The 72,089-nt window shown below is 40.0% G+C and overlaps 4 protein-coding genes across 5 annotated transcripts; all 4 read left to right on the top strand.

The window, feature by feature from the left end:
• Positions 1-19,869: 19,869 nt before the first annotated feature.
• Positions 19,870-26,290, top strand: cyp24a1 (cytochrome P450, family 24, subfamily A, polypeptide 1). Its single transcript, XM_068712474.1, has 12 exons — positions 19,870-20,391; positions 20,571-20,761; positions 20,858-20,951; positions 21,036-21,129; positions 21,495-21,586; positions 21,886-21,997; positions 22,940-23,085; positions 23,790-23,956; positions 24,844-24,922; positions 25,218-25,415; positions 25,511-25,622; positions 25,982-26,290. The coding sequence occupies exons 1-11, from the start codon at positions 20,134-20,136 to the stop codon at positions 25,619-25,621; spliced, it is 1,542 nt and encodes a 513-aa protein (XP_068568575.1). The 5' UTR covers positions 19,870-20,133; the 3' UTR covers position 25,622; positions 25,982-26,290.
• A 7,927-nt stretch (positions 26,291-34,217) lies between these two features.
• Positions 34,218-44,508, top strand: LOC137873951 (nuclear factor of activated T-cells, cytoplasmic 2). Its single transcript, XM_068712473.1, has 10 exons — positions 34,218-34,512; positions 35,091-36,054; positions 36,246-36,417; positions 36,946-37,148; positions 37,707-37,879; positions 38,324-38,464; positions 39,775-39,830; positions 40,166-40,298; positions 41,142-41,780; positions 43,516-44,508. Exons 1-10 carry the CDS (start codon positions 34,386-34,388, stop codon positions 43,560-43,562), a joined length of 2,655 nt encoding a protein of 884 aa, XP_068568574.1. The 5' UTR covers positions 34,218-34,385; the 3' UTR covers positions 43,563-44,508.
• Positions 44,509-44,649: 141 nt separating this feature from the next.
• manbal (mannosidase beta like) lies at positions 44,650-47,222 on the top strand. Its single transcript, XM_068711741.1, has 3 exons — positions 44,650-44,823; positions 45,343-45,556; positions 46,759-47,222. The coding sequence occupies exons 2-3, from the start codon at positions 45,407-45,409 to the stop codon at positions 46,867-46,869; spliced, it is 261 nt and encodes an 86-aa protein (XP_068567842.1). The 5' UTR covers positions 44,650-44,823; positions 45,343-45,406; the 3' UTR covers positions 46,870-47,222.
• A 7,523-nt stretch (positions 47,223-54,745) lies between these two features.
• LOC137873950 (proto-oncogene tyrosine-protein kinase Src-like) lies at positions 54,746-67,303 on the top strand. Of its 2 annotated transcripts, XM_068712471.1 has the most exons (12): positions 54,746-55,723; positions 57,239-57,338; positions 58,444-58,461; positions 59,510-59,608; positions 59,856-59,959; positions 62,074-62,223; positions 62,314-62,469; positions 63,092-63,271; positions 63,545-63,621; positions 63,719-63,872; positions 64,094-64,225; positions 64,757-67,303. In XM_068712471.1, exons 1-12 carry the CDS (start codon positions 55,252-55,254, stop codon positions 64,963-64,965), a joined length of 1,851 nt encoding a protein of 616 aa, XP_068568572.1. In that variant the 5' UTR covers positions 54,746-55,251; the 3' UTR covers positions 64,966-67,303. The 2 variants fall into 2 exon arrangements, with proteins under 2 accessions (XP_068568572.1, XP_068568573.1); XM_068712472.1 differs by lacking the exon at positions 58,444-58,461.
• The last annotated feature ends 4,786 nt before the right edge of the window (positions 67,304-72,089 follow it).

Genomic DNA, 72,089 nt, shown 5'->3' with positions numbered 1-72,089 from the left:
CATGAACTTACTTTCTTCATCAGCGCACATGAACACTTTCATTTACTGCTAAAGTTTTTCCACATGACTTTATTTCTTTGTTTCTCTGAGCTCCCTTTACAGGTTTGATATGGCTCATTTAAAAAAAAGGTGATGTCACCAGCCTGGTCTCCTAAAAATCATGTTTCCATACAACAAAACTGCATTGTCAATTATGGTTTTAAGGGAACTTTTTTTCCTTCCTTTTGTTTTTGACGTTTCACAAACACGTTTAATCAAAGTCATAGTAGGGGAGAGGTTCATGGATCAAACACTTTCACCCAGGAGACCGTTGTTTGTGTCCCGTGTGAAACCAGAAGTACTGTTCTTTGTTTAACCCAAACTATGTTTTACTAAACCTAACCACGTACTTTTGTTGCCTAAACCTAAATGTAATTGAGAATGCCGTTTCAAAACGGCAAAGCCCCACAAGTGGTTAAACTCTTCATAGTGTTAACATACACATGTAGAAATATTGATATGAAATGTAGTTTTGGATCAGAAACAGACGTTTCTAGAAATTATAGATATGAGTATTGTTGGTTCATAAACGTTGACAGTCAACGTATCTGTAGTTTGCAGAAATGTACAGTGCATGCCCACTCTGGTAACACTTTATAATAACTACACACTATGAAGCATTAGTTAAGTATGAGTAAACACTTAATTCATCATTTATAAAGCAGTGTTCCTACATTAACACTCATTAGCAAACAATTCATAACAACAGTTATAAATGTTTTATTCTTCATTAATAAGATTGTCTATTATGCGTTTGGTGATTGTGTTTTCATACTTTATAAATGATGGATTCCCCATTTGTAAATTAAGTATTACATATATTACAAACCAAGGAGTTGTAGATGATTAATAACATCCTTTATAAAGTGCTAGTAAATGATTAAGAACTTAATAGAACACATAATAGACAAGCTTATTAATGAAGAATAAAACATTTAACTATTGTTAAGAATTGTATACTGAGTGTTAACGTAGGAACAATGCTTTATAAATGATGAATTAAGTGTTTACTCATACTTAACTAATGCTTCATAGTGTGTAGTTATTAAAAAGTGTTACCCAAACTCTTTGGACCAATCAGGATTTAGCAACATTTAGTTGATTATGGTCTGATGCATTGAAAAGTGAAGCCAAGGAGGACGTTACTTAAACCTGCATTCTCTCTACTGACCATCAGACGGTGACTCCTTTGGTTGCAAAAAGAAGTTCTATAAATCTATACCTCAGTAAACATTGTTTATGGTCTCAATCGCTAGTTTCAAGTCTCCTTCAATACAGCATGATGTTCATTTGGTTAATTATGGTCTCATTTAGAATAAAATAGACCATAAAGTGTGTAAAGAGTGTTTTAGAGCTTGGCTACCTTGTGATGACAGGTCGCTACCAGAGCCACATACGGAATCTCAACATCACTCCTCCGCAGTTCAAATATTGTCACTTCCATTCACTGGTTGCAAAAAGTTGGTGATGACAAAAAACTAAAATGGAAGTGGCCAAAATGCGGAACCGGAGGCTTTAAAAACTGCAGTCCACAAACCAATGACATCAAAACAACTACGTCCACTTCTTATGTACCAACTTTGCTCTGATGAAGCAGTTAGCTGAGTTTTGATCGTTATGGTAACAAAATCCACCTGCTAGCACTTCTAAAACTAACTATTAAACTATATTTGTTATGTGTTTAATCTGTAGACCAACATGTAAAAATGACAGGCTAGCTGTTTCCCTCTGCTTACAGTCTTTGTGCTAAGCTATACTAACCAGCTGCTAGCTGAGGCTTCCTGTTTACTATGCAGATGTGAGAGTGATATACGTACGCATATAAAGCTGCCACTTCATTAGGTACACTTCTACAATCTAATACAATTCAATATAGCAGCCATGAAATCTGTCTTTAATGTTCATTTTCTGTAAATATTGTCTGAAATGTGTACGTTTACCATAAGCGTATTTCATGAAATGTTCCTTTAAATGCAGCCAAAATGTGTAGAAATTGAGAAGGTTTTAGCCAATCAAATTTTCCTTTACAAAATGTCTGCAGGATCACTCTATAAACATCTTTATACATGTCTGTAATGAAAATATAAATAAAGTTTGTTCAAGCGTCTCCAGTTGATCTTTTTGTTCTTCTAATTCCCCCTTCTTCACATCTTTGTACCCACAAACACATGACACTTGTTTTGAGTTCACCTCTACACACATTTCAGGTGATTGACACTTGGCAGCTCTCCAAAGCAAAGAGTGTGATTGAGAAAGCAGAGGTAAAGTCACTCTTGCCTGTGTTATAACACTTGGCAGTGTTTTTGTGTGCTCTATCTGTCCATCAAAGGCTTTGAGTTCAACACTAGTGGACAAACAAGATGGCAATATTGAATCTGTGACAGTTGTTTAGAGGCTGAGGGGACAAACATGTGGTTTGTACCATTAAAGGCCTCGCATGAGAGTCAACAGACAGCATGAGTAAACTGTGTGATAAAGAGTTTTCACATTGTACCTTTACACTTAAGTCAGAGATACATGATTATTTTGAATAATAAACTATTTATGCATTTACTAAAATTCAACACAGGTTACTTTAAAGTCAAAACACCTAATAAAGAGGACACCATGATAAAAAAATAATTTAAAGGATAACAATAAAGGGATAGTAGAAGAAGAAGCAATGATGTCAGGAGCTTGGTGAGCAACATAAACATGGACAATTATATAATAATAAAAATTACAAAAAGATAAGGCTCTGCAAGTGAATAATATACTATCTTGTAATGAAACACACATGACAAATAAAAACAGAACTTATACGTATACCAAATATGCACAATGCACTTGTTGTCGGATGGAAACTGACTGTAGATGTCTGTTTGTTTTTTTTATCTGACAGATGATTTGCATTCTTTAAATTTGACACACAAAAGTAAAAAACAAAAGAAATTAAAACAAAGCAGAGTTAAATTAGGAGGTTAATGTCTTCGACTCAACATCCAATGAGATATCAATATGATCCTTATTGAGTTGGCTCGTTAACAGAAACTTTGACTCAAGAGTCAGAAAAACTGCATAAATAGGACTCAGGAGCTTTGAAGAAATAAGAGATGCCAATAATTCCTTCTCTCTCAGACACTGAATCAACTGAATAGCGGTCCTCCAAAGGTTTTACATCAGGGCTGCATCACACTAATGATTAAGTTTAATGCACACTCTGGTTAAATATTTAGAAAGTTGAATCACAAATTGCATTCAATGTTTCTTATGCATTATTACATGAAGGGATAAAGGCTATGTTGACAATATCAATTATGCTATTTGAGATATGATTTAATATAAATATCCATTTTACATTTCACTATGTCTTCAACTTTTTCATGTTGTGTGGAACAAACTAGTATCGTTTTATTGTCTTCGTGACATATTCTAAAACTACCCTTCTTTATTGGAAAGTGCTTTTGTAATGCAGACACCTGCTGGGGACACCTCGCTGTCCTCACTTTTAACGCATTAAGTTTGAGCATTGAATGTTTAAATGCCAAGAATAAGAGCTAATGTACTAGCTAAGCAGGCGTAATCTGAATATATGCGTGCTGAACAGACCCACATTCAAAGCTAGGATGGTTAAAGAATTGGAAATGGATCTTGAGTCTTGAGTCTTGAGAAGAAATGAACTCATCCTCAGCCTTTCTCAGAGGGAAGATCATCACTAAAACTGCACTGTTTAAAAGGATGAAAAAAAGAAACATGCAGTGGTGGAAAGTAACAAAGTACATCTACTTAAGTACAATTTTGAGGTACTTCACTTGAGTTTTCCCATGTTCCTCTACTTTATACTTCTACTCATTTATTGTACTTTGTACTCCACTACATTTGATACATTTAGTTGCTACTTTTTTGTTACATTTAGATTATTCATACAAAACACAATCAACAAATAAAATCTGACGTTATTATAGATTAAGCTACACAGCAGTAAATAAAGTGATTAAAATGAGCCCTCTTTATCAGCTGCAACATTCAAGTAGTACTTTGATTCATCTATCAATAACTATAATTGAAAAATATAATGGATATTATTCTGAATGGGTCATTCTGCATAATGAGTACTTTTTCTGTTGGTATATGTACGTATGTTCTGATATTGTAAGATATTGAATGCAGGACTTTTACATGTAACAGAGTACTTCTACACTGTGATTTGTGCATCTTCAAACCCTCAACATTTCCACAACAGGGTGAAAACAGAGGGAACAATCTAGACTAGAGGACCATCTCATCATTCAATCAGGTGCTTTATTTACTGACGCTCTACTGAATCACAAAAGACATTTTCTGTAAAACTACACCAAACTAAACAACAACCTCAACAAATTCAGTAAAGCAAACATTGGAAAATGAAAAAAAGATATTGGGTTGCTGTAACATTCCACTTTCTGTCTTGGAGATATTTGTGAAGGGTTATGTAAATGTGATACTTTTGAAAATCTTTGAAAAGCTCCTGTGAGCCTTTTTCTAGACACTATCAGTTATTTCAGCAAGATGATCAATAAAGATGACGATAAAGAAAGACAAAGATGAAAACAAGATATTTTCAAGACAAGACAGTGTGATAAAAACATGGCATTGATCAAAGGTAGCTGGCTGGATCAGTGTCCTTGTAGTTGAATGGTATCTGAACCACCTTTATATGTGTCGACATTGAACTAATGACCCTGAACTACAGCTCTCAGGTTCGCAACATCCAGTGTGACAGGACGTCCTCTCCGTGTCCTGCAGTGTTGGAAGAAGACCTCAAATCCTTTACTCAAGTAAAACTATCAATATAACAATCTATAAATACCTGCATTTAAAATCCTACTTCAGTAAAAGTACAGAAGTATTATCAGCAAAATGTACTTAAAGGATCAAAAGATAAACTTTACCAATGTAACCTAAAGTGAAAATGAAATGCCTTTATAACCTATTTAGATCACCATTTGTCCCCATTCAGGCACCATAGATATCCCAAACATGACAAGACGCTACTTTTTTGTGAGGGTCACCACTGGTTTACCATTTAAAAGTGTGTTTTATACGTTTATTATTTGTTTTGTAAGTCAAATTTTATCTGTTGACTTTAAATACATCCATTCAAAATAAGAGCTCCCCATTGATTTACATTGTCTCATCTTCAAGCAAGCAGCAGAGTTGCTTCATCCTCTGAGGTCTGCAGGTCGGCAGAAAAACACACAAGAAAACACATTTAGCTTCCAGCTGGTCTCATTCAGATGAAATGAGAAAAAAAAAAATTGAGAGGGTCGAAAATGTAATTAAAAAAGGAGCCGCATAGGTGTAAATCTGCTGTTTGATTAATGTAAGGCAACTGTTGTGCTTACACAATCGTACACAATGCACACACACACACACACACACACACACACACACACACACACACACACACACATACACACACACACAATGTGTCCAACAAATGGAACAGCGGGTGCACAACAAGCTGCTTGTTGCCCTGGCAAAAAATCCCCCAATTGCACAAAACCGGAGGACAACTGCCCAAGTACACACACGCACGCAGAGCTGCCAAAATGTGTAGAGTTATTTGATCAGGTCATGTTGACAGATTGACCCTTTAATGATAAACAGACGGAGATCTCTTTTGTGCGCCCCAGGAGGCAGGAGACCGCAGGGCCCTGACTTCCTCTGCAGGCACAGCTCTAGAGAACACAGCTTGGGTCAAAGGAATAAACATACTGCTGGCGACACACACAAACCTCCCATCCCCTAGTTTATCATTTGTGTTTTGTTTTGTTTTTACCGTAAATGGAACAAAGTGTTTTTCTGACCCTGTGACCCTCTGAACCAAAAGCTTGATAAAGCATTAGTTAGTTTAAAAAAAAAAAAAGAGCCAGGTCAGGAATGACTGACCATAAAAATATCTACACTATCATGAATGACATGTAACACAAATTGTAAATTTATCAGATACTTAAAGCTAAACTGCATTGTATTTCATGATATTTACCTCTGCAGTCTCAGAAATCTCCTGTAGAAAAAAAAAGAACTTTTGAGCTTGTCAGTTAATTTGTGACCTTGGAAACAACAGTTGAACAATTTCAACTCAAGGTCCACTTAAATTCTTATATGTCTTTCTATCACGTCTTGTATTTTTTATGTCTCAATGATGTTATATATTTAAAGCAGTCTGCCTTGTTGGTGAAATGTGCTACACAACTGTGTTGCCTTGTTCCGGAGCTTTTGACCGCTTCATACAGTCTTCATCCACAGTTGCAGTTTGAGTCAGTTGTGGTGGATCTTGCGATGTTTAAACTTTGTTTTTCTGAGAATTTTTACATCAGTCTTTAGGCCAACATGGATTAGATTAGATGAGATGGAAGTTTAATCATCAGCAGTTTCATGTCAACTGTGTGAACTCAATTTGCTGATGAAGAACATGTGATACAGTCAAAAGTATTGAGTTGAAATTGTTTTGTCAATGAAAACTTTTCACCTTTATTCCTGAACTCCTGGTTTTCATTTCCACGTCTTTAAAAAAAACTTAACTTTTGACTCTTTCACACACTGATTGCTTCTACGGTTGACTACACAACCGAACACAAAAAGCAGTTAAATCCCACAGGGGCTTAACTTAATGCTGAACAGAGGCAATTAAAGTTTTATAGTGCTCTTTCGGAAAAAATGACTTCCGCTACGGTGAAATAATATTTATCACCCAATAAACTGTCACTGATGCATTATTGAGAGTACCTAGATTACTTTAGAGCTAAAGCGCTCTAAATATTCTTCTGATAATGGAAACGCTCAGGACGCAGAGATGAGAAACTCCAGCTTGTTTTTCAACTTTCTGTCCTCTGTTGTAAAAAAAAAAAAAAAGAGCACAACGAGTTTCCAGCGACAGATCAGAGTCCTCCAGCAGGAGACCTTGAGAAGGTGGTTCAGGGAGAAATCGATGCGGTTAAATTAAATACAGTAGCAAAAACAGAGTGTGGAAAGAGACATGGAGGGAGACGGCAAACACGCACACATATGTTAGTGTGATTACGCAGTGAGGGGTTATTGATCAGATGGGCGGCTTCATCAATGTGTAATAACCTCTGTGGAGAGGTCAGTCACTCTGTGGCCCCGCTGGCCCCCTACGTAGACGCCGAGCGAGCCTGCACACACGTAAACAACTGTACAATACTGTGTAGCTTATTGTTTTAATATCTTTATCTGATATTTTCCCATTTTAGACAGCAAATAAAGATGTAAAGGCTTAAAATGTCTAAATGTTTGGGGGTGAATGAATCTTTGGGATGTCCCAATAAGAGTCCTCAATTTTAGTCTTAGATTTTGGACGTAATCTTGCCAAAAACTCGAAAAGCATTGTGCAAGAGTGAAACATTAAGTTGCATCTGTCGTCTACATCTGGGTATATTTCAGATAGCCGGGCTTTGGAGAAGTGAACCCCGTGTAAGACCTTGAACTGTTAATCAGGTAGAAGAAAAGCTTGTTTGGCTCTCATCTGTCGCCTCTTACCACCACTCATCAGTAAAGTCGCTGACCAGCTCTCAAGCAGCTCTGGTTTTAAACACATCAACATTTAACAAACATTTAACAAAAACAAGTATAAGAGAGCAGCCATTACAGTTTAAACTCGTTGCATTTGCTTGCTGTCTTTTTTTCCTACTATGAACCAAAACTATTCATAAACTTCTTTTGACCAGAAACATTTCACTTGATTCTCATCTTTTTAATCTTGCTTTAGATGTATCTTTGCTTTAATCTTACATTTGACATATATATATATATATATATATATATATATATATATATATATATATATATATTATTTGTAATGTTTTTGTTTAAATGTTTGCCATACAATAATATTCAAGGCACTTTGAGCTGCATTGAAGTATACATTTGAATGCATTTTTATCATAAATTATCATTGTTATTAATATTGTACTGATTGACATGAACACACATCCTAAAAGGAATACTCTATGCTGTCATTGTGACCAGATATAAAATGAAATAGAATATTTCAATATCTTAAAAGATTTCCAGGTTAAATAAAGGTAGACAAGTCTAAATGAAAGATAAAAGAAATACATTTGCTTAGATAAAAGTATAAATACCATGGTATATAAGACACCTGTAAATGTCCTTAATTCATAATGTTACGACAATAAAAGTACAGAAATGTTAAAAGCAAAATGTACTGAAAATATCAAAACTAAAAGTATGGCTCCTTTCAAAGTGGTTTATTAATAAATTATATTCTATTTGTATCTCTAACAAATACATGTCCTTTGTTTATGTGTAGCATTTGTATATTTAACTCTGGCTTAAGATGTCTAAAATGATTGTTGTGTATGTATGTACTAAGCTAGTTTGTTTATCGTGTTACTGTCACAATGTTGACTCAATTATTCGGAAATCTTGTTGTGACTATGGTGAGGCTTTTTATTTTCTTGTAAAATGAGCAATAATAAATGTTTTATATAACATGAGCTGTCTCACTGTGTAACCGACATATAAAAACTTTAATCTAATCGTCACATTTTAATGGAATTCAAACCTCTGCATTTAACCCATCTCAAGTATTAGGATTGGGCTGCAGTAAAGCATCCGGGGACCAACTCCCCCCCTTCTCTTACGCCTGTATGAACATCTATAGGAAACATGATAACTTGTACACATGTGCTCTCTCCTGGTGGGTTTATTGAGGGTAAGAGGTGTTTCAAAGCGTGAGGTACTGCATGTTATCACTGTCACATCCACGCAAATAAGTGCTGGGGGGGAGGCATCACTTTCCACCCTGTTGGCACAGGCGAGGTCGACCGGTGCATGTTTTTTAGCTCATTCACTCATTTACTTACCACCCCTTTCCCCCCTTACACACACACACATACACGCACGCACACGCACGCACACACACACACACACACACACTGAGGTTGTAAGAGTTCAGAGCAGGGTACACAAGGACCCCTCTGAACTCAACAAGTTGGCTCCTTTCCAATGAATATCTCACCTCAGTTACACAGCTCATAACAGAGCAGAGTCTCCACATCCTCCTTACCTTGTACACACACACACACACACACACACACACACACACACACACACAAGAACAGGTTAATTTACTGCCGTGTTTTCCAAAACAACTGGGTTAGCCCTGGGCAAGCCTACTGAACGGCATTTAAAAAACGTCTTTTGATCGTCTGGATGACCCCAGGGCTGCGTTTCCCTACAACATCAACACACACAACGTGGGCACAGCATGCTCCCTGGCACCAAAGCCAGACAGATGTTATAACAGCCATTGGAGTGATGAGGTGGTTGAAACCACATCAGACTTTATAAACATGAATCAAGATGATAGACAAAAAGGAAGAACAGGGCCATGGTAAAAAAACAAGAGGAGAAAGCCTGGGAATGGTCACATATTAGAACGGGCATGTGTGGTTCCTCTAAGAGATGTTACTCTTCAAGAACATAATGTAAAAAACATGGTCATATAATCATACCAATCCCACAAATAATAAATAGACCAGGACAAAATTATTAACCATTTCAATCTAGTTCTTAAAAAATATTTGATGGTCACTGTTAACTTGGGTTTTAACACTTTTCTATCTTTTCGAAAAAGTTTACAAATTTTGGGAAATACGCTGATTTGTGTATTAGAAGAGACCTTCTGTACAAACCACAACTTGTTGCTTTTACACATAAGTTATATTTAAGGTGTTACTTGGTGAATTTAAGCTGTGCTGGAAAGCAGATTTTGTTATCTTTGGACAGAGCCCGGCTATCTGTCTACCCATGTTTCCAGTTTTTATGCTAAGCTAAGCTAACCAGCTGCTGGCTGTAGCTCACTGTTCAGTGGAAGAGTGGTATCAATCTTCCCATTCTCGGTAAGAAAGCATATTTTCCAAAACATCCAACTTTTCCTTTGAAAAAAGCTAGATAGCTCCAGGAAAAGCAAAGGTTAACTTTATAGTGTAATTGTCAATACTGCAACAGTGTTTATAATCTGAAAAAATATATATAATCTAACACTTTTGTTTGTCATAGCAACTGCACAGAAACACTCAGTATACATATAACCCTTCAATATCACGGTAACTCATTTCATTGCACTCTACCCCTGAGTTAAACTAAATTTGATAATGCCAATGTTGGCGTTAACAAGACTGAGCGGCTGCAGCCATAGTGCCTCAGTAAGGCTGTAGATAAATGATCAGGTCATCATGCTAACGAGCTAACAAAAGCAATGCTAACACGCTACTGTTTGGTACTATGTTCACCATCTCCATTTTGTGTGTTGGCATCCTAACATTTGCTAATTAGAGTTAATTAAAGACAGAGTACAGCTGAGGAGAAAGGGGATGTCTTTTGATAGTTTTGCAGAATGATTTGGTCTTAAAACAAATTATTGGTTTATTATTTTGACCTGATGATGGCTCTGGATAAAAAGTCAAGAGATTATCAAATGTATTATATTTCATCCTGAGGGAAACATTAAAGTCTAAACCAAATTTCATGCGAAGCTATCCAACAGTTGATCAAGATATTTCACTCAAAACCACAAATGCGAACGTGCTGCTGGCACTGAAGTCAGTAGAATTAATTTTCTGGATCATAAATGTCTGTACCAAATCTCATGGCAATCCATCCAGCAGTTGTTGAGATATTATGACCAACAGACCGGCATTGCCACCCATAGAGCCACGGGCTAGCATGACTAAATAAAGTAGGCTATAACTACCAGTGCTGGCTCTAGCCTTGTTGGCGCCCAAGCAACATCTGGAGATGCAACACACACATTCCTGCTGCTGATTGCCAGCTACCGTTGTAGGTGGTTTGATCAGATGGAAATGCAAGTTTCACCTATTGCAGACGCAATGAGCAAGTACTGATAAGTTGTTGTTTTCTTTTGTCTCCCCTAGCATTTAGCTTAATTGTACAATAAATCTGCATGAAGAGTGATCAAAACAGGGCTTGTGCAACTATTTTCTACAGGGGAAAAAGTTGTTGTAATAACTTGTTCTACCTTCGACTTCGCCCACATGTAAAACAACTCCGGCACACAATTAAAAACACAAACAATTTGCCACTCAGTTTGAGCAACAACAGTGTCTCAACACGCTTGTTTTGATGGTTTTCATCCCCATTTCCGAGTTTCTCTCCTAGTGTTTACTACGTCATTGAGCAATGCAGTTCTGCTCCCAATGAAACCTGATATTGTTACAGTACGCTCAGGAATGTTTTCAACCCGGTGAGTGGCAGGGTGTGCTCACATCTCTTTGCTCGTTCCTGAAAAGCCTCCTTTGAGGCTCCACTGTTTGCTCACTCTCTCTTTGTGAATGAGAACTAACACATGCCACATGTCATGCAAGAATGAACGAATAACATTTCCTGGAAGTGTGCATTAAGGGCTCCTCTCTGCAAGCCAGTGCTCTGGTTACTGTTGTAACAGATGTGAAGAACTATTCGGCACTCTGTAGTAAACAACACTGTTATCCATCCAGGAGGTGTTATGCTCTCATGCTTGACACGGTTTCATCTGTTCACACTCACTCTATATAAAGAACCATGAAGGGGTTACTCCATCTCTGCTTTTTTTTAAGGGGATCATATATCTCAAATGTTCCCATCAGTTCAGTTATGTGGAACAGACTTATTTGTATGTACACTATGTACAGAGAAGTTATTTGCCATGAACCCTTTGTAACATAGGCCTGCACCAAGAAGACACTGGCGAGTGACGATAGTACAGTTAGTACAGAGAAGCCTGATCATAAGACCCAAACCAGCATTATGGGATACACTATACGGACTTCTACATAAACAGTTCCCCTAGCCTCGCCTGCGAGTTCTAGGTATTGAACCTCAATACCCAAGATAACTCTGAAATGGACACAGACAATAAGCACAATGTGTTTTCAGCCACATGTCATGGCTGTTTTTTTGCTCAGTTGTCATTTATACAGCATCATGTTTCCTGACCTAAATCATAACTTTACTTTTTCGCTTCTTATTTGCACTGAAATCGAAAAAGAAATCCAGCCCTCGCACCAGCTATTATGTGGGATCTGCAGCATTATGTGTGTGGCCTAAACTGCAGCCACTATTCCCCAACAAAGTACAAGCACTGTACTTTGAGCAATGGCAGGAATTTAATCTAGTAATTCATCAAAACCCGGCAATCCATCAGATATATAGCAAGATTCATGTTCTTTGCAACAAATAATTATTAACTTACACAAGTAAGACTCACAAAAACTGCAAGTAATATCTGGTATCTGGTGTAAAAAATAGTTTAAAACATTTTAAGGACATTCCGCGTGTGTTAACAATGCATTTTTGGCATTTTATGTGTCATTTTATGCAACGTTTTTGCCGTGAATCGGGCGCAGTTAGGTTTAGGCAACAAAACCACTAAGTTAGGTTCCAGAAATACATCATGGTCGGCCTCAAAATAAGTATGCAAACTAAGTAAAACATAAACAAAGTGACAATCAACATATATTCACTCCCAAATACCTAAGCCCTAAACGTCAAACTATGATGCTCATCGTAACTATTTAGCGTCAGTTTTTGACTAGTTACATGCATCCTTTCAAAATAAACTGCTTAGGCAACAAAACCACGTAATTAGGATTAAGAAAAGAGCTTAGTTGACTTCAACTTGACTGACCCAAATACAAATCCCAAATCCCAAATACAAACAATTACTACAAAGGAGGACGTTGGTTTTGATTCAAGGAGCGAGAAGTTATATAAGACCTGCAGTCAACATAGCTACACTTTGTGGATGTGGCTGTAAACTAAGTTTTCAGTTCACTTTTGCATCTCCATCCAAGTGTTCGTTCTCATTTGTATCACTCCTTATAGCTTGATTATATCACATATAGTTAAATTCACTTTATATTGCCTTTTATGAGGACTCAAGTAGTTCGAGGAGCTTTTATAAGTTTGTTGTTTTGTTGAAAGATGGCTTCTTTGGTCACGAAGCACCATGAAGCTCAAATGAGGCAATATGAGCTGAAGTTTTGTCATGTAAACCTGTCAGTGTTCTGTCATGCACGGCCTCCTTTGAATGCCCACCAGCAGGCAGACTGACAGGACATCGGTGTATGATGACATTCACCAAAGAGCTCTTGTTTATAATGATAAGATAACAGAGGCAGGGCGATGGGTTGATGAGGCCATCGGGGTACACTGTATCTGAGGGTCAAAACTTTGACAAATTTACATCTGAGGCTCAGGTCAGTGGAGAAGCCAAAGTGCGACAACAACGTAATCAACAAGGTTGATTTGGGGCCATAGAAGCCATGGTGACATAACTACAGCAGTAAAATCATAGTGTGATTCCTATTTTTGATCACTTATATTCATCACTGCTGCATATGGAGCAGTCTTTAAAAGACATATGACTTTCCTGATCGGGTCGCATAGTTGACAGTACCAACAGAAAACATATTCAACTACAAATGGGAACTTAGTGCAGATCTCCGCCAGGTGTGTCCGCAACGCTCATTGCTGTAATGTTGATTGAACAAATACAAAACACACAACCAGGGCCGGACTGGGAACATAATTCCGGAAAGGGAATCTAACATCAGCCCAGGCCACAACACACCAAGTATACAGTGCCGGGAAGTTTTAACTACACACAAAAAACGTTTCTCCTCCTGCTTTTGTATATGCATGCGCAACCAAATAGTGATGACGGGCAGAGATTATACCATCAGGTTACAGCAAGTGGGGTGGTGATGCTGACGGTCTATAGTTCCTCGTGTCGTATTCACTTTGATTTATATTTATGATTTATTACATTTTGCATTTTTTACACTGGCACTCCGGGCCAATCAGCTGGCCCAGGCCACCGGGAATTTTCCAGGTGCTCCCGATGGCCAGTTTGGACCTGTCCACAATTGGCTAACACCCCGTCTTCTGCGAGTGTATCAGACGTGTTTTTCATTTGCACATCTAGCACAACAGATATGTCATTGTAATCTATGTGTCTGCACTGGCTGTCTGCAGGCGCACCTCTCAGCTCCGACTCACGGGCGTAACCGCGACTTGAGGCTTTCATTTAGGCTTCAGGTCTGTTATTTCGACAACATGCGCGTATACATGAGGTTGATGCCCAATAAAAAAAAGGCATGGGATAACTTGTGTCTCTGGCTACAGAGCAGCATTTAAGCAGTCACCAGTTTGATCACTTGCGGCCTCTACCAGCCGTGGGCCAATTAAGAGTAGTGAGTCAGGAGTCAGCAGTCAATCAATGGTATCAAACAAGCAATAAAACGTATTTTGAGAATGTGTGAGTCACTGCAACCAAAAGAGGTCCTTGAGCATGCAGCAATAAATGAGCGCCCAAAATATTATGTAGTCTGGTGCAGCAGTATGCAAGATTAGCCGTGGACAGACACTGAAATGCACACAGTCACACACACACACACACACACACACACACACACACACACACACACACACACAAACACACACACACACACACACACACACACACACGACCAATCTAACTATCTCCTGGTGGAGATAATAATAAATATCACACAAAAGTGCTTCATAGTAACTTCATAGTAACTATTGACCCCGTCAAATATTACTGCATTTGTTGCACTCCTTCAATAACTGATCTTTAACTTCTACAGACAATCGAACATGTTAACTTATTGGCTCCATGTAATCAAAAAGGTAACACATACAGTACATCAGTGTCATATTAGATCACAATATTTGCTACCTTTGGTCAGATATTCTTTCACCTCTCAAGGTCTCAGAGTGTGAATGACCCACTTACTCTCTGAAAATATAATACATATACTTTACCTAGATCAAACTTTAAAAGCACACAAAAAAAACATTTTAACACAAACATATCAATGGGGATGCTCTATTATTGTCTGGATCCATTTAATGCTTTTTGGAGTACTTTTCAAAATTCAGGGTGCAACTGGCCAAATACTTTCTAGTGCAGCTAGAGTGATAATGTAAATGCACAACATCAGCTATCTTCAAACAAGACTAAAAGTCATCAGCCATGTAGGTACAGTGGTGCTTGAGATAAATGCTAACGTCAGCGTGCTAAAATGCTCACAGTGACAATGCTAACATGCAGATGTTTAGCAGGTATAATGATCTCAATTCAATACATTGAAATGCAAACATATGTTATAATTAGCCTTAAACACAGCTGAACCTGAATAGAATATCATGGGTTTTGCAGGTATTTGGTCATAAATATTGGAAATTTTTTTTATTTTGACCTGATGATGGCTCTATGGTGAAATGTTAACAGTTTATCAAAGATGTTACAGCTAAGGGGAACTTACTTACCTAACCAGAAAAGTTATAATTTGGATATGTGCAAATAAAAAGGCATAACTTTGTAACTAAGCTAAAAAAAAGGCCAAGTTGATTGATTTTCAAATGAGTAATACATTTATACGTGTCCATTGTGACATATATGTAACATTTCAGATCTTTGGCTCTAGGGGTAGTATTTAAAAAATATTTTCAGAAATGTGTTGCATGTGGTCCATTTAGTCTGTTTTATACCCTCTATAATTTTCCTTGAAGGAAAAATTGGTTTGGGGTCAATGGGAGGTTTGAATGTATGTTTTAAAACACAAGAAGCTAGAAGGTCAGTCAAATGGACCAGAGGATAGACAAAGGCAGCTTCTCAATGATCTCATTTCGATTGCATAGATATTATCCTAATTGATAGCTTGACGATTGGTAACATTCGTCAAGATATCCCAACATTCATTCTGTTAATTATTAGAGTCAGAGCTGCTGTCTTAATGTGCTACCATGAGTTTTCCAGGACACGTAGTTCACTTAGTTCACAGACCTTTGTTAACTGTACTCTCTTAGTGATTTATAGCAGCAGTTCACCTCAGTCACCTCTGCCTCAACTGACTGATCTCTTCAAAAGGAATGATACAGTGCTAATATTGTGCATTTTGGGGGAGCAACAATGATGGTTGTTGTGAAGAACCTTGTTACTGTGACATATTTTTGACCCTTACAGTTATAACTTTGCTGTTGCCTATTGACATTTCCCCTTTCCAAGAAAAGGCCAAACAAGGAAAGGCCTCGCTTCTCTGAAAAACACTTTCCATTCCTTCTGCTTGTTGTTGTCAGAGAGGAAGGAGGGAGGCCCTTCTCCATCCAGGGAATCCCGCCCCAAATACTGAGGCAACAGCAGCCTCAGTGTGCATAGGAGGAGGTCAGCAAGTTCACGGAGATCTCCTTCCTTACTAGCTCCAGCCCTTTCCCAGCATCTCTGTCAATCTGAATGACCTACTTTCTGACCGGAGTCAACAATCTATAGGCTTTTGTGAGACCCATCAAATAAATAAAACCGTTGTTTATCAGCGTGACAAATCTTTATGTTTCGTGGCATTTACATTGGCTCAATGTCAAGAATTTTAATGCTCAATCAAGGCCACACAGAATGTGCAACGAATCGGGACGCATTGAAAAACTGTGAATGACAGCTAAAGCTGTTAAACAGCGGGACTGGAAGTCTTTTGCCTGCACTGTTGACGCTGTTTGCCGTTTGTTAGCTCTGGGGGATCCTCGCGGCTGCACACGCTGCTGGGAGTGATGTTGGGCAAAACACGCGGCTTGTGGATATGGTGGTGGGGTGCCCCTTGCATAACTCCACTCATGCTCTGTTGTAAATATTTTCAGTCTTAGTGTAAGGGTGGGCTTTGGGGAGGGGGGCACCTCACATTCTAGGTCAGGCGGTATGTGAGGCCGATGTGACTATACGGAGCAATTCCATCTCAACTATGGATCCCAACTAATCTCCTATGTGGCCTCCGCATCAATTTTTTTCTCAGCAGCACGGTGGTCTTTACATACATGAATGTGCATCTTTGTGTGCATGCGTGCCTGTGTTTCTCCTTCGCATGCATATACGGAGCAGCCTCCACTTCAAACCCAATCAGCGAACTCACTGACCTGTCAGTCAATTTGGACAGTTTGAGTCATCAGGTTTGCCTGCTCTGTGTGCTGATGACTCCACTTCTTGCCTGAGAAGGTCAGCTGTCCCATATCTCAGTTCATGACTTATCTCTTTGCCTGCTGATGTCCCAACAACAAAGCCCCCACGGGTTAAGTGGAAGAGAATTAAGACGCAACAGTGATTAAGGCGATATCTGAAAGACGAGGTGATGAAAGGGTTTCACTGGATCAACAATGAGGGTTTCAGTCATTTGGTCCATTCAGGAGGGTTTGGTTTCATTTCAAACAAACCATACAGAACTAAAGAGAAAGATATATTTAACACTAGAGATGTGAATCTGAAAAAGACAAATTCGACGTAAAACAATAGTAATATTTATTTGTTCATGTTTGAAACACACAATAATATTTTGATGCTTTGAATTATAATTTTATGTTTACTTATTTTAATTTCTTTTGTGACGCCAACAGGTCATTTTAGTTGTTGATACATCCTGAAAGAGGACAATCAGTCTCTTTTGTGTGTTATGTTCCTGTACCCTCACCAAATCAGATGGAAGAGTCTGATAATTTAATTGTGTTTGCCGCGCAATACATTTATGATTTTCTTTTTTTTTGCAAAATGCCACAACTGCAATTTCTCCCAAAAAATGTTTTCTATAAATTCCCTTAAAAACCGTAATTGCATGCACACTGAAAACAACAGAGCTTTTGCTTATATTTCAGCTATAGACATTTAACATGAAATTACAAACAAAGTATTGTGTACTGCGACAGATAATATTTGATGAACAAATAGAATCCTACATTTACACATTTATTACGGTAAAAACCTCCTCAGTCACCTTTTCTACACGAGGTCAGAGAGGAGGGTATTGCGTAGGACTGTTTGCCCACAAGAGAACATCACGAGAAAACATGTTTTCTCTATGACTTGCCCCCTGCGCAGTGCCAGCTGTCAGTGACACTGCCAGTGTTACCTTGTGTTAAAGATAAAGCCTTTCTCAACAACATGCTGCTGTTAAAGTAATAAAACTGAGAAAAAAGACATTGTCTCTGTTACGCCCAGAACCTGATATTCACTAATTAAAATGTTGTTATTCTGCAGTTGGCTCAAACTAAATGCTTGCTTTAGTATATCAAATATTTCCATTGATATTTCAGCTTTGTGAGTAATGTAGTTTTGTGCCATGCATTTTCTTCAACTGGATGTTTCAATGATATAGGACTATATCAGTGACGTGCGGTGAGGTTCGTGGCTGGTGAGGCACTGACACTACATATGTCAGATTTACAAATATATGAACCCAATAGAGAAGCTTAAATCACCATTCAATTGGCAGCTTGCACATTGACTACTGGTTGTTTTTCATATCAGCATTATTTACACACACACACACACACACACACACACAGGTACATATTTGATTCCACCGGGAGCGTGTGCGCCGCGATCTGCCCCACCGGGAGCGTTTCAGAAGCAGAGAGCCCGCGGGCGTCACCAGCGAAAATCATGAGAAACACATAAACGGTTACTTTACCTGTCCGACGTTGAACTGCTGTTGATTTGGTCATGTTTCCTTGTTTTTTGAGACATTTGTAAGCTTGGATGTATAATCTTACATTATTGTGGTCAAAGCAAAATAAAAGAAGAAGAAAAGTGTAGAAGAAGAGCAACGACAGAACAAGCATAAACCCGACCCGTGGGCTCTCTCACGCCCTCTTCTTTGAGGCAGAGTAGTGTTTGCCCCTCTGTGCTTTTTCACTGCGGTTTCTGTCAGATCAGCAACACTAAATATGTTCTACACAGACGTGAAATACAGTACATATTATATGGAAAGAAATGGACATATAATGAAAGTGTGTACAAATATTACAGTGGTGACAAACAATGAGAAAGCAAAAGACACGCGCTCAACCCAATTTGTGAGGGATTGCGCAATCTGAGGTGAGGCACAGCTTGTCGCTGCCTCACCTCACGTGTCTCCTCTCTGTTTAAACAGGACATGCGCTAATTCAGCGTTTTTGATTATAAAAATGCTTGAAATGATTGGAATCATACTGAAATTACATTTAAAGCACAGAGCATTACTTCAAATACTTTTTTTTTTAAATCCATACAAAAACCAGTGGAAGTCACTGTACGAATTAAGAAACATGGGAGGTGATGTTTGTGTGTGTTACACCTGGAGATGCTCTTGTTCAGTCAAGGTTGTTCAGATACCACCCAAGAGTCTGTGAATGAGAACTTTTACAACATGGGGCCCCTGCACATGTTATTTAAGTCATGCCATATATGTGTGAGTGTATGGGGGTGAGAGGGTCAACTATCAAAGAGGTGTTTTCCCTGCAGATAAACGACTCAGCTGATATCAAAAAGCTGATTAACAAAATTCATCTAATGAGGATTTGTATATTCTATTCCTGCTTGCTTTGTGCACTGATAAGATGATATAAGGTGATTCTGAGGATCAGCATGTTTGAGACTATTAATAGTTCTGCTAAGATGAGGCAGTAACATGTGAACGAACGTGTAGGAATAAAATGTTGAATTATAATAAAGAGCCAAAAGCCCTGAATATGCCCAGTTACCCACTTGACCCCTCTACAAAGAACACACTCAAAAAGACAAACAAAGCAAACACGCACACACAGAGGCTGCAATCTGTCAAATATTTGTCCACGGAGCAGAAGTGTGGCAGTAGTATTTGCTCTGCCAAAGTTTCGTTTCTTTAAATCGCGGGTCGCTCTGAAACAAGGTTCAAGCGAACCGCGTCACCTCCGATGTGGCTCGTGTGTTTATTTATAAAGGGGGGGGGGGGCACTTCCTCGGTCTATCTGGGGTCGTCCGACCCTTCCAACGTGGATAAATGAATGGTGGGCTCGACTGCCACACCATGCAGGTCCGGTCGCTGATTGGTCCATTGCACGTCAGGAATAAACACTCTAAGGGTATATATATATCGCGGTAGGGTGTGACACTTCCAAGAAACGAGAAACTCCCCAAGATTAAAAAAAAAAAAAAGAGCTGCTATTGAACATTGAATTATTCCGCATTTTTCTCTCCCCTCAAACAAATCTACAAGTTTGAGGATGAGGGTGCAGATCCAAAAGGTTCCTCAGATTGTCGAGTTTCTGAAGAAAAAGTCCGTCGGGCTGCAGCACTTCAAACCGACATCCTCTGTGTGCGTCCTGGAGGAGAAGGATGCTGTGGATGCTGCGCGGTGCCCGCACGTTGCCTCCAGAGCGCGCAGCCTGGACGCGATCCCCGGACCCACCAACTGGCCGCTCGTCGGCAGTCTGGTACAACTCCTCCGGAAAGGAGGTCTGACAAGACAACACGAGGCGCTGGTACAGTAACATTAATATCGTTGTCTACTTTTACGAAGGAAATGCAGCCTATTTTTGTTCGTTCAAAATATTCTGTTGCGGCGACACCGCAACAGAATATTTTGAACGAATAGAAACGACATTGCATGCTTTTTTAATTTAAATACTTTGATTAATGAATCTTTAAATTTTTGCCTCAGGTTGATTATCATAAGAAATTTGGCAAGATTTTCCGGATGAAGCTGGGCTCCTTTAAGTCGGTGCACATCGGCGCACCTTGCTTGCTGGAGGCGCTCTACAGGAAGGAGGGGAATTACCCTCAGAGACTGGCGATCAAACCCTGGACAGCGTACAGAGACCTGAGAGACGAGGCGTACGGACTCCTCATTCTGTAAGTACACTTGTTTATTCGTATAGAAGTTGACTGCGACTGACGCAGCTTAATTTAATGGAGTCACAATTGTTTTAAAGCCGGTTGTATTTGCAGGGAGGGGGAAGACTGGCAGAGAGTGAGGAGCGCTTTTCAGCAGAAACTCATGAAACCGTCAGAGGTGGTGAAGCTCGATCGCAAAATAAACGAGGTAAGACACTTCAAATATCGGACGTATAGTGTTTATAATCGTATTTATGATCCATGCCTGACAGCTTTTTGTCCGTAAATGCAGGTGTTGTTGGACTTCGTTGCCAGAATTGGAAACAAAATCGTCAGTGGGAAGATCGAGGACTTGTACTTCGAGCTGAATAAATGGTCGTTTGAGAGTAAGTTCAACTATTTTATGCATAAATTATTAATTTGGGCTGCAAGTGGATTATTTTAATTATCAACGAATCTGATGATTATTGTCTCGATATTGTTTAATCTATAAAATGTGTAGAAAAAGGGACAAATGTTCAAAAATATACAGTTTGCTTTCACATAAGTTATTATTGCTGTATCCATAATAACAGTTTTATACACATGCCATGTTATTTGACCTCTATCTTTATAAAAGAAAATGGACCAGTAGATGATTTGTGATATCTAAAAGAATAGAAATATCAAATCATTTTCAAGTCTTACTGAATCTGTCTATGAATTCATCTCAGGCTCTGAGTCTCAATCTTTGCTTTTCTTTGTCATTCAGCCATCTGCCTCATCCTCTACGACAAGAGATTTGGTCTCCTGCAGGATGAAGTCAACGAGGAAGCCATGAACTTCATCACTGCCGTGAAAACAGTAAGTACGTTGCTCCACTCGAAGTGTGAACAGTGGGAGAGGGCAGCTGGGACGATCTGTGACACGATGAGCCAGTAGAAACATCGTAGTTCGTCAGGTTCCTCTCAAGCATGAGGTCAGCTGGCCACTGCTGGAATTACTGGGTCAAACCAGTATCATCCACAGTCAGGAGGCGATGAGACTCACAAAGGTCTCACAGGGCAGAGGGTGCAAGAAACAGAAGATCTTGATAACTTAAAGAATTCCAGTGTGAGATCATTAGATATGAACACTCTGCCCTCTTTGTCTTGTCTGTGTAGATGATGAGCACGTTTGGCATGATGATGGTCACACCGGTGGCGCTCCACAAGAACCTCAACACCAAAACGTGGCAGGACCACACGGCAGCGTGGGACCGCATCTTCAGCACAGGTACAAACACACACACACAAATGAATATTAGACTGCAAAACGGATCACTCTCATTTCACAAAGTTGCATCACAGTTTGAGCTCAGTTCCAGCCAGAGGATAGAGAGGACAGGAACAGAGGGAGGAGGGGGGGTTTGAACTGAGTGCCTCAGGGTGTTTTGTGTACTTGGCACTCTGAGTAAACGGCAGCCACAGTCATAGTAAACTGTGTGACCTAAGAGGGAAAAATCTGCCAAATATTTGTAGTAGCGGGAGGGGGAGGGAGGTGGAGGAAGACCATGATGCTGATTGTGCTGTAACTCATTGTTCAGATAAAAAGAAGTGCCCTCTTGGATGCCCATATGATAGATACGACATCATGCCCAAACTCGCATACAATCTGATGCATGAATCATACAGAGGAAGGAAAACTCAAAGAAAATTACTTTAATGCTGACGTAATTTGATCCGGATGACAAACACTGCAGTGCATTGGACACTTTTTGGACTATTATTTGATCTATAAAATGTCAGATAATGGTCTTAGGACATTTTGTACAAAGACAAAGGCTTGAAATGTCTTGTTTTGTCCGATCTACTGTTGAACGTAAAATATTTTTTACAATGATATAAAGCAGATAAATCCTCATGTTGGAGAAGCTGGACTCTGCAAATATTTCACTTAATTAATTAATCAACTTATTGTTTCAGCACAAGGTCTGATTCAACTCCAAACAAACCAAATGATCAGGTTCCTCAGTGTAGGTGCATCAGTTAAAAATGTAATATTATTTATTCTCTGTATCACAAAAAACTATGCATTTTGCATATATATTGTCATGGATTTCCAAACTAACTGTACTGAAAAAGAGTAGCCCTGATCACATGTAGAAATTAGCAAAGAACATGACGCCAAATCACTATGAGACATCTTTACATCTTTACTATTTTCATGTTTCCTCAGCCAAAGTCTATATCGACAAGAAGCTGATGAAGAACGCAGTCAGAGATCAGGATGACTTAATCGGGGACATCTTACACCAGAGCCGTCTCTCGAAGAAGGAGCTGTACGCAGCCATCACAGAGCTACAGATCGGAGGAGTTGAGACGGTGAGCAATGTTTTGTACTTCAAAGACACATATTTAATTTAAAGGTATAGTTTGATATTTTGCGAAATATGCTTAATCGCTTTCTCGCTGAGTTGAATATGACGAGTTTAAATGGTGCCAGCAGAAGGGGGCTAGGAAATGGCAAAGGGGCCATTAGGTGCCCCCCGGTAGGGTCCCATCACAAGATGGTCTCCAGCATTTATTTACAATTAATGCTCTTAAAGAAATATAGATCACATGGCTGCTGAACAGCACCATATATTTATGAACGTGGATTAACCTTTTAAATGTTTTACCTTTTACCTATTTTCCTTTGAGTAAGGAAAGAAAAAAATAAACTGCTCAGCCTCTAAAACAAACAGGTGCTGCATTTACAGTGTTTCTAAAGCGGAAAATGAATGTGATGTGGATGTAACTGAGGGGCCCTTTAGGGACCCCAAACATTCCTCAGCTCCCTTCAGGACCCCACTGAGGAATGCACTTAGAGTAGCTGCCTCAATAAGTGACATCTCCTCTCTCTCTCTCTCTCTCTCTCTCTCTCTCTCTCTCTCTCTCTCTCTCTCTCTCTCTCTCTCTTCTCTTTCTTTCTTTCTTTCTTTCTTTCTTTTTCTCTCTCTCTTTCTCTTTCTTTCTTTCTTTCTCTCTCTCTCTGTCTCTTTCTCTCTCTCTGTCTCTGTCTCTGTGTGTGTGTTTACATTTCTCAGACCGCCAACAGTATGCTGTGGGCTATTTTCAACCTGTCACGTAACCCTCGTGCCCAGAGCAAGTTGCTGGAGGAGATTAGAGAGGTGGTTGCTCCCGGCCAGGACCCATGTGGAGAACACATCAAGAGCATGCCCTACCTCAAGGCCTGCCTCAAGGAGTCAATGAGGTACAGTAGGACATGGTGTGGAGAACAGAACCGCTACAAAAAGCTCCTGGCTGCTACTTCAATCACATTATGAGAAATGATAAGCAGGCAATACACTGCAGTGACTTCTAAAAGCAGTATATGTCCAACTATTTTCATTTATCTATTTATAAGGACATGGCACATTATGTGTTAGCCAGCTGGCTCATTTTCCACCGATATGTTAAATATAAATTATACAGACAGAAGACACCATGAAAACAGCAAAGGTAATACGTAAACAATGTCCACTGTTCAGTACATTTACTTGTGCAAGGAAGCAACAAAACACAGCCAAGCAACACTGATTTTATGACACATGCAAACATGCATAGCAGCAATTAGTAACAGGACATAAATTAAATGATGATGAGGTCTTGATTTATAAAAAATCTGGTATGACACACAAGCCATGCAGCACAGAGTCGAGAAGCACGCCTATAGATGTGAATATTCCATATATACCCGGGCTGTACAGCTCATGGTCGGGTAATAAAAAGGTTGTAGCATTCACCAATTTAATTTCCTGTCAGACTCGCTGGCTGCATCATGATTTCACTCTGTGGGTTACCACGGAGATTAAGGGGCAAAAATCGCACACATGACTGCCTCAATAACATGGAACACGCAGGCATGACCACTTTCTACCCTTCTTCTCGTGTAGTCCCAAGTTGCTTAACATGATATTTAAGGCTAATGCCATGACCACATCACACAGGGAATGTATATGACCACTGATTAGAGATTATATCTCAACTCATTTTACACTGTGAAAAACAGGAGTACGTTTAACTCCCGTTAAACGGCTTAGATATACGTGTCATGCTTTACCATAGCTTCACTGAGGCCGTATTCCCATGTGCTTACAGGTTGTCGCCATCAGTCCCTTTCACCAGCAGGACTCTGGACAAAGACACTGTGTTGGGAGATTATGCGATTCCCAAAGGGGTAAGTGGCTTAGTTCTTGTTAACATACACCTGACATGAGCAGATTACATTCTTGTATTAATTTACATTTGACTGATGTCTGAATGAAGCATGCTACAAAAGACACTCTCATACTGTACAAAGTCCAAATGCAGCAAATGTTTAAGTTTGTGCAACTTGGCGAATTGCATGGCAGGATCAGATTTACAGTATCATGATCTTTACTCATATGTAATCTACTGTACTCTAGTTCATTTCTCTTTAGCGAACACTGAAAATCCTATTCATAATAATTGTGATTTTCTTTAATTTACAGACGGTTTTAATGATAAACAGCCATGCACTGGGCTCCAACGAGGAGTACTTTGATGATTGGAAGCAGTTCAAACCTGAGCGCTGGCTGCGGGAGAACAACAACATCAACCCCTTCGCCCACGTTCCCTTTGGCATCGGAAAGAGGATGTGCATCGGCCGCCGGCTGGCAGAGCTGCAGCTACAGCTGGCCATGTGCTGGGTAAGATCAGACAAAGTTCAGTTTATAGACAATCGGAGCGATTGTTTTTGAAGCTTTAATCGACTTATCAAATCCAACTCTTGTGTTTCTTACAGTTGGTGAGAGACTATGAGGTCGTGGCTACAGATAATGAGCCGGTCGACGTGATCCATTCAGGACTTTTGGTCCCCAGCAGAGAACTTCCTGTTGCCTTCATTAAGAGATGAGGTAAGGAGATCTCTCTAATTAGATCTCCATTCTTGCTTTTTTTTTCAAACAAAAAACATTTGACTTGTATAAATGTGCTTATTCTCTTTCTTGCCAAAAGTTAGACGAGAAGATTAAAACAACTCCCATCTGTCCATTAACTATGAAGCTAAAGCCTGTTAGCTTAGCTTAGCACTGACACTGGAAGCATGGGGAAACCATTAGCCTTGGTCTGTCAAATGTTATCTCACTTTCCACCAGAAAGTGAATATGTATCATCCCAAAATGTCAAACTCTTACTTTAAGTTTGATGTTTCTTTAATCTAGATTTCTCAACACTGTGGCATTCACACTAATTCATTATTTCTTCTTTCCCTCAGCTCTCAGGCTCCATATTCAACTCTTGTGGACGTAGTGACAGAAAGATGATACCTCTGTTGTCGATGCCCTGATGGTCCAGTGACTCCCTGTATTGCTGCTCTGTAAATAGATGAAAGACAGACATTATTATACATGTAATCACGCCATAAATACCTCAAACCTATTTAAAACTATTACTTATGACGAATAATGACTGACCAAAATACCAGTTGTCATGTACAAATTGAATGTTGTACCAAGGCAGCTGTGTATGTAAATGTCTAACTATTTCTTGTCCTTGTTTAATATATATATATATATATATATATATATATATATATATATATATATATATATATATATATATATATATACATTAATATATATATATATATATACATTAATACATATATATACATTAATATATATATATATATATTAATACTGTCATGTATATTTTTCATTGTGTATATAAAGTGCTATTATCATATTGTACATTGTTTTATGTAGAGACATGTTTTATTCAATAAAATAAATAAATTCATAAACTTATTAAAGCCACGTCTGCCTTTTTTTTTAAAACAATAATTGGTATTAAAGTATTTGGGATATTTGGAGTCTTTACAGCTTTAGTAATGGAGCTAAATAAATATTTTAAAAGCTTAGCTAAGTATGTATGCATGCTTTTCTTTATTAGACTAGCTCTGTTTTCTTCAGATCTTCGTCCAAAATTGGATTAGTCATTACAGGATAATGCTAACTAATCCGTACATTTTGACATAAAGTAAATCTAAATCTTTTCCAGATAAAGAAACTTTTGATTAAATACTTAAGAACAAAGTTGAGTGGCCTCGTGCGTTTAGAATAATGTATTTTCTGTGCAGATCCCACAAGGATAGATGTAAGGAGTCACAAGCCCTGTTGGCTTGTGACTCCTTAGAGTGAGTAGATGTCTGCTTGTGACCTCTCGTCATACGTTCTGGACTCAGTGTGGACATAAACTATGAGATTTTTTTTTCCTTCAACTGTTTAATTTGAAGGAAGCATAAAGTGCTGTAAGGAAAAGAAAAAAATAGGGCCGATTTTTGAGTTTTAATGTCTTGTCTCTTTTATCAACTTTTTTTTCTCATATCAAGTAATTTACTAAATGATAATGGTTTCTTAAAAATCTGAAGGTACATTGAGAATTCAAATCCTTTTCTAATTGAAATCAAAAAAAGGTTGCTCCACGTTTGGCGTGAACACAGCATCAGGGAGTAGAGAGTGTCTTCCATTAATCAGAGTGGAGGGTTTGAGCCCCACTTTCTCCTGTCCACATGTCCTTTTTTTTTGTCAAAAAGGAGACCAATAAACAGAGTCGGATTTTCTTTAAAAAGTCGACCAGGTCCTGTTTCTTCACAGAGGTAATTGAGAAGCTAGTGTGCTTTGTGTGTTCACAGCACCTCTCAAGGAATTGAATATTCTGCACCGCAATCAGACACAGCATACTAAAACACTAGAACTTGCAAAAACAACTAAGAACAGAGAAGGTAAGTGAATGGTTGTTGCTTTTCAGTCGCACCCGAGAGGTCAGCGAGACATCGCAGGCTTTTCATCATGTTTCACTAATTGTGAAAGTTTTTAGAATGTATTGTTACTTGTTCTTCTTTACATTAAAAGAAAATGGAAGCACAGAGGTGTTGTTATTATGCAATGGTTTTACTGGTCCGGTCCGCATGAGATCTAATTGAGCTGTATGTGGCCCGTGAACTAAAATTACTTTGACACTCCTGAACCAGACTAAATAATGAAAACAATGAAACACAAAAGAGAAACAAAATGGGAACTGTGAAAGCGTTCATATACTTTTCTTTTGCTCTTGGACAATTCATATACTTTTTAAAAATATGTAACAGACAACAAGCGCTGAACAAGCATGGGGCCCGACATTGGTGGGTCGGTTCGGTCGGACAAGACTCAGACGCGCTGATGAAAAGTAACTAAGTAGATTAGCTCAATACTTTAAGTACAATTTGATGTACTTATGCCTCACTTGTATATTCCCATTTATCTCTACTTTATACTCTACAACAATTCAATGCAAAATATAAACTTCATTCATTCATTCATCTTCGTCCGCTTATCCGGGATCGGGTCACGGGGGCAACAGCTCCAGCAGGGGACCCCAAACTTCCCTTTCCCGGGCCACATCAGCCAGCTCTGACTGGGGGATCCCGAGGCGCTCCCAGGCCAGTTTGGAGATATAGTCCCTCCACCTGGTCCTGGGCCTCCCTCGGGGTCTCCTCCGAGCTGGTCGTGCCTGGAACACCTCCCTAGGGAGGCGCCCAGGTGGCATCCTCACCAGATGCCCGAACCACCTCAACTGGCTCCGTTCCACACAAAGAAGCAGCGGCTCTACTCCGAGTCCCTCACGGATGACCGAACTTCTCACCCTATCTCTAAGGGAGATGCCAGCCACCCTCCTGAGGAAACCTATTTCGGCCGCTTGTACCCGCGATCTAATTCTTTCGGTCATGACCCAGTCCACATGACCATAGGTGAGGGTAGGAACGAAGATTGCCCGGTAGATATAGAGCTTTGCCTTGCGGCTCAGCTCTCTTTTCGTCACAACGGTGCGGTAAAGCGACCGCTTTACTACCGCGACCGCTTTACCGTTTATTTATTATAAACTTTTACTTTTATTTTGTATTATTTGACAGGTGTACTTCTTCTCATATTAAGAAAATTGTATTTGGAAAATGATATTGTGGTCCTGGTAGTTTTACTTTCAGTAAAAGATGATCTGAGTACTACTCTCCCCACCTCTCGGTCTATGACAAGAGATTCTCGTTTGAGAACATCCTGAAGAAATGAGCAATACCACTTATCAGCTTCTCACATTTGTTGTCCTGACATATCGTACCTAGCAGTTTCACACCACTTCACACCTTGATTCATTTGAATCGCATGACTGCCGTGAGGCCCACAGCCTCACATTACATTACATTACATTACAGTCATTTAGCAGACGCTTTTATCCAAAGCGACTTACAATAAGTGCATTCAACATTGGTAATCAAAAGAACTACTAGTCACCAGAAGTCATAAGTACATTTCCTTTTCCAAACAAGCATCTAAGAGCATGAAACAGAGCATAACTCAGAGCCAAAGTACAGTGCAGAAACAAGAAAAACAGTTAGTGCAATAAGTAATATGAATACAATAAGTGCAACAAGCTAGTAACAAGAAGCCTCACATGTGACCTCAGGTGACATCAACACATGAAGGAGCCAGAAGAGGTTAACATGCCTCCAAGAGGTTTCACCAGTCAAAACAGATGTGACTATTGTATTTTTCCAGTGTATTTATTGACTGCATCTCTAGCTGATACAAGCTGAACTAATTATATGATTTAATGGTACTATTAAATGTAATGCTACCCAGAGGGGATTAAACTCACAAACCCTGGATTACAAGACCAGTGATCTAACCACTGAGCTATAGAGCCACAGAAGTTGAGCATGTGGTCTGTTTCTCAAGTTGTGACTGTGAAACCTCAAGGTTTGCTGCATGTGGTCATTTCTACGCTATTGACTTAACCCTGTAGCGCCATTTGTATCATATTTACTACGTGAGTTTCAGAGACCTCTACATAATTACATGAGCAATACTTTCCTGAAAAACCTGTTGTATACAATCCTATACATGTCTGCTACCATCTGGTGGAGTTTCCATGCACTGCAGGCAGTAGCAGGCATTTAAATTCCATTTCCAAAATGGCAGCCGTCACGAAGTGACTTTCGTTTTCGGCAGGGAAATCGTTGCTAATTTTGAAACAGTTACGGTAAGAATAACATTTATAGTGTTACTAATATTTCAATATGAATATTTACTGTATTGAAGCAAACTATAATTACTTCATATTTCGTTCCTTATTTTATAGTAAAATCGAGTTGAAAACATAGGTATCAAATATGATACAGCAGGTTTATAAAGTAATAATTCACCTGTAAATCCTTGTATTGTATTTCATTATGCACTCTGGATTATGCCATATCACAATGCCAAATACACTGTTTTGGTCATTTAATTAAACTAATTAAAGGTAGTAAGATATATTGAGTGGAAATTTACGTTTTTTATATATAAAAAAAGAAATCCTTGGCTATCATAATCGTTTGTTATATTGCTAATTAATTAATTAATTAATTTTAAAAAATAAATTCAGAGTAAACAATCAGATGCAAGCACTGCACAGGCAATCACTTCTCCCATGTCTACTGTGGGAAATATAAAGTCCATGTTTGCCTGAACAAGGACAGAAACTGTGCTTTTCCTGCCACGAGGTGAAACAAACAGGTTGTAAAAAGGTTGCTGTTTGGGAAAAAATAAGAACCAAACCAACTGAAATGTTCCAAATGTTCCAAAAGCAATGAACATCATTAGTTATTGTTTCTAAAATAAACATTGTTGTGATCAATAAATTGATAAATATGCCTGATGTATCAAATATCCCAAAAAAAATAGCACATATGTAAATACAAAATTTTTTTTTTTTTTATTCTTTTTGACTAAAGGTCCAATAAACACTTCAATATCAAAAAATCTGAATTTTCTGAATATTATATGACGTGTCAGGCTTCACATTAAGACAGAGCTGGTAATCTTTTGATATACATTTGATATTTGTGTCGAAATTTAAATTAGATCCTGACGGCAATCGATAAATCAAATGCTCTGACACATTTGGTATCTAGTGCTGCGAGCTACATTCGTCGGGAAAGAGCTAATTTTCATCTGCAGTCCCTAGCAGGTTGATGGCTTAGAAAAAACGTGAAAAGAAAACATACCAAAGCACGGACAAGTAGCACATTAAAGAAATGAAGACCCTGCACCAAGCAATCCAACATTGTCAGCAAAGGGGAAATCATGCTGCATATAGCAACAGACATCATGCAACATAAACATGCTAGTTGACACACTTTTAGCCACTGACAAAGCATTAAGATATATGTTGTATCATACACTCAACATGAAAACACATCAAATGAACACTTGAAATTACAATGAACTAACTAAAACTACTGTTGTTTTACTGACTTTTACTGACTTTAATGCACTTTTCCTGACTTTAATGCAGCTCATTACACTACTTCAACTTGGTCACACAAAAAACAAACATTGGTTACATATACATTTATCAGGCTCAACTGGGAACAGGTACCGTTAGCATAGCACACGCTATGACATCAGCTAAGGCAAGCGAACAGCCGACTCCTTAGAGTGTTTTAAAAAAAAAATGTACACGCAAACGCTGGACCTCTATCCTGATCTTGATTAAGATTTCACTGCGTGGTAAAGAAGCGCGGTAATGACCTGTCAATCACAAGGTAGCCACGCCCTAAAGCACATCCTGCTTTATCGTTTATTGTACTCTCAATGGGACCATAATTTACACAATGGACATCATGCTATACTGAAGAAGACTTGAGACCATGAACTCATCTTCAAAATGTTTACTGAAATAATAAATCAAGTAAGAAGTAGGGTCATTTTCTTGTAGACTTCCATACAATCTGACTTCTTTTTCAACCAGAGGAGTCGCCCCCTGATGGCTATTAGAGAGGATGCAAGTTTAAGACACTTACGCATTGAAAGATGAGCGAGGTACTCTAATAGACAAAATAATGATATAAGACCGTTTTTATAAATTGCACATGGAAGGTGATGTAAATATACTTTGAGCCCATTGAATGACTTTGCTGAAATATTATTTTATAACAATGTGAAAAGTACTGAAAGCGACTGACAATGTACAGTCGCTTTCAGTAAAAGAATGTACAAAGTATTATGCATTTTTTTTAATTTTCTGAACAGAGCTCGTGCTTGGATGAAAATTGTACAATTCTTCCACCTAGTGGCCAAAAGCTGCGGTAACTGACTTGTTATGTTTTGTGTGAATTTGTGGTGAATGTGGCACAGAGGATGTGATTGCCCACTTACTTATATGTATTATTTTATACATATGCTTTTTATATTTTGCATGTTTACAGACACCCCCATAACCTCACTTTTGAGGTTTTCTTATCTATTTGTTCAGGCAGGTAATTGTCATAAGCAGTGTACCCTTAGTTTCTAGTGTTTGTATTGTGCTTCCTTACATTGTTTGAGTGAATAAACATTATTACATTAGTGGACACAACTGTTGCCAAGGCTAAGTAGCTCCTTCAGGATTAGCTGTAATTATTTTTTTTAAATATCATTTTGACAATCTAGACGTTGACAACATATTAGCTAAGGGGTTAGCTGATCAACAGTGATATGTAAAGTTTCAAAAGAGAGAAATAGCATTCAGAAACCAAGATAACACACAATTCCCTGTATATCATAAACCTTGTGTAATGAGTGCATGGGTTTTTTTGGTGCAACAAACTATGATAAAATTAAATTCTAGTTAATATAACGTAGTGTATTAATGTTTGAAGTATTAATAATATGCTTGACTTCAGTATAAATAGATTCACATGAAATACACAAAGTTTTTTAAGAGTTAGGGCTAAAATGCCGTTCTGCTTTTATTTATTTATTTTTTGACAAATAACTTTACACATTGTGTAAACAGTTGTTATTAACAGCATTGGTTAGAATTTTGGAAAAGTCCTGAATGTGCGCATCAGCCAAAAAACCCACAAATAACGTGTTATGTATGTTTGTTCAGTTTGTTTAATCCGCACAAAAAACAAACTCCACTGTTAAAATTGTAATTCGTCAGAGTTAAGCAAAGATAAGATAAGCTAACTGGCTGCTACCCTACAGACATGAGAGTGGCATCTTCATATCTAATTAGCATATTTCCAAATTGTTGAACTGCTCCTTTAAGAATACAAAAGTAGCATTAGCGACATAAAGTGGTGACAAGCTAAAGTTGACATGTTAATCTTAAAGCTACCTTCTTTAACAATGTTCCACTGCTTCAATAGTGTCAAAGATGAAGCCTACAAATCACTCAAATAACTTGTGACGCTGCTGATTAATGCAGATTTATTCAAACATGAATTAGTCTGCAGGCCACCACTTCAACTGAAGTCTTGGAGACGCTGACACTAACAGCAGACTGAAGGATCCACATTCCTGACTTGTTTTTCATATCACAGGGCAGGACTCTTCCTGGGTCTTTGGCCTAAAGGTGACATTAACAGCTGACCTGCATCCAAAACGACTTTGTCACCATGAGTGTGTTTCAACTAGCATGTTTATACAAGTATATATTTTTAACTAAATAAATGCAATTCCTCCTCCAACTCACACACATACAATGAAGCTAGAAAAAAAGGTTGGGTAGATGAAACATTGACAAAAAATCTTGGCTTTTCATTAATAAACAGTTGAGTTTGTCCTGAGGGTGGCTCCAGAGGAGAGGCTGAGTCGTTACTGTCCTCACTAAAAGCTGTTTCAGGAAACATATTTATCAGCTCTACAGCCAGCATGATATTATATTTTCCAGCACCGTATTCTCCAAGGAAGAGACCAGTTGTTGTGTTTGGCAGGATTTAATGAAGGAAAATATGTAATTTTGAGTGTAATGAGTTTCTCCACAGTCATAATTATTCAAGTCAGTGTTATAACAAAACAAACTATAGATATCCCTCTGTACTAAATTCTGATTTGCACACACCGACCAACTACATGCTTTGTAAATATTCTCTATGTATTGTACACTAGTCATGAGAGGTGTAGATAATAATAACATGAGTACCTTTTGATCCATTAGAATATAATTATTTTTGGGCTACTGTGACTTTAATGCAATAACCTACTGTGATTGTTGCGTACATTGTTGTTATTCCAGATAACTTGGCCGTAGCAGTAGCGCCACTGAAGACCAGATCGTTTTTTATTTAATTATTTCAGAATAAACCCGTGTTTTAGTATCTCCTCCTTGAATCCGGACCGGTGGGATTTGTAGGTGCAACGGGAATTCAGATAGAGTAGAAGAAGTAAAAGCCCCTTTAATCACAAAGCTAAAGCACAGTGGAAGGCTATCGGTTTATATCATTATAATTGAAAATGATGACAACGTGACCCTTTTGATATTCTAATGAAGTACAGACCTGCTGTATATTTAGCCTCCCTTAACATTTCATACTGTGACACTACTGACTCAAACAGGAGGAAATGGGGCCTGTTTGAAGTGCACACATATACACACACACACACACACACACACACAGACACGCAGGTCTGCACCTCCTTCTGCTTGTCACCATCATCAGTGACAGGAAGCGTCTGTCGCCGCTCTTTTTTTTTCATGTCGCGTTGTTGTATATGGTATTTGAGCAGCTGCCACATGTTTTGTATGCGTACAGCTTCTGTTAGTTGGCGAGTTTGAAAGTTATTTTAAAAGATACACTTGTCCAAAGAGGATTTAAATATTCAAAGCTGGAGATGAGTGCTGCAGGTTTGGGCTTCACCGAGGACCTGGGTCAAGACATCAGCCAGGAGGAGTTGGATTTCTCCGACCTGTTTCTGTATAATCCACCTGGGGACGACTTTCCTGTCGGCTGTGATCAAGGTGTGCATGCAGTAGTTATTCTGCTATTACAGAGACTTAACATAATATCGGCTTTTCTAATTATATAATGTTCTTTCCCTAGTAATTGTAAAGATGCTGGCTTTTCTAGAGTTTTTTATTTAGCAGTAAAGTAAAGTAAAGTGGCTTTGGGATATCCATCAGTTAGTACTTAGCTGTCAGTTCCTGATGTTATACTGTAATCCTCGTTCACTGTCATCAAGAAGGGGGGAAATCCACTAGACTCTTCTTTCTGTTTCAGGAAACTATAGAAACACAGAAACAGAGGCATGAACTGTCTTTATTCCAGTTTAATGTGGTTTCAATTCACTCAAAAATGTGTTTCCGTTCTTGTTACTTTGCACGGGTGTTTCATGTATGGAGGCGTGGATGTCATTTTAACATTTTCTAATGAGGTAATTGAATGTTTTTCTGCAAAAAAAACAACATATCAGACAAATTATCATTACTTGTGGGCGTAGTTTTACATGTCTTAAAACATCTACATGTTATCTCAGGGTGGTATAGTAGTAGTCTCTGGACATGTGTGCACAAATTAATTCTGCTTTTGTTTTGGACAGGTGCTCTCCTTCAGAGCGACAACCAGCCTCCTCTGCTGGTGGTCGACCATCACAATGCGTACATCTCCAGCTCCAACCAGCCAGCCTCCAGTCAGGACGCCTCCTCTCAAAGCCCTACCACAGCAAACCTGTCCGGGGCTGTGTTTGACTCCCTGGGGCTGGCTTCAAGACCAGGGACCATCCCTGCACCCAGCCCCAGGATTGAGATCACTCCGTCAGGGGACTCTCTCAGCTCTCAAACCCTGGCGCTGAGCCCTGGCACCAAAGCTCTAGGGGCCTACAGGGAGTGTGTGAGCCCTGCCAGCAGTAACTCCTCCACGGGCTGGCCTGTAGAGGCATACTCTCCTTTGGCTTCACCGTGCGTCTCCCCATCTAATGGAGGCGGCATGGGGTTGTCCAGCTTAGATCTCTGCCCGGGCCTCCAGGGCATCCACACTTCTTCTGCCCACTCCTCCCCAGGAGCTTCACCTCGCAACAGCGTCACAGACGAGACCTTTCTTCTACCCCAGCACCAACATGCCGCCTCATCACTTCCCCACCAACGCTCCCGCTCTGCCTCGCCGCATGGGAAGCGGTCCTATGACCCGGCCCACTCCTGTCAGGGGGCTACTCCAGTCAAGCAGCGCTCCCGGAGCCCCAGCCCCATCCCCTCGCTCCATGAGCAGCAGGGGTCCTACTACCTCCAACAGTACCAGGCCCAAGCGGAGGCCCAAACTCAGACCTCCTCCCTCGGCTTGGAGGAGATTCTGAGCAGCCTCAGCTCCAGTCTACCCAGAGCTCTGCCTTATGCAGTGGTGCGAGATGCCCATGCCCAGAGACAGGACTGCGTGTATGGAGAGGGGTATGACCGGGCCACTGAGCAGGAGAGGGTGAGCAGGGCAGGAGTCGAGATAAAGTCTGAAACCTTCTATATGCTCCCAGCTGTGTGGCCTCCTCCTCATCCAGTCCACCACGGAGCACTCGGGTGTGTTGTTTGTCCTTTCTTATTCAGAGACTTTTTGTTGAGTCTTTCTGCTCAAAATGAAGTACACCATTTATATGTTTTATAACTATCAAATGAAATGATGAACTATGGACATTTTTGACATTTTGGAATGTAATGTTTTGTCTTCGGTTTAACCTCTCATTGTCCTTCTCTCTCCGTCTTTTCCCCAGTGGACTCTCTGTGGCTCCACTTCCATCTTTAGAGTGGCCGTTGCCCAGTCAGTCTGGTCAGTATGAGCTTCTCATCCAGCAAGAGCCCAGATCTCACCACAGAGCTCACTATGAGACTGAGGGCAGCCGCGGAGCTGTGAAGACACCCAACGGAGGGCATCCGGAAGTTCAGGTGCTTTTTTTGGGTGTGGGGGGTACGGGGTGGCCAAAGAAAGAAAAGCAAGCAAAAACGAAAGATCACTCTCACTTCCCTTCTGTGTCGCTGCCAGTTCTTTGAAAGATAAAGCAGGAGAGATTGTAAATACAGGGTGGTATTTCCTGGGTAATGTGTTTATGTAAAGCCAACAGCCAGGATGCAAATTAATGAAAGGGCAAAGTATTACGACATTCACTGTTTCAAAGTGCTTAAAGATACACAAATAGTTACAAATCTTGGTGTTGATATATCATACGGGTATCGGTTCATGAGTTCATTGAAAAGGCTGTTACTGTTGGTTTTCCTGGCACTGATGCACAAACAGACTATGCAAATCAGTGTTCTTGCTATGCCAGTTAAGGAGTGACCTGTGAAATCCTCCCCACAGGGAACGACATCTATTGTGCAGTGTAAATTTGTTCTCTGCAGCCATGGATGTTGATGGTATTATAGTTAATTTAATTCACTGTGAAGCATGCAATTAAACGCCTTTGTTGCCCATAGCTCCGCGGGTACCAAGGCACAGCTCCACTGGGGCTGCAGGTCTTCATAGGGACAGCCGACGAGAGAATCCTGAAACCCCATGCCTTCTACCAGGTCCACCGCATCACTGGGAAAACCGTCACCACACCCAGCATGGAGAGGATGATGAATGGGACCAAAGTGTTGGAGATCCCTCTGGAGCCAAAGAACCACATGAGAGTGATGTGAGTCGCAGAGAGACACTGTGGGATACATGTTGTGAAGCAATCGGCAGTCACTTCTGTGGTGTTTTTGCATTTACTCTCCCAGCGTTACAGATTTAACTGAGTCTCAAATACGATGCTATCGGTTTTCTTTGGATTTTATGTTGATAATGTTTGAGTTTTTTGTGCTCATTGCTCATGATGGCTATTGCCGCTCATGCATGTAACAAGGTTTTTGTCATTTTTTTGCTACTAACAAGTGGCGGCAACACAAAATGCATCATTTCCTGTGTGCCAGAGAGTTTTTCCAAGAAAATCTACCACACACTGGCTGTTCACAATAGCAACAAAAAAAAAACAACCTTGCTTTGATGAACTTGACTCATGATAAATCATTGAAAAAGTTATTTATTATCGAAATGTCACAGACCACTACTTTGACAGAACAAAACTAGGTTCTAACTGACACAGATTAAATCAGTGGACTATAGTTTGACAATCTCCTTACAGTCACTAGCACTTTGGTCTAATTTCAGCACACTTTTTTTAATCGTATCTGTCTTTTCTTACACTTCATAGGATTGACTGTGTAGGAATCCTGAAGTTGAGGAATGCCGACATCGAACTGAGGAACGGTGAGACGGACATTGGACGAAAAAACACACGCGTGCGTTTGGTGTTTCGTGTCCACATTCCTCAACCTGGAGGCCAACTGTTGTCTCTTCAAGCTGCCTCTCATCCTATCGAATGCTGTAAGTAAGAATTTTGCTTTCTATCGCTGGGTTATGACATCTAGTATTGTAGAACTTGCAGTTTTTATCTTTATTTATTTGTACTACTGTTTATATCTGTATGTTTAAACGTAATGCATCTTCCTATTACAAATGAAACATTTAAATTATAAGCAATAAAACAAACTTGGATGGCTATTGCTCTGTCGCTGGCAAGTTCCCTAACTTAACTTGTGCCACTGTTTTATCATACATTAACATTATCATTTAATTGTCCCTTGTGAAATGTTACAAAAGGCTGACTTCAATATAAATGTTCGCCAGGCTAGTAGTACATTTTTGCAATTCTGGATTTTAATAATTTTTTTTAAATTGGAGTAGCCAAATGCCTTGAAAATGTTTCCGCTAAATGTTTTCTGCCCTCAGTGTGGTCTTTCATACAGCTGTGTCTCCCTCTTTCCTCAGCCCAGCGCTCAGCTCAGGAGCTCCCTGCAGTCGAGAGGCAGGACCTGGACCGATGCTCAGTGCTCGGTGGTCAACAAATGGTCCTCACAGGACAGAATTTCACATCTGACTCCAAAGTGATATTCTCAGAGAAGACACAAGGTGAGGTGAAATCTGTACTTTAATTGTCCGGTCATGTGAAGTTGTCCGTACCTCAAATTGCATTTTTTAAGAGCTACTAAAAATTAACTGCAACATATAATAAAAATTCACTTTAAAAAATAGTTCCACTTCTTGAGTTAGATGAGAATCTCCTCATGTAAAATTCAGCAAAAAAGCTAATAAGTTCCCAAAATGTTGAACTATTCCTTTAAAGCATTACGCTGTCCATCTAGTTATCATGAACACTCACACACTGATACATGTGTTATTTTGTGTGTGTATATTTTGACTCCAACCAGATTTCTATGATTAAAAAAAAATGATATTTTGTGCAACATCCGTCTATGTCCTCCCAATATGCTGCTTGAGCGTATCCACCTACTCATATAGTATTTGTTTTTTCAGAGTATTTGCATTTTGCCCGGGCAACATCAACTTTTAGTGACGCACATCTTCCTTCAGCCCACACTTTTGACTCTGACAAAATGAGCCATTACTTTAAACTTTTACTGTTTGGTGACACCTTTTATTGATTTCTACATGGAAATGTCTCACCTCATTATTGCTCCTCCTGCCCACACAAGATTTTACATCGCTTTACGTGGTTTGAGAGCAGGATGGGTACAGTTGACTGCATATAAAGCCTCCCTGTTGCTGTGCGTGGGGTTTTATGCAACAGGATGTGGTTAGACAGACGGATAAAAATTCAGACCCGGAGCAGAGACTTTGTGTTTTTTTTGTTTGTTCAAAGCGTGGGTACAAAATAGAAACAGCAGGTTAAAACTGAGGTGGGAATCAAATAATAAACCAGACAGAGAGAAACCTTTCCACTCTCTGTCTATAAATGTGCTGTTGTGATCTGATTTCTTACAAATTAATTTATTTTTTATATATATATATATATATACTATAGTTTGACATAATGGGACATTTGCTTATTTGCTTTCATCGGGGAGTTAGATGACAAAATCAGTTCCACTCATTTATCTTTCAGGCAAATATAAAGCTATAGCCAGCAGCTGGTTAGCTTAGCTTAGCACGAAGACTGGAAACAAAGGGAAACAGCTATGGTCACAAAATCTGCATACCAGCACCTTTAAAACCCAGAACCCCCAAGTAAAACTGTTGTTTTTACACTGTTTTCACCTGTTTATGCTAAGCTAAGCTAAGTGGCTGCTATCTGCAGTTATTTCTCGTGGTTTCAACCTTCCCATCTATCTTTCGTCAAGACAGCGTATTGCTAAAAATTTCAAACTACTGCTTTAAACTTGCTTTAATGTGTGTACACACTAAATTCCCTCTGTTTACAGATGGGCAGCAGATCTGGGAGGTGGAGGCCACTGTTGACAGAGACAAATCGCAAGCTGTGAGTTAACTTACACTTACCTGTAATGACACATGGATTGAGGCACTAGCATAATTTTAAATAACCAATTGTGTACTTTTTGTAGAAATGTATTTGATCATTACATCAACATTGTCTGTTACAAATTCACATAAACAGAAAGCTAAACACAAAACCTATGAACACACACAACATGTTGCTACATGTATCATATTCAAAGAGTTTTATTTCTGATGCTAATTTTGATTTGAAACATAAAAGTGTGACATTTGGGGCAGCCTACGCCTCTCTGTTTCAACATGACTGTTTGTCTGAAGCGTGATCTTTTTTTCTGTTGTGTCGCAATCCCCGTCTAGAACATGCTCTTTGTTGAGGTCCCTCCGTATCGAAACCGGACCATTTCCCACCCAGCCAAAGTCAACTTCTACGTCATCAACGGGAAGAAGAAACGCAGTCAGCCTCAGCACTTCATCTACACTCCTATGATAGGTATGTATCTGTCAGCCATGACAGAGCTGAGCTCAGGCGGAAGAGGGGTACCTTGAATGTTTGAGAATGGGATGATGACTAGAAGGCCATCAGTGTTCACTATCGGGTCAGCAGGGAAAGCCAGTCGTTCTCACCTCTATCAGCACAAACCTCCCTCTGCAGGACTTGATGCAACACACTTAACATGCATTTGGACCTTTTCTTGTTGGTCGGCTGCTCCACTAGTTGATCCAGACGGAAATATTTCAGCAACTATTTGATGGATTGTCATGAAATCGTGTATTCATGGTCCCCAAAGTATGAATCCTTCCTGTGTTGGTGATCCTCTTACATTTCAACAAGTGCCACCATCAGGTCAAAATCTTTATTGGCCCAGTACTTTGGCTCAGGAAATATGACCCTGACTGTGGATTCATAATGGCAGCCAGTGATGGGTGAGGGTAACCAGAATATGTTTTTTGAAATTATCATTACTACTGACAGTGGCATAACACAAATTTATTTTTCCCCCTATTTGTAATGAATTTTTCATGTATTTGGAAAATGTGTTTTTTTTTACAATCAGAAATGGGCCTTAACCCTTTAAGTTACAAAAAGTTTAGAACCCCCAAGTAAAACTAGGATGGTGAACCTGGTAATCAACACAAGCTAAAAAACATCAGCATGTTAGCAATGCCATTGTGAGGATGTTAGCATGCTTATGTTAGCATTTAGCTTGAAGTACCACTGTGCTGCCAGTGTGGCTTTAGACTCTTGTTCTTGTTTTTGTCCTTGTACTCTTGTCAGTGAGCTAATGATTGACCTACATTGATTTTTCTCACCTTTGTGTTCTTTTAATTCTAGCCATTAAAGCAGAACCACTGGACGACTACCAGTTGAATTCGTACATCTACTCAGATAATCAGTCCCTGTCTGGCCTGTCAATGAAGTCACTTTACCACCACCTGGAGCAGGAGAGCAACCTTCAATCTTTGAATGTTTCTCCAACAAGGTACCATCTCGCCACTGTAGACCCCAGAGCCCACGTCTTAATCCCTGACCCACTGGACAACCAGTCAGTTTATTACCAGTCCAGAGCCAGCACCCTGATCAACAACCCTGGGCTTTACCACACTGCAAATCAACGTTACAGCAACTGTGGTACCGCCCCCCATGGTTCCCCGATGGCTTCCCACCCTGCCTCCACTCCCAGCCTGTGTGTCAGTGTCAGAACCCCTGTGGGCAAACTGGGCGAAGGTCCTCAAGTTGGTGATTCATTCAAGGCCTGTGTGGTGTCAAGACATCAGAGTTATATGCAGACAGCGCTGCCACTGGGAAAGTCACCACCTTCAAGATACATCCACGGTCAAGCTCAAGGAAAGGCTGGAAGCCGAGTGGAACATCTGACCCAGATCGGCTCTGCGAGAGGAAACCATGAGGAACGAGCTCCAGAGGAGGTCACAGTCAAACAAGAGACTCTCCGCTATGCTTACCTGGAGGATGGTAAGTAATTCTTTTACATGCTGTCTTCTTAATCCCCCCATTTCCACATCTTTGCAGGGTTTAAACTCTCTTACATGATTACTTCCGTATGTCTTTGATGAAGGACCGATGGAGTGTGTGTTGTTTTAACCATGTGAACGATTATCACATGTCTGTTTTTCATATTGTAATATTTTACGTCTACAACTGTCTCAAGAGAGAAATTGGCAACACATTTGCATTATCTGTCAATCAGTCAGTAACCCGGTTTGAGTCTTGTCAAGATGCCAATAGAACTGTGTCTATCTCTGCTTCAGCTTTTTTGGGGTTCTCCCTGACAAGCCAACAGATCGCTGAAGCGTTAAGCTGAGTTGTAGAAAACACTGCATTAATTGCTTCACCCAAAAATGTAAATGTGGGGGAATATACTATACAAAGAAACATGCAAACCTGTCTGAGGGATGGGTAATTGTGGTCCAGTTTGCAAATGCATACAAGCACATTGCAACTGTACGCTTGCAAATCCTGCATTGTGGTTTGTGTTGGGCCTTTCTATCCACTTTCCTGTCTCTTTCAGTCTCACTCTCACTCACACAACCGAAACACTCACCACACTAGCAGCTTCATGCGCATGCGCAACCTCATTTAAGATAGATCTAATACAACGTATTTATGACGCTTGATGTATTTGAATATGGTGGAGGAGAAAGAAGCAACACCATCATGGAGTGAGAGAACAAGTGATGTACCTCACCCTTGTTTGCTGCAGGGCAAAGTTTCTGTTTACACCTCCGTGATGAAAGACAGAAACAGGAAGTTAACTGTATACACAAATACATGCAGACCCAGCATTGTCCTTTGTCCTGGTGGCTGATGCAGACTGGGGTAATAGTGAGAGTTTAGATAACTACTACAATCTGTTTTATTTAGCATCTCTAGCAAATTACACAAAACACACCATTGAGTTCATGTTTTTATTTGTTTTTGTTTCTTGAGATCTATTATTGTTAATAGTTCAATTATTTCAGTTGAAGAATTCACATACAACAATTTTGCTTAGTTTTGTTAGGAAAGACATCATTGATCAGTCCAAAAAAGAGTATCAGAAAAATCTGGGTTCAACAAAATATCAACATAGTGGAAAATACGTTGGAGATGCATGACATAATTAAACTGGATGCATGAAACCAGACCTTTTCTAGGGACCCCCTGGTGGCTTTAACCACAAACCACAAGTCCAAGTGAGGACCTTTGATGCTCAACTCTCTCGTTTCCTGCCACCTCTTCACTTCACACTCTAATAAAATCATAGAAATGCCCCCCAAAAAATGTACTTTGGAGACATCTGCTGGTAGTATTAAAAACAAAACACTGTTGTATTATAATTATTAAAATGTATTATAATTTAAAGAATCTACACAAATGGGGCTTCAAATATAAATACAAATTAATACCAGAATCAGAGACGGTTTAATTTTCAAGTATTTCAATGTGTCTTGGTAATTTGGAGCAAAACAATAAGCACATTGCAAAAGTCAAGAGAAATAATATAAAATAGAAATAATTACAATAGAAAATATGGGAAAATATGGGAAAATATAAGAAATGCCTAAACCTATACATTATTTCTAAGTGGAAGAGCTGGACAGTTTTGTGCAAGAATGTGCAAAAAATTGAAAATAAGCATGGTGTCATTGTTTATTACAGCCTAGCTGTGAAAACTAAAGTTGCTTACCGTGTTTGTAATGTTTTACAGTGAATGACATCATAAGAAGAGACATGAAAGGCCACAATGGAGAGTGATCCTGGAGGCCTGATGTCCATCACATCAAGCATAATATGTAAACTATAAAATCCTGAATGTCTTGGAGGAAGCTTGTACTTGTAAGAGCTGCAATAAAAAACGTAGGCCTATATCTTGACTTTAGACTTTTTAGCCTCAGCAATGATAGTAGACAACATGTGTTATACCTTATATTGTGTATCTATTGTGTCCTTATATTAATCTGTTTGACTAATCTTTGTTCATTTATTTGTACAATTGCTCTTTGTAAGCATGTATAAGATATTTTATATTAAATAGATTTTGTTTATATGAATCAGTGTGTTTGCATTAAAAGCAGGAATAGACCGAAGAGAAAATGAAATATTCTCAATTAACATCTAACATGACTCCCCTTGTCTTTGAAATTACTTTTCCTTAGATGAAGCCCTACTTCAGCTACCATTATCAAGTTGCTATAATATATCCTCTGTGCAAGGAGTCTTATGATGACTAACTCACTGATACCAGGTCAAAGCAGTAATACAAAAATGTCTAAATACTTAGTGTATCTCACAAAGAAAGTTACACTGAAGAATCCTCTCTCAGTTAGCACAGTTTTTATGTCTAAATACTTCTGGTATGACTAAATACTACATGGTTTTCACTGGACAGACAGGGTATGGAAAAAAAACTGTAATCTGAAAAACTAACTAAAGCTGTCAGACAAAAGTACCTCTGAGATTAATCAAGAGGAGTTGGAAATTCTCAAGTAAATTACCTACAATTTGAAAAAAAAGTACAGTACTTGAGTAAATATAGGCCAACACTGTTAACCAGGTTACATGCTTCAGCTGTTGACATTCATATTAATATTATTGTGTCCTTTTTTATTTTGAAGCTTTGGCAACATTGCTTGTTAAACTTCCATGCCAATAAAGCAACAATGAATTGAATTGAATTGTAAAATAAATACTGTTCTATTTATGTATTGAACACTTTCCTCTCAAAGTAGTGAGACTGAAAGTATACAGTTCTATGTTTTCAAGTCTAAAAAAATATTCTAAAGATATATTAAACGCTAGAGGTCGACATTTTCAAAATAATCATTCACCGGGTCGGAAGTTGATCGCAGGCTTGGCACGTCATTTCCGGTTAGCGGATGTTGTTTTCTCCCTTTGTAAACTTAATTATCATTTTTGTGTTTCACAGCTTTATTCATACCTTTTTAGCCCTGATTTTGATGTAAAAACAAACAAATTCCTGTAACGACAAGTGAAGCGTGAAGTAACCCCGGCACTGGTGAGCTTCTTCTCCCACATGCTAACGTTGCGTGTCGACGTTAGTGAAATGCATGCATAGCGTTAGCTTCAATCTACCGTTGTAACGTAAATGTGTCCGAGCTGCGTCTGTCCATAGTGAAAATGTACGGTATGTTTATTAGTATCAGTCGGTATAGTTTATTACTATGTTGTTGTTTTTAGCAGGACTATGTGAGAGCACAATACATCATTTGATTCACATTTCCACGCTCGTCTTTTGTGATAACATTTATAGTTATCGGGATCACTGACATTTCTTCTGACGAATTATTAGAAAACGTGTTTTTTTCTCATGGCCAGTGTAACTTAAATAGAAAAATATTGGTTATCACTAAAGATAAATGACATTCTGCCTTTAGACGTTCCTCATATTTGTATATGGATAATTTAAATGCATCTATTTCTAACATGATTAATATTATTCATTACTAGGGGTAAATATCATATGCATTGCAGCAGGCATTATTTTGTATACACTATTCTTTTATTTTCCTGCTAGACGTGGTGTCTGCACAGATAAATGCACTGAAGGATAACAGACCAAACAGTCAATCAGCAGCATCATGTCTGCAGAAGTGGACCTGTCCCCTCCAGAGGTCCCTGAGCCCACTTTTCTAGAAAGCCTGCTGCGCTATGGGCTGTTCCTGGGGGCCATCTTCCAGCTCATCTGTATCCTGGCTGTCATCTTCCCCACATCCAAGTCACATGAACAGGTGAGTAGACACCCAGGGAAGGAGAGGAGCAGGTCTTGTGTCGTTAAGTCTGTTTTCCTCTCCTTAGAAACTGTATTCCCTGGGCTGTTGTGAGTCGGGGAGCAGGCTTCATTCTGATTGAGTAAGCTTCCAGAGATATATGTGGTCAGGATAAGGGTTCAGGGGAAACACAAATCAGTAGGAAAACAGACTTCTACACAACAGTGAAAAAAACAACAACACATTATTGTATTTTAATTGTTAAATATAGATGTGTGCAGCGATATAGGTGTCTGGAACTAGGTTAGTGTCGATCATCGGCTCAAATGAGTGGCATGGTTGCACTGAAGAAATGTTTCCACACAACGCTCTCTCTGGTGGCTCCATCTTACATCAAATGAATACATTCAGATACATTCACAGTGTGGCACAGCTTAACTAGGAAAATGGTTTGATTAATATCTTTATTTTTTCCATCTTGCTTGACAGATCTACTGGTTCTGCAATAACACTATTTTCTGAAATACAGAGGAACCAGATATCAGTTAGTTTATTGCAGAATATCTTGTTTTTGAATGTCCATGAAGACCGTACCACGGAGGGCTACTCCCACAATCTCCATGCTAACAACTGTCAGGAGAGATTATTTATAGACAAGAGCAATTAAATCCACTGTCTAATTATTCTATTTTCAGACACTGTCATCAGATGCACTGATTACGCTCCAGAGTATGTCGCCATTTCATCCTTTATAGCAGCCTGCTGTAGTTCTGTATCGCCATACAAAGACAGGAACAGTACTGACAGAGGGAAACTGTTGAAAGACATCCGCATTTCTTTTGTTTGATTTGTGTGTGCATCTGTGCTCCAAAACCTCTGGGAATTTCATTCAACCATCCATTTGATTGAGATAAGTCCAAGCAGAGTCTGAGCTATATGGAGGGATGACAAACTGCACAACCAAAATGTATATCGCTTGTTATCACTAATTACTATCCCTGTATGCACAGTATTTTGTATAAAGCACAGACTGTGTATTGACAATATTTACTTGGAACATAATACCTTGGCAAAAACTATGTGTGAGTTTTGAGACCCCAAAAGCATCTTCAAATCCCAGTTATCTAATCATACTTTTGTCATTTTACACCATGTTTAAAATGACTTGGATGGTTTCTTTTGAAATTACAGGGTGGTTAATGCTTCCTGTGTTTGCTCTACAGGAGGAGACTGAGTCCACTGATGGAAAGGCCACTGAACAGATGAAGAAACCTAAAGGACTCACACCGCAGATCCGACAGAAACCAAAGAAAGAGAGCAAAAAGAAGCGATAGTGCTGTGTGTGAATGCGTGTGTATAGTCAACAGTGAGTCGACATTGGCAGTTACTAATACAATTATCACTACATATACATATACAAAGCACTGTCATATTACGACAATTAAAATGATGTGCATTTAATTTTAGACTCTTGAGAATGACCTCAAACTGTGTCCTTCACATTCAATACAATATTAATAAAAGCAAATTGTCATATATATTGTTTGCAGATTTGTTTATGTAGCTACATATTTTACATGATATTTCTTGTGCATTTCTTGTCTTTTATAATTGAATAACATTGATTGAATTATGTTTGGATTTCAACTTTCAAATAAACACATGATGTAGTAATTTGTTAGATTGAGATCATGTCCTGTCTTTATATTTACATGACTTCATTGGCACTTGTTTTGTCAGTATATTATATGGTATGGTACAGTATATTTAACTTTAAAAAATACCCTTTTTTACTACATTTACATGATATTCAAGCACCATCCAAAATAAAAAGTTACGTAACAAGGGAAGATCAAGCCAAACCAATCGAGCATAGTTTCATTTAATAATGAGATTTAAGTAATTCTTATTGGAAATTATTGTGTATGTTAAAACTGGTCATCCGCCAATATAAAGGCATACTTACTGGGTATTTTTAAATAGAGATATGGCCATCAAAAAGAATGATTAACAATAACCGTAATCATTTGGAACATCCTTAATTACAGAGCACCTGTTAGACCGCATAACGGTTAAGTTTTAGTATCAATGCGCCGGCCCAAAGTTGTGTCGCTAAGCAACCGGTGCTGCTGGCCAGTAATGAAGCTAGTTTGGTATTGGATGATAGGTGAGATTGAAGTATTTATTATATAGTATTTGTTTCATGTTATTAGAACAACTTCCCTTACAAAAAAAAAGCTTCTCAATCGTGACATAATTTATTTTTTAAAGCTAAACGGGGGCTGTTGTCGTGCCTGTCAACGCCTCGGTGAGTTAACTGTCGGGGCGTCGAGTTACGCAACACGACGTGAATCTTCCTGACTCCGCCGTTGCTGCGTACAAAGCGTAAAATCCAGACTCATCATATTTGCGCTCTCGTGTTTCGTCGGTGATGCACTATCCCGTGCCTCCCCCCTCACTCCTCCACCCCCCATACGAGGCATGTCTTCCCCACACCACTCCTGCTTCCTCGCATGAATTGACCGCGCCGTCGACTCTTCCCGGTTAAGCAGGCTGCCTCAACGTAGTGAGCCGCGGTGTTTGTCCGGCTCCACCGCAGCGCCGCCCGGGCAGCTGTGCCCTCTGCTCCCGAAGGCAGTCCCCGTCATGACCTCCCCTTTCCTGCCGATATTCGCTAAATGGGATTCGTGGCCGGCTCGAGGTTTCCACAGCAACTGGCCATCCGCTTCCATTATTCCTCTAATGATGACAGCCATCGGGATTTAACACCGCTCCTCGCTGCGCGTCTTTGATTTTTTATTTTTTTTTGGTGGGGGGGGGGTCTGAATCTTCAGACGCGTCTAAGGTGAGTTAATTAGAGCGTGTGGTGTTTTAATGCGAGAAAAATTACATTTATGTCGGAAATGCATCCATGGGTTTTTGTTTGTTGCTGCTCATGTTCCCATACTGCTGTTTTACGCACAGCGTCTCTCTCTCACACACTGACTCGTATTTCATTGTTTTACAGGCCATTCAGTCAGTGCTGCTCGCACATTTGGTCTGTGCCACTCAGTGTGTGCCAGGGGCTCCGTTGTTGATGATTACCCCCCCCCCCCCCCCCGACTAAATCCGCACCGTGTGTGTAAATGTCATATTTCTGACTTTCTCACGACCAACACGCGTCCACATAAGACACAGTTAATCGACTGCGTACAGAAAAACAAGAGTCAACAATCCATCGAAATCCAAAATGGAGCTGTAACAGCACCTGTTTTGATTCATCAGGCCGCATATGCGCTGAATGCGAGCTGGAGCCGACCACAACAGCCAGCGTTGTCGCCTTCTATCCCTGTTCCCATTCACAAATCCCCTGTTTACGCGTCTAATGTGGATCAGTTTGGCAAACACGGATTGTTCACGTCGGGTTTTTTGGGTTTTTTTTTTAATTCCCTACCATAGCAAAGACGTTATCATTTTGACAGCTGCTACTCCTGTATGCAGCTACTACCCCACCCCTTGTTTCTCTGAAAGCAGCTTTGCCGACAACTGGTGTTTAATCCCGTGGAAATAGAATTTTAATTACGTGGCTAATCTATTTACAGTCGTTTTTGGGCGAGATCCAGCTAATTTCCATAAGGCAATGAATTCAGGTTTGTTAAACAAACAAAAAAAAATGAAGCACATAAATCATCGGAAAGCTCAACGTGCGTTTTTGATACCGGACACGTTTAGGAGATGCTATAATGTGCTACCCTCATCTGATAGACACAAGGCTGACAGGGCTTCAGAAATAACATCTGAATGGATTGTTGAATGACTTTCTCTCAAAAAAAAAAAACATTTATAAGCTGAGAGCATGCAATGTGTCGACATACATAATGTTCCCTCTCACAGGACAGCAAGACGTTGACGTTGGTCTTGACTTGTTGAGCTGTGACTGAAGAGTATTTACATTATTTATTAATCAACTAAGTGCTTTAAATTTCCATCTATTGAAAAATATTCCCAAATCCCAAGGTTTAATCTCCATATGTCTTGTTTTGTCCGGTCAACAATTGAAAAAGACCAAAAAAAAATTGATGTCTGTCACAAAAGACAAAGGATACTAGAAATATTTCTCATATGAGGAGCTGAATTCTTTGCTGTTTTTGTTTTTGTTGCTGATTATTTGTCTGTTGATCAACTAAGACTAATTAATCAACTGCCTAAATGTTGCAGCTTTGACAACACATGAAAATAATATATACATACATTTTGTAGGGGGAGAGTATTACCCTGAGTTTATTTTAATATCCTGTAAATCACAAAGAAGAGGGTGTCAGTACATTCATTTGAGATTACATTAATGAAAGTTATGTATTTGTTAATGACCTGCTAAAAGTGTGGCACCTCTATAATGAAACAGCCTTCATGTCCTCTTTCCCACTCTTTGCCCTCCTTTAGTCGGCCATGCTGTAGCAGCTATTCCTCATAGCCTGGATCACTAGCAGCCACAGTCGGAAGTGATTGTTGTTGTTTTTTTTTATCAGCTGAGTGCCACAATTCCCCTCCCCTCTTCTTCTTTTCTCCTCTCCTCTGCGTGTTCATCACTGAGGAAGAGCGGAGATGGGATGGGACAGGCTTTGCAAAGGGTCAGCAACATATTTTTGGGAAAAGATAACGGAGAATATCTGATCGAGGCATCCACGGTACTGAAATGGGACAAGGCTTGATAGTTATGTGACTTTGTTGGCTTTTTTTTCTTCTTCTTTTTTCGCCCTTTTTAACACAACTGCCTGCTCTCTACCTCAGGCTGTATATAGATAATCTGTGTATTATGTATGTGGACTGAACTGTGTCAGGTTATCATCCAGCATATAGCAGGACAGGACATTATTGCTAATATGCACATTTCCGCTTGTTTTGATCTTGAGGAACCATCATTGCCCCCCCCCCCCTCCCCCCCTCCTTTCCTCTTCCCCCTCCCCAGGGCAAACTGTAATTTTCCCATTCGACTGAAACATTGGCTCGAGCTCCTTCTCTCTGCAGCACAGTGGCAACTGTTAACTGTCTGTTGTGACTCAGTGAGGTTTGTCGTGGCCAAATGTGCTCATGTGCCTGACCAGAAGCGTGCAGCTTGTGTGCTCTGCTCCAGATGGAGGATTACCAATGCTGGTTAGACAGAGGAAATGAGAGAAAGAGTTAAACTCTTTGCTCTTAAGTTATTAAATATAGGTTGTTCTTAAACGCATCACCTTGAAACATTATCTTCAGGAACAAATTAATTATACGATGACATTAGAAACTGCAACTTAAGTTTTTCCACAAGAGTACAGTGTGCAAATAATTCAACAGATGATTGGAAGGCCTGAAGTAAAGGCATTGTGTCATGGAGGACGAGGGTTTCATATTTGTTCTGTCTTAATACAACCCTCGCAGGCTAATATTAACCTTTGGTCGCTCCTGACAGTACCGGCTGTGAGGAGATTCCTTCCTGGCACAAATCCAATGTAACAGACTAAATCCACGAACAGTCAGGGGATCGCCAAAGTTATTACAATTTATCCTGAAGACAATCCATGCACTAGTTAGTTGTCGAGCTATTTCGGTCAGTAGGATTCATCGACTGTGAGCCATGAATGTCAATGTCAAAATTTCATGGCGATCCATCTGATATTTGTGGATTTTTGACCTCCGTCACTAACATAGCGACCAGTAAGGTAACTCCATATCCTGTTTAACCAAAGAGTCAGATTTGAAATGACAGTGTGGATTTATGGGTGTGTTTTCATAATGAAAATGCTGTCTGTGTCAATAACGTCCTAATGTGATGCAGTTTCAGTACCTGACTTACTGGACTCGCCTGCTTTATTGACTTGTATACCTTGTAGGCATCAAAGCTCTCCCCCCTTTCCATACATTATTCAGTCCATGTACAGAGACAGGTTTTTTTATTATTTTTATAGATTTTGTGAGACTGGGTCAACACTGAGACTTTGTGAGAGAGACACAGGATAGTGATAAATGTACTGCTGAAATTGAAGTGCGTTTGAACTCATTGTTCAGAGGTGAATACCCCTCAGAGGGCCGCCTTTGAACGAAGCCTCTATTTGCTGTGATTCACATCTAATCCTTCAAATCTCCATTCCTGCAACACAACCAGGCACAACTTCATTCACACGGTCGGCATGTCGATGCGGACATTATTAAACCACGTGTTGGCGTAACTACAGCACATTCATACCAGAAATGCAGCTTGTACTGTCAAGAAAATTGTACAATTTTAACACACCAATAGTCAAAAAAAGGAGTAAAAAAATATGTTGCGTTTTTCAAATTATGAAAAGTAATTCATAATAATGATGGTGATCATGTAAAGCCAGGTGCAAGGCAGCACAGTTTCTTTTTGATTAAGATTTTCAATTTGTGTGGAAACATAGGCGTCTTTGTCTACCACACACACACACACACACACACACACACACACACACACACACACACACACACACACACACACACACACACACACACACACACACACACACACACACACTCCTCATCTGTCTCCTCGCTTCCTTCCTCCCATCCAGCCCTCCCATTGCTCAGGTGCCTGGTGGTAGCACTGTGGTGCAATGTGGTTCTCCCGCATTCCTCCGTGCTCCTGTTGAATGGAAAAACTCACAACGGATGGAAATCTCTCCTCATTTTCAATTCCTCATAATCTTTTCTGTATTTTCTTTTATTTCTCCTCTTCATATCATGTTTTCTACCTGCTGGTACTTTTGGACAATATACTTTTGTCTCTCCCTCATCTTCCCTCCTCCGTTTTAAACCATTACAGTTTGGAAGTAGTCACATGTTGGCACCTTTTTGATATTTAGGGCACTCTGACTATTAGTAAAAAGGCTCAGCTACAGCGCTGCACTGGGATACATTTGCAGTGCTGGTGAGGATCATTACCTCACTTCAGCAGTGTGTGCTTAATCTCAACGATTAGTCAATTTTCCTAATCGAATGTCAAATCTTACAGTAGGTGTGCCCACTCCATACTTTAACTTTGTAGAACTTCCATCCCTTTAGAGAAATTTTAGATATTGAATCCCCCGTCGGCTCACTGAATGTCATTCTCTTAACTCTCTGAGCTCTGACCTCCTTGTATCAGATCAACAGTAGCATCACACTATTTTTACACAACCAGGAAACTTCAGATCAACTTGCATAATGACCCATCTGGAAGAAGTTACGAACGAAACTCTCCTGTTAGTTCTGATGTTTTGCTGTATCATCTCTGCCTATTAATCCACTCCTATAGCATTGTGCTTCTATGGGCTGCGCTGCAGTTCAGGTGCTCAAGCTTTGGAACTTTTGATGACGGCAGTCAGTAGCCCAGTGAGAGCTCGAGAAACCTTTTTGGAAGGCCTCTCTTCTGAGGTCAGTGAGGGACGAACTGAAGTAACTCGACATTGTGAGCGACGTGAGCAGCAGCATGTGACGCTGCTGCCATTTGATGCTAATGACAAAGCCAAGGTCTACAAGTCGTGTTTCAATGGAAGCTGGTGACATGAAGCTACGAACTTGAGCTGGATTCAACCTTTTTCAGCATGCGTCAACCAATCGTTTCTTTTTTGTTTAACCATTTCCGCTTGCCTTCTCTCTTCCCACTGCTCCTATTTTCTCTAAGTCTAGAAAATGGAATAAAAAAATGTAGTCTTGCGAGTTCCGAGTGCTATTTGATGACAGAACCACGTCAGCGAGCGAGTGACACTTCAGTGGCGACGAGCTGGCCATGCTTGACCGTTTAGTTTAATTTTGTTGCTCGTAGTGTGAACATAGCGTCAGATGTAAATTCCTTCCTAAAATACAGATCACCAATTAGTTTTTAAGAAGCACTAGCTTTTTTCAAGATGATCAACTCACAGTAGTTGCATAGATTCAAGGACTCCAAGTATAAGCATGTTTGCATACATTGACTCCATGGACTGTGAAATCTTAAGAGCCTTAATTCTTCTTTAAAATCTAACTCTATGATCACTGTTGCAATCCTGTCAGCCCATTCTGCTTTTGTTTTATCCTTTTTAACTTTTGCTTGTTTCTGATCCTCAGTGAGCCGGTAGATGTTTTAGGCCACAAAGTCCTTTTTATTCATATCCAGAGCAGTTAGCTAAATCGAGCGGTTTATTCTTCGCAAAATTCACACAGTCCTGTCCTCCTGCAGGCCTCCTACAGGCCCGTCTCTGTGTGTGACTCAGTGTTGCACTGTGGGATACGTTAACCCCCCCAGTGCGCCACATTACATCCTGGCAGGAGTTGAATCAAAGCTTGCATGACCGTACATGTGCGCTCAAAGTCGCTTCCGCTCGTGCACGCACTCGGCAGCATAAACGCGCCCACACATCTCCATGGCGAGGTCCTTCCATATCTTCGAGATTTCCTGTACCTGTGTAATTATGCTCACACGTTACACTTAAAACACCCACTAAGCCTCAGCTGTCCATGCAGTATACAACAACCACCTACACGTTCTTTTTATGGCCACTGCCGGTTCCTTCCTCCTTGTCTGTTAATAACCCTCTCTGTCCTGTCTATCCAGACTCTGCGCTGGAGACACTCACACGGATACATGCGTGTGATGGAAAAAGGATGTGAGATGCAACCGTGGTCGGGTGTTTCCCAGAGGAACCAAGGAACAGCTGCTCACGCACGCGCGCACACACTCACACACTCACACACACAAATAAGGAGTATAGACTCTGTGCGGATCTGAGAGTGCCTCTATTCACGAAGGAACAAGGCTGTTTCATGTGTGTATGACTGTCTCCGTTTCAGCCGGCCTAAAATAGCCGGTCTCACAGTGAATCACTCTGCAATGCCTCGAGGGGCGGACTTGGTGTTTGAACACGGCACTACAACTTTCTGTGGGTGCACTTGACTGTTTGAGCATGTTTGTCTTTGCCAGGACTCAATGATGGCAGCGGCGGCATGCTCTTGTTGCTTTTATCAGGCCACAATAGATGTGTTCAGCATCAGGGTGGAAAGGAGAAGCAGCGTTCTAATTACCTGCAGGAGGTGAAACAGTTTCTGTCCTTGTCAACTCCCCAGTGTTCACGCTCTGTTTCATTACAGCCCATTGCTCCTTTGTTTGTTTTCCTTGTAGATTCTTATTGATTCAGAACAGATTGAATCAACAGATAGGGATGACCTTGAATGTACGTGTGTCGGCTTCTTTGAAGGTGTCCCGTTCTCCGAGTATTTGCATGCTAAACGGTTCTAACTGAACCTGGAACAGCTCCAAGGATACTCTGTGGTGAGCGGAGATGAGACTCGCAGCACACACACTGCAGCGAGGATTTGTTTTGTGGCAACAGAATGTTTGTTTCTTTTCGCTCAACAGCTTGTATCTTATGTCAGGATGGTCTTTAAATGTATATGTAAATGAACAGCTTATTATCTCATATATTTCACTTTAATGGCATGTTTCCTCATGGAAAAGGATGTGTGTCTTGATTCAAATATTAACAAAGTTTAAAAGTAAAGTGACATCCATATGCCCTCCTCTGAGTCATGTTACTGCTGCCAGGATGAAAGTACACCTGAGTATGTGATGGCAGAGAAAGAAATATAAAATGCATCACTATCAAATTTGACACTTTTTGAATTGAAAAATTGTGACAGAAATGTTTACATAAATGCCTTTTGAAACATCTATTTGGGACCAGGGCTGCTTTTATTTTTAATCAATTAATTGTTTAGTCTGTAAAATGCCAGAAAATTGCAAAAAAAAAAAAAAACTATCGCAGTTTTCCGGAGTACTGTTTTGTCCGACCAACAGTCCAAAACCCAAACATATTTTGTTTACAGTGATTGTGAAATCGAGAAAAGCAGCAAATCCTCACAATGGAGAAGCTGAACTTATTATTCTTAAAGTGCTGCATACTTACTCATCATTGGCTCTCTTCCCAGGTCTGCATATGGGGGCGGGCAAGAGCAAGCCCAAGGAGCCGGGCCAGCGCTCCATGAGCCTGGATGGCACCATCGGCACGGGCTCCGACAGCGGCCATTTCCGCCACCTGGGACCCGCCCAACAGACTCAAACACCCAACAGGAGCCCTGCCGTCGGGACAGGCAGGCGTGGGCACCAAGGGCAGCACCAGCTCGCCCCGACAAACACGCCTGAGCTGGCGCTGTTTGGAGGGGTGGACCACACAGGCACCATCACCTCGCCTCATAGAGGTAGGTAACATTTTGAGACAGGTGAGTTGTGCAAGTATTGCAAAGTATTATAGGACAACGTTTACTTCACCTACAAATGCTACTGAATGAGAGTTACATTTTGAATTCTTCAAACTAATTGTCATTTTGTCAACAGTGTTGCAAAGCAGTAAAAAAAAAAAAAAAAAAAAAAAAGCCGTGAAATAGATGAGAAGATCGATACCACTGTCACGTCTGCACGTTCAATGTGATATTCTGCATCCAGCCACTTGTTAGCTTAGATTAGCATACAGTATGGAAACTGGGGTAAACAGCTAGCCTGACTCTCTCTACCAGCTTACCAGCCCCTCTTAAGCTCACAAACCGAAACATAATTTTATATTTGTTTAGTTCATACAAAATTGAAGTTTCAAAACGACAAGATGAGGTTTAATGGAGGGTGTATGTGCTATAGGCTATTTCTTGGCCAGCTGCAGCGACTTCCAGGAATCTCTGCCAGTTACCTGGCAATCTAACCGGGACAAGACTCCAGGAAGTCCCTGTGCCCGGCCAAGAAATAGTCCTGCACATAAAATCCTGTGTAATTAGTGATAGTTGGAGGTGCTGGTTTTGCAGTATACAGTTGTTTCCAGTCTTTTTGCTTTTTCCTGGTTCCAGCTTCATATTGAACAGACCGATATGAGAGTGGTATCGATCTTCTCATCTAACGCCTGGCATGAAAGCAAATAAATGCATTTCCAAGTAATGGTAAAAGTAATGCTGCTTGCCCAATGGCTAGAGAATGCACTTTTTTTTAGTATGAATGAAGTTGTGAATGGAAGCAGATTGAATAAGATCTGATGAGAGTTTTGATTTATCTGTGAGTTAGCCCAGTCAGTCCTGACTTGCTGTCAGTTTGAGATCACAAAAGTCCTGAGAAAAATATCTTTAAAAAATGATTCACAGTGAATCATGTCACATGTGAAAAACATTTTCCTATTCCCACCATAAGCTGCCAAACAGACTTCACACCTTCTCTTTGACTTTGAAGCCCATCGCGCCAAACTGTCCAGATTTTACGTGACGTTAAGCTGTAATGTGTCTAGACCGGCCAGATGGTTTGGTTAATGTTGCTCCGTCCAGAGAGAGGAGGGCTGCTGGTGTATCTGCTGGCCGCCTGCTCCTCCTCCTGTGCGTCTAATGAGCCAATCAATGATTGGCTGGAGAGTTCTCGGGTTTAGATCACAGGTTTATCAAAAGGAAGGGGTAGAAAGCTCGACAGAACATAGAGCGCCATCGGTGTGATGGCGTCCTTCACGGACGATTGGCCACAAGCAATCTGAATGTCGATATTTCTCATTAAGCCTTGGTAAATTGTTTTATACAGCTGCAGAGCAGAGGCAAAATATACCAGCTTTACAGTGGATAGAGCAAGATCTGTATTATTGAAGTTAGATTGTGGAAAGGAATGGCAATAGTTCTTAGCGGGAAGTACCTTTTTGTCTTTAATTACATTCTTCCCTAAATGCGTATTTCTGTGTGTGTACTTTCTTGCAGGAGGTATCACTACATTTGTGGCGCTGTATGACTATGAGTCACGGACAGCGTCTGATCTGACCTTTAGGAAAGGCGACAGGCTGCAGATTGTCAACAACACGTAAGAATCAACAGCCTCTCTCTCTCTCTCTCTCTCTCTCTCTCTCTCTCTCTCTCTCTCTCTCTCTCTCTCTCTCTCTCTCTCTCTCTCTCTCTCTCTCTCTCTCTCTCTCTCCGATGCCACAGCTTCCCAAAACATCTAAATTAACAGATTTGTAGACGCACGCGTGAGTGTGAACGTGAACAAACGTGTAAATGAATGAACAAAGTCAGAGCTGGTGATTGCAGAGCGATCCAGACAGCCGAGTCTGATCCTCTCCATCTGTTGACTGAAACCGAGCAGAACGGCACTTTACTAATGCATCCTGTTCCTCTTCGACTACTTCTTGTCATCCTCATCTTTAAGATACTTTGTAGAGAGCCTGTCATGGCAAGGTCCCTGCACTCGAGTATCTTTCCTAACACCTTAATAATGTGTTTTCCTGTTGGACATCGGCGCATGTTGAAGTTTGTCTGCGTTGTGGTATGATTTAGTGTTATTTCAGTCGCAGGAAGTGAGAATTGATGTGTGTATTTAAAAAGGAACTGGTGCAAAACTCCTACATAGGTGTTTAAAATCAGAACAATGTTGTTTTTTTGTTTTCTCTTCCGCTAAACTCTTTCCATAATTTCTTGTCATAAGTCTGCTCTGCTGTTCTTTAGCTATTGTCTGGCACTACATAGTTGGGCTCAAAAATAGAATTAATTCATACTTAACATTAATATTACAGTTTGAATATCTAGTTTACAAATAAAGTATTTGGTGCATGGGAGTTTTTTTATAAAGGATTTTAATGCAAATACTGAATATGAAGTAGTGAGACTACAAAGTGAATCCCCACATGATATCTGGAAGTGATCATTTATGGATAGTAAATGGGGAGATATTTCTTCATTCCTCTTTTCTAGAATTATTACAAACTGGAAAGTGGAACTTTTACACTTTTCGAAACACTGCAGCTCGTGTGACCCCACTGTGTAGTCCTGCAGCATAGCCGGCTCCTCTGCTATCTGTCTGTGCTGAGCTGCTTGCCTTGCCGTGTCTCCTCGCCGTGTTTTTGATGTGTCTGCTGTGTCTGTTATCTCTCCCCCTCTCTTTCTCTCTCATGCTTCATGATTCCTCTTAGGAAAAAGTACAGCTTCAGGTCAGTAATACTTAATGCAATAAAAAAAAAAAAATCTCACGCAACCTTTTGTTCACCGTCCCTTTGCTGCTGCGCGGATTTGTCTGATCAAGCTCGTAGCGTAACTGCAATGAATTAGTAAATATTAGAGATGTACTGTAGAGGGATGGTGCTCTAACTTGGTTGGTGGGTAACATATTGTTCGTCTCTCTATATAGAGCAACAGTTAAAGGTTTTAAAATATAAACCGAGGGACTGCAAGTTGAACAAAAGGTTGCATTTGTCTGTCTATTTCCTCTCTTAACAATTCGTTTTTCTTCACTTTTTGCACTTAAGTGTGGGATGAGATTATATTTTAAACTCAATCTTTTGAATCAAAGGTTTTTCCTGTGCTTCGTAAATAACAACATGGGTTGTCAGTCAAACAATGTGGAAGTTTCAGAAGTAGACTTTCTTACTAAGGCATAATCTGAGGACACATTCTGAAGCATCCTGTGCTGCAAATACTGTAATATTTAATGGATAAGTCTGGTGGTGATCCATATTTTTCTAGTTGGCAACACATCCCATGAAACGAGTTATTCAACTAAAAAAAGCCTGATTTATCTTATTATTCTGTGCCATAGACCTCATTGCTCTCCAAAAACTATACACACACATGCATCTGTTGCACTGGGGTGTGTGTGTGTGTGTGTGTGTGTCTGTGTGTCTGTGTGTCTGTCTGTCTGTCTGTCTATCATGACGAACGTGGGCACTGTAATTTAGTTTGAGTCAATCCCACATACACCTTCCTTGGGACATATCTATTTGCTAAAAACAACGAGCTGTTATAGGAGTTCATTTAGGCTTTTTTTTAAAATAACTATGTACGTATATGACACGTCCTCAGTAGGAACCAATGGGATTTGGGCTGAGAGTCACAGACAGGTTGCAAGTTTAAGTGCTTTCTCCATCAAATATTATGTCCCTTGATTGGGAATAAACTAAAAGATCATTAAACCAAGAAGTGTTGTGGTTGTCAGTTTTCTGTATATTGTTGACTCTCTCGCTCTCTCTCTCTTTGTCACAGAGAAGGGGACTGGTGGCTCGCTCGCTCCCTGACGACAGGAGAGAGTGGTTATATCCCCAGCAACTATGTGGCTCCGTCCGACTCCATCCAAGCAGAAGAGTAAATGATCCTCTCCTTGTTTCGCTCTTGCAGTTTCTCTCCTACAAATCTAAAGCATTTGTCTAAGTTCAAAGCCTGGATGTGGATTTATCCCCTGCTATATCTACTTCTGCAAGCTATTGCAAAGCGTATTGAGAGACTATTTCCAATATATCATCCAGTACGGTCCTCTGTATTTCCAGTCAAAACATATTTCTGCATGCCTGCTCCAGACGCTCAATAGTAGCTTCTTTCTGATCTTTGGCAGGTGGTATTTTGGAAAGATCACTCGGCGTGACTCCGAGAGGCTCCTTTTGAATTTACAGAACCGACGAGGAACCTTCTTGGTGAGGGAGAGCGAGACCACTAAAGGTGAGAGAGCAGACACTCCGGAGGCTACAGTCATCATCAAGATGGTCAAATTAGCTCTTCTGATTTTCTCAACGTCTGCTTATGATGATGTGTAAAATCTGTCTCTCTAAAGCAATGTAGATCAATTCAACTTCACCACAACGATGTTATTTTAAAATGCATGGTATTAACCATACAGCTGACAGGATTAATCGATTAATTGATGAGTTAATCAAAAATTCTCAAATGTAAATATTTGCTCCTTTCTAAAAGACTAATTTGAATATGTCAACCTTCACTTTAGGAACATTTCACATGTGTTTTTCTCTGTTTTATGACATTTTATACACTGAACTTTTCATTGATTTATTGTGTGATTAATTGGGAGATTAATTCATAATGAAAATAATCATTGGCTGCAGCCCAACCTGCACATATAACTTATTTCTCAAGATGAAGGCAATTACTTCAAGAAATGTAAAAGTACAGCTCTGAAATTGTGTATTTGAGGTAAGAGATATTATGAGAATCATTACGTGAAGCGTTTTTGAAAGACAAACATACGTTTTCAGAGATTGTAATCCAACAACAGACAGGAAGTGCATGCCTTCTCAGAGAAAAATCTGATTATAAAACATGCTTCATAAAACCTGAGCTTTTAATTTCTAAAATGTGTGAAAAAGGGACGTGATGGCACTTTATTTGTCCCTGGAGTCCACTCCACGTAGCAGATAAGATCTCACTTTGAAATAAGTAGATCTTTAGGGACTCGATTTAAAAGAGACAGAACCTTGTAATGAAGTCATTTGTTAACTGTCACGCAGGCCTATGGCGCTGTATCTTTGTTCTCTGGAGTTTTGCGTCTTTCTCTGAAACTCTGCAGTCAGATGTAGTCCTTGTGACATCATTGGGGTCTTCAGGGGGTTGTTTTGGAGCAAGGGAGGGGGGAAGGGAGGTGGAGTGGAGTGGAGTGGAGTGGAGTGGAGTGGAGTGGGCCTTGTGAATGGATAGGGGTGAATCACTTTGCCAGAACTAGGTCAACCTAGGAGGGTGCTGGATTTTCCTCCTGGCTATAAGTTTCTGTTCTCCCAACATGCACACACTGAGTGAGGGGAGGAGAGGCATGAAGAGAGGGGAGACTTGAGGGAAAGAGGGAGGATCAGGGAAAGAGGAGGAGCTCTGGCAGGAGGTGTGTAGGCCTCTGGGTGTGTTCTGTATTGGATGTCACATGTGAGGCTCATAGTGTGACACCGATGAGCAGAAGCATAGCGCTCATATGAATAATGCGTAAATCATGTCCGACTGGTCGTGATACATCTCATCATGCTCAGGCTCAGGCTAGAAGACACTTCAAATCCTTAAACACGGGAGGTGAAAACCATCATCTCAGCTTTTGTTAGCGATGTTTGTGCCCCGGATCGGACACATATGAGTGGAGATATTTGTATAAAATGAGCTTGATGTTGTAGTTGTGTGGAGGCCTTATATTCTGCACAAATTTAGATAACCACAGGAAATCATTTAGTTCAGTATCTGTATCTTTTAGTATAGCCATTAATGTCTGACTAGTTTTTGGTCGATAGCGCAGACGTTAAGATCTGGTTACTCTGCTGGAGTAATATTGTGACGATCAGGCACTTTGGATCAATAAACTGCCAGTTCAGTTATTGTGGAAGTGTGTCTTTACTGCACAAGAGTGAACACCAGATCAAAGAGAATTGATTTTTTATTTTTAATCTCCCTGTCAAGGAGGTTAGATTTGTCGTTAAGTCTGTTCACTTCATAAAACATGATTCTTACAAGTTTGATTCCTGTCACACTTGTAAGGTCTTATTTTTTATTTTATTCCTATCATTATTTTTGACTCTTAATAAGTCGTTTGCTGAAAAGCCGCTGTACAAAGCAAGTCAGTAATTATCACTATTTCACTCTGAAAGATCAAACCTTACTTAACAGTGGGTCCTGGGCAGGGACAGAAAGGCTTAGTTGGATTTCTGGGGCCCTTGAAGGGGCCATCAGGGACTTGCCCAGCACAGCTGCTAGGAAACTCCACCGAGCAGCTGTCACACAGGGACAAACACGCCTTGTTTTATTGTTCTAACCTGTCTCTGTCTGTCGTTTGGTCTTGTTCACAGGGGCATATTGCCTGTCAGTGCTGGATTATGACAACACCAAAGGCCTGAATGTTAAACATTACAAGATCAGGAAGCTGGATAGCGGAGGTTTCTACATCACCTCCCGCACCCAGTTCAGCAGCCTACAGCAGCTAGTCTTCCACTACCGCAGTGAGTCCTCACATCTCTGATGGTAAACCTTTTACAACACTGTTTACCCATAACTTGCCCGCTCACTCTCCCTTCTCGCCCCTCGTTCAGAGCACTCTGATGGGCTGTGCCACGCTCTATCGGACGTGTGTCCTGTGGCCAAACCTCAGACCCAGGGACTGGCCAGGGATGCCTGGGAGATCCCCCGGGAGTCTCTCCGCCTCGATCTTAAACTGGGACAGGGCTGCTTTGGAGAGGTCTGGATGGGTAAGGATGACGCACCACTCCTTTTTTAAAGGAATTGATTGAATTCCTCTCACACCATGGCAGATACACAGGTTATGCATTTGCAAAATGTGAAGCTCATCACAGGCTCATTACGTGTGATGATGATGTGAATTCTGGAAAAGGCTCATCGAAGGAATGTTTTTGACATTTTGAGAGACATATTTGATACATATTATAGATTGATATGATGTCTGTCTGTTAAATGTAAGGCAACATTTAGTAGTTATTTAGCTTAGCCTTAGCATAAATACTGGAAACAGTGGGGAAACAGCTAGCCTGGCTCTGTCCAACAGTAACAAATTTCACCTTGCAGCACCTCTGAGATCACTGTCGTTTAATGGCAGGTTATGTGCTAGACTTAAGTGTTCGTTTTTACAGTTTTGGTTTTGTACAGAGTAAACAAATGAGATTTAATTTGTTAATTAGTGAGCTTTACAGTATGTGTGCTAAGCTAACAGGCTGCTAGTTGTATAAAAAGTGGCACTGATCTTCTCATCTAACCCTCTGCAAGAAAGAGGGCCAGTGCATTTCCCAAAATGTCAAACTATTCCTTTAAGTGCTTTATCAAAGAAGTCACGCAATGATGTTTTTTTATTAACAGGCACATGGAACGGTACAACACGGGTAGCCATTAAGACCCTAAAGCCCGGCACCATGTCTCCAGAGGCCTTTCTTCAGGAAGCTCAGGTCATGAAGAAGCTCAGGCACGAGAAGCTGGTCCAGCTGTACGCTGTTGTGTCTGAGGAACCCATCTACATTGTGACAGAATACATGAGCCAAGGTAATACAGGATACCGACTGTAACAAGTGATGGATCAAACCTTTTCTGGTACTGAAACTGAAATGCTTCTGAAGGCTGGTTTATATTTCTCGAAATTAACTAAATAAAAAAAAACTAAAATCCAGGTTTTCTAACATTACATATATTACTGCTTACAAACGCATGTAGATGATGGCTAGTGTTTTAAGGTTTACACATATATTGAACAACTAGTTGATTATTTGAAGCTTAGCTGTCATTACAAATGTTTATCTTTTTATCTTGCACTCGCAGGCAGCTTACTGGACTTCCTTAAAGGAGAAGCAGGAAAGATGCTTCGTCTTCCTCAGCTAGTAGACATGGCTGCTCAGGTAAAAATAAGTTTTGGTTCAGCCACACACAAAAAAAACAAACACAATATTTGTATTTCTAATAAAATCCCTGTCCTCTCTGCGTCACTTCCTCCAGATTGCAGCAGGCATGGCCTACGTGGAGAGGATGAACTACGTCCACAGAGACCTGCGTGCTGCCAACATCCTGGTGGGAGACAACCTGGTGTGTAAAGTTGCTGACTTTGGTCTGGCAAGACTCATTGAAGACAACGAGTACACTGCGAGACAGGGTGAGTCCACTCTTTCCACAACATATTATTTTTATTATTATTATTATTATTATTATTATTTCTATCAAGCTACTGAGAGAAGTACAGATTTGTTGACTTCTAAAAAGCGATAATTAAAGAATTGGGAATGACTGTTCTAAAATCTAATTTTATTCTATAACATGGTACTTTTAAATTTTATTCTTGCGTAAATGTTTTTTTTATTCCCCATGGTTGCTCAGGAGCTAAGTTCCCAATCAAATGGACGGCACCGGAGGCAGCTCTGTACGGCCGATTCACCATCAAGTCAGACGTCTGGTCCTTCGGTGTGCTGCTCACAGAGCTGGCAACTAAAGGCAGAGTCCCCTATCCAGGTAAAGACTCACGTAACGTACCAGCACCTGAGCAATTCTCCATCCAAACAAGCGCTTCTTTAACAAGACGAGCTGAGACAATTAGTCAATTCATTGATTTGTCAATCAACCGAAATTTCATCAGCAACTGTTTTTAATAGTTGAATAATTGTTTGTCATTTTTTAAGCAAAAATGGCCAAACTAGTTATGTAAGAGCGTCATCTTGTCCTCTGTGATATTGTGATGGACATTTTTTACAATTTTCTGACATTTTACAAACAAAACAAGAATATTCATCAGATTAATCTATTCTGATGATGATCATTAGTTGTAGCCCTAAAAATGGTAAAACTATCAAATTTCATATTATTTGGAATTTCTTGGATAAATATCATAGGATGAAATTACCACAAAAAATGTTTTTGATGTTGGTGTTTTCCAAATTTTAATAATTTCATTCATCAAATTTACTTTATGAGAAGGCTTTTCTTTAGAGGAAGAAGGGCTGTCTGTTCCCTTCCTTCCTTCTAACTTCCTGTTTCTCTCGGCAGGTATGGTGAACCGTGAGGTGCTGGACCAGGTGGAGCGCGGCTACAGGATGCCCTGCCCAGCAGAGTGCCCCAGCTCTTTACACGAGCTCATGCTCTCCTGCTGGAGGAAGGACCCAGAAGAGAGGCCTACGTTTGAGTACCTGCAGGGCTTCCTAGAAGACTACTTCACCTCCACAGAACCCCAGTATCAGCCTGGGGAGAACCTATAGAACCACACGCTGAACCGAACCCGGGGCGAGAACCTCAACACAGAACGACCTGCACTAACCGACCTCAGAGGAGCGCCTGTGAAACTCAACTGGGAGAAACTTGAGATTCTTCTGCGGAAGCAAAAACCGAGATAGAAACCTGCAGAAGTCCCATCATGTGCCATAAACAACCTGTTACAGAAGAACCCGAAGAACCTCCTTTCTGCAAGCACTCACTGTTTACTGAAGGTTTTCCTGCTGAAGTGAGGTTCAAAGGCTCTGAAGGAGAACTCCTGGTGGACGGACTCTGGCTCTGATTTTATGTGTTTTTGAGAGGTGCGACTGATGTGGGAGGAACCAAATCAAGATCTACAGACGGAGCGAGGGGGAAAAGAATGAACCGTTTTGCCGAAGAGAAAAGGTCAAGGGAGGATATTTCGGGCATCAGCTGTTTAGCGAAACCTCCCTCTTTCCCTCTTTTGTCGTGTCTCTTTAACCTCGCCTGGTACATTTTTTCCGCCCACAGAAGAGCACTGCCACTGTGGCTCAGGTGCCAAAGGAAAGTCTGTCTCTCTTAACGTCCTTTTATCTCCCCTCAGCCTCTCTCCTCTCTATTTCTGACTTTCAGTATCTCCCTCCAGTTTTCTCAAGTGCTGCTTCTTCAAAGTGTCTCCAAATAACTCAGCTCTGGAACTCTACGTTGCATCTTTATTTATGTTTACTTGGACAATATGCATCCTGTGGTTTAAGGTTTTGTTCAGTGGCGGACAAAAAAAAGTTTTTCTCTGATTTCTGTTCATTTGTTTTTCTGGTAGTGCAAAAAGTGTTCCTGGTTGTGCCAGGGTAAATGTACTCAACAGGCAGGTTCTGTAACACTGGAAGTTAGGTCAATTGAGTTAAACTGTCTCTTTTCTAGCTGTATTTCTTGACACATGCTGAACGGCCATAGCGGCCAGCTGGATCCACTCTTGACAATTAAAAATGATTTTGATGCAGGTAGTGTTTGAATGCTTGTTTTTTTTTTTTTTACCTTGATTTAACTGAAAAGTTGCATTGACAATAATCATCACCGTTATATTGGCTCTAAAGAGCAGTTTTGATAGTTTAAAGCTCATTTCCTCTGAGGCATAAATAGGGTAACTTTCCTCAAACATTTATGTGACCTACTAAGAAGCTGATATGGCAACCGATCATATTACTGTTTGATATTCAACTCAGCCCAAGATGGGAAGACCCCGAGTGTAAAAGTGTGCCAAACAAATCACATTTCTTTACTGCTATTCATGTATATAATGTTTTATCATCAAGGGGCTTTCTTGGGGTTCTTAAACAGGAAACTGTTGACTTAAATTTTACAATGAAACTGCACCATTTCCCCAGTAAACGTCATGTTAGTGAGTTAACCTGACGGATAAACCTGTCAAGGATTCAAATGGTTTTCACTCACTTCGCAGCTGTTGTGTCCTTAAAGATATGCAACCAGGCGGCCCTAATGAAACTAACACTTAGATCAGGTAACTCTAATAAAACTGTGTTGATGACTTTACTATAAGAGTTGATTTTAAAACCAGTTAGCATGCTTTTGTGCCGTTCTTCTCTTGACCATTGGCTGGGTTTGTATTTATGCTGTACTGTACATCAACATGTGTATGTTTACTTTACTCAAGGTCTAGGTGAGGTGACGGGATCATAAACGGACTTCTGAACATTTGTGCCATCAACCTATAATTCAAGTTTTTTTTTTTTTTTAAATATCTATATATCTTACCCACTGCTGCCAGTTCTCACTGTCATTCTGTACATACTGTAGCTCTCATACTGTAGGGTTGGTTTTGTATCATGTAAGCCACTTTCAGATGGCAGGTATTTATGTTGGGTGTCACACATTTCACAGTGGTTTAGTTTATGACTTAGCCGATGCAGCAAAAGTAGATATAAAGTTATAGCTTGTTGCCAACAAACATGAAGAAACCAGTTATCAAAATATGAGCCATGCAGCAATAAGAGATGGTCTGTGCCCTCTAAAACCATTAAATTATTATGCGCTGATTATGAATCACAATGGCTAATTTAATCAATGATATGGACGATTCTGACCTTAAAAATGAGTTTGGGGTTGTGATATGACATGAACAATGAGGTCAAAGATGTAAATAGTACCTTAAACAAATGACTGTGACGATCATGTAATTTGTTTTTGTATAGTTTTTCTTTAACTGCACCTCCACATTGAGGTTTTTACAGTGACGCACGCCTGCTCCCAAAATGTTTTAAAAATAACATGCTACTGTAAATGGGGCTTAAGGAATGTTTTCTTTAATATTGGACTTATTTATGCAAAAGACAATTTATAATTGGGCATGAGATATATATATATATATATATCTATATATATATATATATATATATATATATATATATATATCTATATATATATATATATATATATATATCTATATATATATATATATATATATATATCTATATATATATATCTATATATATATATATATATATATATATATATATCTATATATATATATATATATATATATATATATATCTATATATATATATATATATCTATATATATATATATATATAGATATATATATAGATATATATCTGAGAACATCTTATCAGTGCTTTCCTCTTTAGGAATTGGTAATCCCCCGTTTTGTTCTGACGCACTGAACCGCCTGTGAGTCACTGAGACAATGTGGAAGTTGATGGGCTCATGACTAATATGAGTAACACCAAGGTCTGATTGGCTTTTCTGTGCCATATTAAAGAAGTGTCTGTCTTTTTTTTTAAAAAACATGTTTTTATGAATCTATGCAGTTTCGGTCTGGCATTCCTTCAACTTCATGGTTATTTTGTTCTAAAGTCAAAAACAAGGATCGTAAATAAGAAGGTGTGAGCATTTTGTAAGGACTTCTTTTTGTCTTTTGTTTCTGACGTAACAGGATTGAAATGGGTATCGTGCCACTTTATGTTGATCTTTAAATGTGCAATAAATTATATTTCAAATGTGTTTTGATAAGAGTGTGTGCTGGTGTGTGTGCTGTCCTTTGACCGATGTATAAATATTGTGCTGTTTGGACATGACTCAGTGATTCCTCAATAAAGTGATGAGCATGCTGCTCAAGCCGAACATTTAGAGAAGTGAGCATGTGACAGGAGGATCAGGTCATCGTTGCCAGAATTTCGAGCACATTTAGGAATGAATGAAACGAAGCGTATTTGGAAAAAGGCAAGTTTCAGTTACGGCAGTTAAAATGCAAAACAAAGAAGCTGCATTTTATCTTCCTGAGTGAAGTTCTGAAAGGAGATGACATGTCAATCTAAGGGGTGGGCGATAAATTGACCTGGAAGTGGAAGTTAGTGCCAGATCAGATGCATAAACGTCAAGAAAAAATCAGTGGAAGTGTAAGCACTGAAAGCAGTTGGAGCTTATAATTTTTGAGCAGTAAGTACTACTTTTATGCAAGCAAAAAATCTGAGTACTTCATCCACTACTGCATGTAGGTTGAAGGCCTGGTTCAGGTTCTTTCTGTGTGTGACAGTCGACCCCTGCTTCCCTCAGAGCGGCTCAAGTGTTTTTGTCCACACGGGGGCAGTATTTGTCAGGCGTATCAAGGACACTCAGTGGACGAGGAGCAGGAGGACGCATTGAATTGCAGATCAGCAGCAGCAGCAGCAGCAGCAGCAGATTGTAACACACCTGCTGCGGTGGCCTCCACTAAACAACATTAATCTTTAGTGGTCATTTATAGACGGCGTGATGGATGACACATTTTTCACAAAATCTCTCTCATGGCACCATACTGTAGTTTATGTGGGGACCTCATTGGCTCACCTTTTTCTCTCCCTCTGCTTTAAATACCCTGAAACCAAATGCAGCTGTCAATTGATTACATATGAGCTCTCCTTATATTGGTTTGAATTAGAGGCCACACTGAGCCAATCAGCAGCTGACGTTTCCCCATTAATGAGCAGCTACTCTTTCCTTCCCTGCTGTGAATAGAAGCAAAAAAAAACATCAGTTGATGAAGTGCTTCATTTCTAATGTACAGTACGTCTGTGTGTGTGTGTGTGTGTGTGTGTGTGTGTGTGTGTGTGTGTGTGTGTGTGTGTAACTGGCTGTTGTTTTTCCCATCTACTGAGCCAGAGTGCGAGTCATTTATCTCAGTTATCCAGACAGTGTCAGAGCTCCATCTGTGAAAACAGTAAACACACTGACTCACACTTTCTAAGTGACTGCCATTGATACCAGACAACACAGTACTGCGGATACACACAAGGATATAGTATGTCTGCTCTCTCTCTCTCTCTCACACACACACACACACACACACACACACGCACACACACACACACACACACACACACACACTGGGCTACAGTTACTGTTTGTTTTCATGTCATTACAGTGACAGGAGCATGGCAACCCCGGAGAGAAGCTGGATAATAGTGGTGGTTTCTTTTTTTTCAGGGTTTTTTTCCTCCACTAATGGTCCAGGTTGTCTCTTCTCTTCTCTTTTGATCCCTGGTTTGTCTGCATACACGTAGTGCACATGAAGATATCAGAGCCCTCTGTTGCAAGATGATACATTACAGTAATAATGCATCAATCATCTGACACTCTGTTACGTCTTCTGATTTTTCCTCTGGCCTCATATTGTGAGAGAGCTGTCTCTCTCTCTCGTGGATGTGTTCAAAATCGCATGATATTGTTCGCACTAAGTGTGATGTAAACTGGACTATGTTGTGTGGTCACACTTCATATGATGTTGATTTTGTGTACTCGAGAAACGACCAGATGTATACTACATCAGCAAGAATAACTGAGTGTGAGATGTGAGCTTACTGCACATACTCAGCTGCCCCACAATGCATTGCATCTGGGTGCCCCGAGATTAGGCAGCAACCTCTGGGTCTGAAAAGTGAAGCCAATGCAGAAGTGCTTTAAACTTGCATTCTCTCCACTGGCCATCAGACTCCTCTGGTTGCAAAAAGAAGTCTACGAGAAAATGACTCTACTTCTCACATGATTTATTACCCTAGTAAAGATTGCTGAGTTTATGATCTCAAACGTTAATTTTAAAGTCTTTCTTCAGTACAGCATGATGTTCATTTCAGAAACATTTAGAGTAATATAGACCATGAAGCAGGGTATGCTTTATGGCATACCTTGTGATTGACAGGTCGCTACCACAGCTGGGAGTTATTTGTGTTTTCAGTTCATAAAAGTAAATTGTAACATTTTGGTATTCTTCTGCATTCGACTGTACTTAGCTCTATACCTTTGTCACTTCTGGTTGCAAAACACCAAGATGGTGACGGCTTCAAAACCGCAATCCACAAACCAATGAGTGACATCAATTTAAGTTTGATTATGTTTTCATGTGAGAAATGAATCATCTAGATTCCTAAGAGGTGGTCAGTTTAGCCAAACAGCGCCTGTTTGAAAAATTTGCTGCGATTATTTTCGAAGATGTGAATTTTCTTCAGTCTGCCGGTAAAATCCTTTGTGATTGTTCATTTAGTCGGCAGTGTGAAGTATGTACTGAGTGAGGTAGCATGCAGTGTGTTAGTTTGGGATTTTCTAACACAGCCTGTGTGTTTCAGATCTTCCACACCCCTCTCTCAGTTCCTGATCACTCACACCGGAATCTCATTCAACAATCAGGGGAGCTGTATCTTCTTAAACACTGTGTGTCTGTGTGTCACTGTGTGTTCCTGCTTTCTGAGCTGTCTCACTCAACTGTTACATTGAACAGGTGAAACTCTGTTTTCACCTAGACACCTGGACACAGGTCTAGTCTTGGTGACCTTATTAAGTCTTCTATTTATTTATCTTCACCTTTTCTTCCGATTTGTGGCTTTAGGGAGACTTCTTTGAGTTAGTAGGATAATGGAGTTTTTAATTTTCTAGTTATTGTGGCTTTTTTTGTTATTGTTCCCTTGGAGACCCTGACGCCTTATTTGATTCTGTTTCTGTAATACTGGATGTTTTTTTTGATAATCATCTTCAAATAAATGAATAAATAAATGTCACTCATTACACCTTAAGTGCTTCAGCAGCATTTTTTAGCTTTTGGTCCCATTTTCTGTGCATAATAGGTTGGATAAACTTTATTTATGTGTATCAAACACAGATCACCTGATGGTTTCAATAACACCAATATTCACTATTAAAACTCTTGGACTCTGTTACATTGGGTTTGTGAGCATCACACATCAACACTGAACGTACACATGTTGAATCAGCGGATCAGTATCTCTGCTACAATACAAACAGTGCTGAGAAGTAGCTGAGTAAATTTACCTTCATCTGGTAAAAGATGCTACAGCGTCTGGGCTGGGCGAACGGATATGAACAAGATTGCTGCCATTACCGTCTTTTTTCTCATACATTTTTAATTGTAACATGTCATCTGTTTTGATTTTTCACTCCTTTTTTTTACATCCCAATCATCACTCTATCTTCTCATCTATGCATCCTAATTGTCCTTCCACTTCCTTCTTCTCTGTCTCTCTTTGCACACTTAGATATTCCGTTTGAAGGTAGGACTTACTCCAGGAGCTGGAAACTGACCCACGTGTTCTCCATCATCAACTGACTTCAAACACCAGGAAGATCACTCGGCTATGTGTACGAACAATCCCTCCGGTTTGCTCTGCGCACGGCTGCTCCCACTGCCTATCACAGACTGTGAAGGATGTTAACAGCGAGCGGCCTGTGAATAGAAACAAGAGATTCTTTTTGATATCAGAGAATGAACAGGTGTGCAAGGTGTGCAGACGACGCCCCCCTACACTTTAATCAGCCTTCCTTTGTTGTGAGGTGCTGTGCTGTGTTGACAGAGCTGTTTGGAGCCCGACCCGCATGACGGCTTTTCAAGCTACCTGCCAAGTTGAACTCGAAGTTGCATCCCACAGCTTTTTCTGATATCGGTTGCTTTGGAGGGAGAAACGCCTGCGGCCTAGTTCTGACTTGCCGGCGAGAACTGCGTTGGGATAGTTTTGATATGCATGAAAACCTGGGCACACATCTCCAAGAGACCTGAAAATATCCCCCAAATGGAAAATATTTCACTGTTTTGATGTCGTAGCCAGCGGAGGATTTAATCTTTCGTCAG

This window comes from Cebidichthys violaceus, unplaced genomic scaffold (genome assembly GCF_023349555.1).
Source record: "Cebidichthys violaceus isolate CVI_PGR_0920_01 unplaced genomic scaffold, fCebVio1.0.p SCAF_17, whole genome shotgun sequence".
NCBI lineage: Eukaryota > Metazoa > Chordata > Actinopteri > Perciformes > Stichaeidae > Cebidichthys > Cebidichthys violaceus.
Note: the sequence above shows the minus strand (reverse complement) of the source record. Positions and strands in the feature narration are given on the sequence as shown.

Coding starts and splice junctions, on each gene's coding strand:
- cyp24a1 (XM_068712474.1), top strand. CDS start 20,134: ATGAGGGTGCAGATCCAAAAGGTTCCTCAGATTGTCGAGTTTCTGAAG. Junction 23,086..23,789: donor AGATCGGAGGAGTTGAGACG/GTGAGCAATGTT, acceptor TACATTTCTCAG/ACCGCCAACAGTATGCTGTG. Junction 25,416..25,510: donor TACAGCTGGCCATGTGCTGG/GTAAGATCAGAC, acceptor TGTTTCTTACAG/TTGGTGAGAGACTATGAGGT.
- LOC137873951 (XM_068712473.1), top strand. CDS start 34,386: ATGAGTGCTGCAGGTTTGGGCTTCACCGAGGACCTGGGTCAAGACATC. Junction 37,880..38,323: donor CTCTCATCCTATCGAATGCT/GTAAGTAAGAAT, acceptor CTCTTTCCTCAG/CCCAGCGCTCAGCTCAGGAG. Junction 39,831..40,165: donor ACAGAGACAAATCGCAAGCT/GTGAGTTAACTT, acceptor ATCCCCGTCTAG/AACATGCTCTTTGTTGAGGT.
- manbal (XM_068711741.1), top strand. CDS start 45,407: ATGTCTGCAGAAGTGGACCTGTCCCCTCCAGAGGTCCCTGAGCCCACT. Junction 45,557..46,758: donor CATCCAAGTCACATGAACAG/GTGAGTAGACAC, acceptor TTTGCTCTACAG/GAGGAGACTGAGTCCACTGA.
- LOC137873950 (XM_068712471.1), top strand. CDS start 55,252: ATGCCAGAAAATTGCAAAAAAAAAAAAAAACTATCGCAGTTTTCCGGA. Junction 63,622..63,718: donor TAGTAGACATGGCTGCTCAG/GTAAAAATAAGT, acceptor CACTTCCTCCAG/ATTGCAGCAGGCATGGCCTA. Junction 63,873..64,093: donor CGAGTACACTGCGAGACAGG/GTGAGTCCACTC, acceptor ATGGTTGCTCAG/GAGCTAAGTTCCCAATCAAA.